We start from the raw sequence: 69,512 nt of genomic DNA, 5'->3' as shown, positions 1-69,512 counted from the left end.
TGAGCTCCCAGAACTGGGAGACATACTGAGTAGCTGTTGTTTTAGGTGACTAAGTTTTGGGGTGGTTTTGACACAGCCATAGACAACTGAAACATATGCCAAGCATTGCTGAGAGCCTTACGTGTGTTATTTATGTAATCCTCACAACATCCCTGGGAGAACGTTACTTTTAGCTCCATTTTACAGATGAGAAAACCCAGACTCAGGGGGTGACATCACCGTGCCCACAGTCTCACAGCTAGAAAGTGGTGGAGCCTGGATTTAGACCTAGGCCTGCCTGACTCCAAGATGGGCAGGACAAGGGGATGGCTAGGGGACCAGGCATGGGCACATGTTGCAGTGACAAGAAGGAGGGGAGTGTGGTTTTGCCCACCTCATGTCCCAGAGGACCATCCTGGTGCCACAGCAAGAGCCTGGCAGGCCAAGGAGGGCAAGTGCAAGATGAAATAAGAGCGCTGGCTGGTATGGTTCAGTTGATTAAGCATCGTCCTATGCACCGAAAGGTCTCTGGTTCAATTCCTTGTCAGGGCACATGCCCGGGTTGTGGGCTTGATCTCCAGTAGGGGGCATGCAAAAGGCGGCCCAATTGATGTCTCTCAAGTTAATGTTTCTCTCCCTCTCTCCCTCTCCCTTCCTCTCTCTCTCAAATCAATAAAAAAATATATGTATTTTAAAATATGGAATGGGAGACCAGGTTCTGCACCGAAGGGGAGCTCCAGGACCAGAGATCTTCTTGGCCAGGAGCTCTTTGACCCAGGCAGACCGTAGGCCCCCACCCTGCCTGAGACACCACCAGACTTCACCTGGTCCCAACTGGATATTACGTCTGTAAAGGCCTCCTGGCTCGTCCAGTTCACCACCCTGGGGACCCCTGTGGCAGCCTCCTCCTGCTCAGTGTCCACAAGGTTATGGTCTCAGGGCTGCCCACACTGGGCATTTTCCTAGCACAGAGCTGGAGTCCATGGGCTGAGGGATCCCATCGGGCTTCCTTGGGGTATGAGGTTTTCCTTCTCCTGAACTCATGGCCCCCTCCTGCCTCTCCACATCAGGCTCCGGCACCCTGCCAAACTGCTCAAGTCACAAGCTAAACTCGAAATCCCCGTCCCTCCAGATGCTGGATGCTTTCCCTGGCGGATGGGAGGGGAAGGACAAGGTGGCCCATTAACGACGCTCATATTACTCAGGCATGTGAAGCAGGGTGTCCTTGCTGAGCCCACACCAGGATTCGGGGCTGGGGAGGTGCAGAGCTGGGTGGGGCCCCTCCAGCCATCTGTTTGCATGAGTTTACTAATTCCCAGGTGGGCATTCCCTTGGAGGTCTGGGAGGAGAAGGGACGATTCTGCACAGTTGCCTGGGACAGGGAGAGAGAGATGAGAGTGATGACATGGAAATAGCAGGGGAGTCTGGAGTGTCAACTCTGGTTCACCTTTCTTCTCTGGAGATGTCTGAGACCTGAAAGCCATATTTCTCAAAACTCGCTGGAAGTAGGGACCCGGCTGCAAATTAGTTTCCACTGGCTCGGTGCGCTGGCTGCTATTTGGGAGGCAGCAATGAGCGCCCCTTCTGGCTGCTCTGCTCACAGGAAGGGTGGAAACGAGAGGTTTCCCTGTCGCGGCCTTCCAGGGGCCCTTCCCGGCTGTGGAGAGACAGCCGGGGTGGTGGCAGGAGCTCCCCGATCCCTGGATGGCAGTTGTGGGGTGTGTTCTTGAACTCTGAGCTCCAGTGGGGCCTCAGAGGGCATAGCCCCCTGGCGGGTCCCATGTGGCCACCTCCTCTTCTGGGAGGCCCTATTCTCTGCTTGGAGAGTGTCACACAATTCTGGTAGGAGCCACACCTACTTCTCTAACACCTTCTGAATGGCTTGTCTCACCTCTTCTTGCTCCCTTTCCTCCATTTTTTGGTATTTTTTAGAGAGAGGGGAAGAGGGGGGAGAGAGAAACATGGATGTGAGATTGAACATTAATTGGCTGCCTCCTGCACTCCTCCTGCCAGGGCTTGAGCCCACAACCAAGGCATGTGCCCTGACTGGGAATTGAACCAGCAACCCTTCTGTGCCCAGAACGATGCCCAACCAACCGAGCCACACTGGTCAGGGCCTTCTCCTCTATTTTTAAATCCTCTCCCCAAGAAAGCTGCTCAGCTCCCATAACTGTCACTTCTACGCAGATAAGAAGGCAGCCCCCGGTGTTGCAGGAGCAATAGACAGAGGATCCAGAGGTCGACCGCACAGCCCTGGAGCTGCCACTCACCACCTGAGCACAGGGAACATGTCCTTTCTTCTCTGTGGCCTGTTTGCTAACCCCTAAAATGATAGTGTTGGATGGAAGCTCCCTCCCAGCTTGAACCTACAATGATTCATTCCACAAACTTGTAATTGAGGGCTGCTGTCTGACAGCTACGGGGCTAGGTGCTGGGGCAATAAGGTGAGTGGGCCTGGTCCCTGTCCTAGGAAGACAGGCAGATGGATGCACAGAAATGGAACACAGAGGGCCACCTGCGTGTAGGGAAAGAATGAACACGTTCTGCCAGCCAGGGTAAGGAAAGCAGCAGTCTCTCCTCGCCTCCCTGCTAGGCTTCCCATTCCCCGGGCACAGCCACTCACAATTCTTGTAGACGAATCCTTTGAATTTTAGCACCACGCCTGCAGAAAAGAGACTTGCATCACTACGTTTTTGGTTTTTCAGTTTTATGTGCCACCACTTAAGCTCTCACCTTGTAATATGTAGGTTAAATTCATCTTTCACCTGCCCCCCATCATAACTTTCCCCCCCCTCAACCCCTTTCCATCCCCCATTCTTCCAATATGGTTACATCGCCCTTGTGGTTAGATGGGAACTCAATGTCTTCATTATTATGACTAAATGTTACTTATAGCTAAACCATGTAGTATGCTATTATTACTTCTCTTTCAACATTTTGTTCTTTCTGGAGTTAATTGTTATTTCCTTTTTTTATTTGCTTAGTTTTCCATTTACCCATGAGTGATTCAACACCCAAGTTTTAGGTGTTCTACTCATTTCATCTTCTTGAAAAAATCTCTCCCAGAGGCCTTGACTTCTCCGGGCAGACCTGGTTGCTCTCTCCACTCCTGGTGCAGGACCCTAATCTCTCTCTTACGTTGATCTTCTGCTTCCTTTTATGTTTTTTGTTTTCTGGGGAACACATCTCTACTGTGAGAAACGGTGAACCGCAGTTGCAGGTTTTGAAGAATTTTCACGTCTTAATATGTTTTCATCCTACATGTAATTCATAGTCTGGCAGGGTATGGAACTTTAGGTTGAAAATAATTGTCTTAGAACTTCAAAGGCAATGCTCCATTATCTTCTACGACAGTGCTGTTGAACGACCAATGCTATTTTGAGTTCTGATCCTTTAATGTGACTTATTTTTAATTTTTAGAAGTTTGTAGGATCTTCTCCTTGTCTGCAGTGCTCTGAAATTCCAGGATGGCTTGGTGAGGATACATTTTTATACACTATTTGGCCCATTCAGTTTGGAAATTCATGTCCATCAGTCCTGGAAATGCTCTTGAATTACTTTTTTAGGGGCTTTCTCTTCTCTGTTTTCTCTCTTTCTAAGTCTCCTATTATTTAGATGTTGGTCCTCCTGCACTGGCCCTCTAGTTTCATTGTCTTCTCTGTTTTCCTGTGTTGTTCTTTTGTTAGCTGTCATTTGGGAAAGATATCTTTACCTTCTCGCCTTCCTGTTTAACTTTCATTTCTGTTACATTTTTCATTTCTGAGGCCTTATTTTGTTCTCTGAATGTTCACTTTATAGCATCTTATTCTTATTTCATGGCTACAGTAACATATTCCTCTGTGAATAAATGATTTTTTACGAAGTTTTCTTCTACCTCCATAATAGTGTCTTCCAACTTGTTCTCACCTGTTTGTCTTTTATCTGTTTATCATATTAGGTGCTTTCGGCATATGTCTGTTGATCCTTGGGTTTCGGCACCTGTGCTGGACCTTTGCTGCCCTGGCCTTTAGAAACCCTGATGTAAGAGCCTCTCGCTTAATCCCCCCCGAGTGTCCCTGCCTCAACTCCATCAGTGTCCCCCAGCCCTAAGGCCCCTGTCTTACCCACTCCAGGGGAAGGGACCTGCCTGCACAGGGGAGGGGAGGGGATCTGGAGGACTAACTGCTCCTTAAACTGACTTTTAACCAGTTCACTTGAAAAAAAAATCATTTAATTAAAAAAAAAATTATTGATTTCAGAGAGAGGAAGGGAGAGGGAGAGAAATAAAAACATCAATGATGAGAGTCATTGATCGGCTGCCTCCTGCACGCCCCGACTGGGGATCGAGCCCACAACCCGGGCATGTGCCCTGACCGGGAATCAAACCTCCATCTCCTGGATCCTAGGTTGATGCTCAACCGCTGAGCCACGCTGGCCGGGCCACCACTAAATTTTTTAAAAGCAGTTTTAAGTTCACAGCAAAACTGAGCAGAAAGTACAGAGAGTTCTCTTACACCCCCTGCCCTTCACGCAAAACCTCTCCCACTATCAACATCGCCGACCGGAAAGGTACGTTCGTTACAATCAGTGAACCTGGACTGACGCACCATTGTCCCTGAAAGTCCAGGGTTTACGTTGGGTTCACCCTCGGTGTTGTACGTTCTGTGAGCCTGGACGAAAGAATAAAGGCAGGCACCCACCATTATGATTTCATACAGGGGTTTCACTGCCCTAAAAACCCTCCGCGCTCAGCCTATTCGTCCCTCCCTCCCCCAACCCCTGGCAAACACTTACTTTTCACTTTTTAAAACTGACCCTGACCCCCGCTTCTGGAGGTAGCCTGGGTCGGCCAGCCGCTGCCCCCGAGCTTGGTGGGGACCCCAGAACATAGCGTGGGCCCCTCTCAGCGCCCCGCGCGGCTGGCTCGGGACCCGGACTTCCCTGCCCACCTTCTCTCGAGCTTCCCAAATCTGTTGCTGATGTCTTCTGCCTTGCTCTGTCTGTTTCTCGGCCTATACCTTAAAAAAGAAAAAAAAAGTCCCTCTCCTGCAGTTGAGCAGGGCTTGGGGAGGGCATTAAGGAATGTGTGAGCTCAGCCCACCACCTTCAATTAGAAGTTGCTCCAGTTGGGTTTCTGTTACTGAAATTCAACTCGATTAGACCAGCCCCCTCCTCTTCTACCTCAACATAAGCTCCTCTGTACGTCCTGGCTGCTGCCCGGGGCTCCCGGGGCTCCCTTACCTAAGGTTTGAAACCAAGGGGTCCCCTGAGCACCTTCGTTTCCCTTGCCTCCTGTTTGTGGAACCAGCCTCTCCCTTCCCTTCCCTTCCCTTCCCTTCCCTTCCCTTCCCTTCCCTTCCCTTCCCTTCCCTTCCCTTCCCTTCCCTTCCCTTCCCTTCCCTTCCCTTCCCTTCCCTTCCCTTCCCTTCCCTTCCCTTCCCTTCCCTTCCCTTCCCTTCCCTTCCCTTCCCTTCCCTTCCCTTCCCCTTTCTTTCCTCTCTCTCTCTCTTTCTTTCTTTCTTCTTTCTGTGTCCCCCTCCCATTTCTCTTTTTCTCTGTTCACAGCCCCCACCCAGATCCCTTCCCATACCCGGGCCTGAAGGGATGCCTGTCAATGATCTTCAAGTGTCCCCGCTTCACGTCTAACCTACAAAACATCTTTTTTTTTTTAAATCCTCACCCGAGAATATTTTTTCCATCGCTTTTCAGAGAGAGTGGAAGGGGGAGAGAGAGAGAGAAACATTGTTGATCGGTTGCCTCCCGCAGGCGCCCTGACCACACATGCCCTGACCCGGGCAGGATATATGCCCTTAGGTGGGAATCGAACCCGGGACCCTTCAGTCTGCAGGCCGACATTCTAACCACTGAGCCAAACCGGCCAGGGCTACAAAACATCTTATAAAAAACAAAACCAGCCATGGACATGTCATTCACTGCTCAAAAATATTTTGTCTAGAGTGAAATGTTCAAACTCCTGAGTTTGCAGGCAAGTTTCCAGAGTCTGCCTCCAATCCTGCCACGACTCCTGGGCACAGTCACTCTGAACACACTGGCCCTTTCCCACGGTTCCCTCTGCCCTTCTACCGGGGGGGGGGGGGGGGGGGGGAGCCCTGCCCACACCCTCATCTAGGTTCCCAACCGCGAATCGAGTGTGTCACTTCTCTGCATACATACCTGTCTCTCTTTGGGGTTCTCTGAGGACAGGGACTGTGTCTTATCCATCCGTACACTCAGGGCTTAGCTTGGGGACGTCTATGCGGTAGGTGCTCCGTAAAGGTTGGGTGTATGAATGACCGACTTTATAGTTATACAGCTGACCCTTGACCAACACGGGCTGGAACTGTGCGGGTCTGGATTTTTCAATAAATGGACAGTCGGACCTTCATATCCTCAGGTTTTATAGCCACAGACTCAACCAACCGCAGACGCAAAGGGCCGACTGAATGCATTGTTTTGTGTCGTTTTACATGAGGACGGGACTTGCGAATCCTTGGGTTTTGTATTTGCAAGGGGTCCTGGGGCCGATGCCCTGGCAGATACAGAGGGGTGATTGGAGTTAGGTTTTTGGGGGAGTCAAAAGTTGTACGCAGGTTTTCAACGGCTCAGGGGTCGGCGTCCCAGCCCCAGCACTGTTCGAGGGCTGACTGTACTTCGTTATTTGGGGGGGGTGTAGTCCTTTGCACGCTGCGGCCTTCATTATCACTATGCGGACAGGTTTTCTAGGAAGACCTTTTTAATAATTGAAAGCCCTTGGAAGTGTCATAAGAGGGACCTTCTCTGTGTCAAGGATTGTGTGCGGCTGAAGGAAGGGGATGTTCTTTTGCATATGGCCTTATGTTGATTGATAGATTGATAGATAGATTGATTGATTATTTTAATTCTTTACACACCAGAGTTCTCTCTCCAACTGTCCTGTAGGCCAGGTTGCGGGCTCCATCCCCAGTCGGGGGCGTGCAGGAGGCAGCCGACCAAGGACTCTCCCATCATTGATGTTTCTCTCTCTCTCCCTTCCTCTCTCTGAAATCAATAAAAGTATGTTTTTAAAAATACACAAAATCATCATAGCTGAGGAAATTAATAACAAAACCTTTCCTTGACATTCCATGGCTGTGTCCCCCCTCCCCTACACTTCTGGGGTCCTTTCTCTCCCTTTGCTACTAAACTCATGGGGAGAGAAGTTCACCTCTGCTTCCTCTCCACACACTGACTCCTCAGCTCTTCACTCTTTCGCTCTTGCTCTCCTTAGAAACTATCCTGTCCTATGGTGCCAGAGGCTTCCCATTGTCAGATCCCTGCTGCTGCTGCTGGTGGAGTCTCCCAGGCCTTGAATTCTTTGAACAGTGCAGCCCCTGTCGCTGCAGACCCCGGCCTTGGCCTCGGGACCACCGTCTTCTGGTTCTCCTTCCTCCTTGCCCGCTGACCATCTCCACCTTCCTTCATAGCCATGCCTCTTGACCCATGACCAGATGTAGGCCCAGAGCAGCTTGATGTCTTGCCCCCTGCACGTCCAGTCTAACAGTTGACCTCTTCCTTGGTCCTATCTTGAACCCCAAAGGGCTAAAAAGGTGGGAATTCTTCCAGTGGCTCAGCACCCAAAACTTAGGATCATTTTTTTGTTTTTAAATAAAATATTCCAGCCAAACAAAAGGTACAGGGAACAACAGAATGAACCTCTGTGTTCTTACCACCCAGCTCAAGTGTTCCCACCACCCAGTTCAAGTGTTCCCATCACTCAGCTAAACTGTTCCCACCACCCACTTCAAGTGTTCCCACCACCCAGTTCAAGTGTTCCCATCACTCAGCTAAACTGTTCCCACCACCCACTTCAAGTGTTCCCACCACACAGTTCAAGTGTTCTCATCACCCAGCGCGTGTTCCCACCATTCAGCTCAAGTATTGCCACCAACCAGCTCAAGTGTTCCCACCACTCAGCTAAAGCATCCCCACCACTCAGCTCAAGTGTTCCCATCCCCCACTTCAAGTGCTCCCACCACCCAGCTCAAGAATGAGCCCTTATTGATATACTCGAAGCCCACTGAGTACCCTTCCCTATTGTATCCCCTCTTTCCCCAGAGGCAGCCACCATCCTGAATTTGTTGTTGACCATTCCTACAAATTCTTTAAACCTCTGCCACATGTGTAGGTGCCCTTACATGATATTTGGGTTATTGCGCACGTTTTCAAGCACTGTGTAAATGGCAATGCTTTCTATGTATCTTCCTTCCACTTAGCTTTTCCCCCTCACATTCACTCTGCTGATACAAGGAGCTCCTGTTCGTGTGTTTTCTCAGCAGTATAATACTCCATTGTAAAACTGTGACTTTGGGGGGTACAACTGTTTTTGTAAATTTTTTCTTTGGTAACTATGTGCTGTCCCAGGAATAGGCACCTAGGATATCTCCGGTTGCTGTCATTCTTGACCCCCTTTTCTCATGAAGCCACCTAGCCCCATCTTCTATGCGGTTGTTCAAAAAACAGCTCCTGACATCGTTCTTCAAAGCAACCTCCCTATCTAGGACTTCACCACCTGTCACCTGGATGACCCCAGTAGTCCCCCAACTGGCCCCGCAGGCCCGGTGTGCCGCTTGGCCTATCCTCCCCGCAGCGACTTTCTCCCCAAACCCAATGCTGATCCATTACTCCTCTGCGCAAACCCTCTCCTGGGCACACTGCCCCTGGTCCCCAGCCCAGCCTTCAGGCCCTCCAGTGTCATCTCCCAGAACCCCGACCTTCCTGGCTGTCCCCCAAATGTCCTAGCCAGCCCCACTCTGCCTTCTCTCAGTTGTTGCTCCACTGGCCAAGCCCTCCTGCTAAGTCTTATCTTCCTTCCAGGGTTTTCCATAAGCCTCATCTTCTCTAAGAAGCCTGCTCTGGACACCTCCGAAGGCCACAGCACGTAGTGTTGAACCACTGACTTGGGCCCTGCCAAGCCTGCTGCGTATTTAGGTACACGGCTGTCCCCCTCTGATGTACACTCAAGGAAACAGGCCACATCTTTTCTTCCTCAGCATCACCACTTACTGAGTACCAGCAGAAGTGGGCCTGGTGCGCGGGGCTTCATAACCACTAGTCCATCGCACCCTCCCTCCATCTTCCAAGCAGGGATTCCTATCGCTATTATAGATTAGGAAACTGCACCACACTTCACTCGCCCAGGGCCTAGCCCAGTGCCAGAGCATGTAACTGAGGGTTGGCAATGACGGCTAGGCCAGGCTTCTGCAGCCCACTGGCCACCCTGTCCTGCCTCTGCCTCTCCTGCCTCTATTCAGTCCTTGTCTTCTGCCACCCTGACCTCCTCCAAGCTCCACCTCAGCCCCTCTGCAGGCCTAGAGCATCCCTCCTCTCCCATCTTCCTACCCAGATCTCCCCACCCCAGCTCCAGGATCACTCTGGTCCCCCTGACCACTATGGTATTTGGAATCCAAGACTATACTTCATTAACAGCTATTATGTGCTGAGGGCTTAAAATGTGCCAGACACCTTTTTATATGTTATATCATTAATCTTCTCAACAAGCCAGTAACGATCACCCCACTCCAGTCTACAGACAGGAAACCAAAGCCCGGAGAGGTCAAGAGGCTTTCCCGGGAACACAGAGCTAGCAAGCAGCAGAGGCAGGGTTTGGACCCTCAACGGGCTGACTCCTGTGGGGCCTGGGTTGACTCCCTGCGATACTTGGCACTCAGCGGATCTCCGTCAGGTTCCCAGCCAGAGAAAGTCTCTGAGAACACAGCCCCGTCCTGTGCTTCTCTGGGGCCCGCCTGCCCTGCACGCAGCCCACCGCAAGCCCTGAGACAAACTGTCCGAGTTCCAGATCATGGAGCAGGAGGGCCACTGAGCCACAGAGGGGTGGAAGCCTTCCAGTCTGGCCAGGAGCTCCAGAAGGCTCATGCTCAGCCCACCTCTGTGCCATCCTGTGAATCTGGCCCATCTTCCAAAGGTTGCCAGCCAGCCCACCACCCCCACCCACCCAGCCCCTCCTGCCTAGGACAGAGGGCCTTTCAGCCTTGGCTGCCACCATGATCACCTTCTCAGGAGAGGCTGTTTTTCTAAACTTTTGATCCTGAGGTGGAGACAGGCTGCAGGTGTGGAGGGGGCCTGGGCCTGTGCGATGGCGTGTTACTGCGGCTACCATGTGGTATGTGTCCCTGCCCTTGGTGGACCCCTTGGTGTAAACATATCTGAGCAGTGGCCTGTGTGCGCCCTGGTGTGTCTGGCCATGCTCAGGTGTATGCTTTTGGGAGCGTGTGGTCGCTGTGAGCTCCCCTCACACAAGGGCCTCTTTGTCTTCGCTGCTCTGACTCCCTTTTCCATCAGAAGGCCCCTGTTTGGTTATTTTTATAGGGTGTCTCAGCTTTTTTCTCCAGTTCCCTCTGTCCCTCCGTGACTATTCCAAGCCCCAACGTACCTCATCCTGCCTAGGCAAGAACAGCAGCTGGGGAACTCTGAAGCCAGTGCCTAATGCCGGGCTCTGGGGCACTCTGTACCTCGGTTTCCCCATTGGGAGTCTCCAAAAGATGGGGAGAAAAGCCAAAGGAAACTGTGCCAGTAGAAAGCTGGGAGTAAGCCACTGAGCCTCCCTCGTCTCTTTCCGCACTGGAAACCCGTGGTTCCTCATTCCTATGCTTCACCTGTGAACTTCTTTGATGTCCTGCGTCTCAGTTTCATCATCTGTAAAATGGGGATAATAACTGTATCTAACTCAGAGTTGTGAGGATTATATGAACTATAAAGCTTCTAGACTAGTGTCTGGTACATCATAAAAGCTCATTAAATGTAATTATTGCCAGTACAAATCTTTATGGAGCCCTTCGGTGTGCCCAGTGTACTAGGCTCCAGATCCGTCCTCCCTCCAGGTCCCCTCTCGCCTCTCCCCCCAGCTCCCTTTTCTGTTTAGGATGCTTCACAGGCCACAAGTTGGAGGGGTTTGGGAAGCCCGCCAACAGGCGCCGTTTCTGCCCCGGGATAGAGGCTGCTCTCTGGGCCTGGGGTGGCAGGATGGCCCTTCTCCAGGGCGGTGGAGCCCCTCCTCCCACACCCCACACCCACACATCTTCCCCTTGGGCAGTTTATCCCAAGGAGGAGCATAATGTCCGCTTTGTCTACAGCGCCCTCTGCTGGCTGCTGGCAAAAGACTTTGGGCAAAGGTGGCCACCAGTTAATGGCAGGAGGGAAGAGCTTTCTGAAGGTGAGGGAATCGGGGATTCTGCCCAATACAGAGCCCAGAGAGCTCCAGAGCGCTACCTTCTCACTCTCAAAATGTCAGCTTGGAGTACCCCTCTTTTTTTTTTTTTTTTTTTGCCAACCTAAGAACAGTTTCCAAAGATAACTTCCCTCCCCCCCTCAGGGCAGAAACACTAAGAGCAGGACAAGCTGCCAGCCACAGCTAAGGACCTGCCCCCCAATAGCTTCAGAAAGGAGAGAGGCTAGACAGCATGCAGAACTTCCTGACAGCAAAGCAAGATTATGGGGCTCTTAAGAAGGTAATGGGGTGGGGGGTTCGCTTCATAGAATCTGTCAGATCAGTAAGAAAATTGTAAGCCCAATACACTCAGAAGGTGGTGGTCCACAGCAGCCTCCTGTTTCTTATATTGCAGGACCCTCTCCTCTGCCAAAGCCCAAGATAGACCTTCACCCATGTCCAAATGCATTTCCCATATCTCTGTGGGAGGAATAAAAAAAAAATCAAAACAAAAACTCTAGTTGAAGCAGGAGAAACTGCAGTTAGACTGCTGGGAGAACTGTCCCCAGAGAGGCTGAGGGTAGCTTCATACCTTTAGAGTCTCTTGGGCCAGCCTGTAGAGCAGACCTATTTCTTCCAGGGTGGAGAAAGGGAGCTGGGAGCCTAATAGTCAACACTTTTGGACGCTCTGGGGCTTTCCAGGGAGCTGGTGGGTCCTGGAGGAAATAAGTGGCTGCAGTGCAATTGGGGGTAATTGTTTTATTGCATTGTAGAGAATGCCTTGTTGAGATTACACACAGCTAGTTGTATGCACAGGGCTGGCAGCCTCCACAGAGGACAGGGAGGGGCAGAGACCACACCAGAAGCCCTGCAGTGCTACTTCTTTATAGTGTTTGGTGGGCTGGACTGCGGGAGGGGGTGAGGGACTCTGATCCCTGGCTGAGCTCCTTTTGGCCGCATGTCAGAGATGTCCTCTCTAAGGAGGGGCAGGGAATTCACCCAGGCTCTAGCCAGTGTCCAAAGGATCAGGGCTGGGGAGGAGGCAGAGTGGATGGGGTGAGACAGAGAAAAAGAGAGTGTGAGAGGGACCGAAGGAAACAGTGGTAGAAAGGATGAGACAGGCCTGGGACAGAGACGTCACAGACTCAAGCTCCTGATCCTACCTCTCCTTTCCTGCCCTACTTCTCCCCAAGTTTGACTTTTGGGAAGTTCCAGCAGTTTGGTGATTGGTGGGAAGGGTGACTGATTCCAGTTTTGCTTTCTCAACTCCGTTCCCTCCCTCCCCACTTCCCCAAGTACAGCTGACCTCTGAGGGACACCAGCTTGAACTTGCTTATGTGTTTTATTTTCCACATTCTGCTGGCCCTCTGGTCCTCGGCATGCACCTGCGGGCTCAACCAGCCTCGGGTGCAGAGGGCTGGCTGTGTGCACTGTTACTGCTCTGCGTCCCTTTATATAAGGGACTTGAGCACCTGTGGACTTTAGTGTTGGGGATCCTGGAACCGATACCTGTGGACACCTAAAGATGACTGAAGGTTTGGGGGAGTCAAAAGTCATACATGGACTTTCAACTGTGTGGGGAGTAAGCGCCACTAACCCCCATTTTCCAAGGGTCAACTGTACACACTCCTTCCAGGGCGCTGCCCGATAGAGGTGTGAGGGACCCGACCCTGGGAGGTGTCAGGACTCACCTTTGGTTTCAACAGCTTGGACTGATTCCTCCTTTCCTTCTCTCCCCCACCTGTCCAGGGTCCCCTTTACACAGGTCAGAGTACCCACCTTCCCGACCGAGTCCACCAGCACTGACACTGTACACGTGGGCACGTGGGCATTCAACAGCCCTACCTGGCAGCTCGATGCCACCCACACCCCCCCCCCATGCAGACAGCCCCCACAAAGACACGGGCGGTGGGCCCTGGGTAAAGGCGTCCACAGCAGGACTCACTGCTGAAAACAGCCTGGCAGGCACTTGTATTTCAAACCTGAGCAGGAACTGGGGTGAGCTGTGACTTTGGCAGAAAAGAATGAAAGAGCATCTGGCTTGAAAGGAAACACCAGAGTGCCCAGGTGATGAGCGCAGGAGGGCGCAGGAGCAGGGGGACGGCCCTGCTGTATGCCTGGTGGCTGACCGGTGCCCTCGCACACACAGCGCCCCCCCCCAGTGCCTGGCTGGTGCCTTCTGCGCCCCAGCTCCCCAGAGCAGGCCTCTTCCACTTCAATGCCCCCCCACCTGGCAACACACGCAGGGCCCGGTGTATAGAGGACGTTTAATATTTCTGTGCTGGTCAAACGAAACACAGGTGGGGAGTACACAGGGGAGGGGGCGGCTGGCCCCCTGCCTCTCGGGAGGGGTGGCTTGTGAAGGGGTGTATGTGAGGGTTTCTTGGGAAATAGTCCAAGGAGTCTTCTCAGCAAAGGGGCCTGGCCTGGGGTGTCACGAGCATCCAGCACACCCAGTCCGTGGCCTCAAGTCGGGATCCCCCATAGGGGGTCTGTGGAGAGTTTCACTTTTTTTCCAGCTCCTTGGCTGGAATCCACACTCCCAGCATGATGGGGGACTTGGTCCTAAAGAGGGGTCTGGAGAGCCCCCGGGAAGCAGCCCAGGGGTGGGACTAGGGCTTTGTGCCCACGGCCCCAGGGACGCGGGGCTGCGGGCAGCCCACCTCCTCCCTTGCGCTCTTTCCCTCTCCCAGGCTGGGCAAGAGCAGAGGGGAGGGGGGCAGGGCCCCCAGGTCCTACTGAGTCCCAGGGTCCTCAGGGTGGGGTGGAGAAGGGGTGGAGAGAGGGTCTTGGCCACCAACAGACACTGTAAACTTTGGTTTAAAACAATAACTTAAGTGGAGGGCGGGCTTCCAGCCTGGGGCCGGGGGACGGAGCAGGAGGAGAGGGGGTGTCGGAGGCGACAAAGGAAAAAGCCAACAAAAAGTTTTGGTTTTTGCTTCTGGCATAAGAAAGGTCTTTGGTCATCCGTTTAACTGGGGGCACAGGGAAGGGGTGCTGAGGGAGGGGGAGGGAGGACTGCAATAGGGGACCTATAGGCTGGGGGTGGGGTGACCTGGTGGGTCACAGCAGCTGCCAAATTAATCCCACCAGTCCCGTGACAAAGGCAGGATGTTTGCGGCAGGCCAGGCACCACCTCTGCCCTGACTCCAGCCTCAAGGGTGGCTGGGCTCCCTTCACGGGCCCCACCTGCAGAAGTCGCCTGGCGTGGACTCTCTGGACCTAGTGGCGGCACAGGGCCTCTTCCTGTGCTCCTGGACCCCGGGGGCAGCCGCAGGGGCGGCCAGCAAAGAGGTGGAGGCCCAGCTCAGCCTGGGTCCCATCTCAGGAAGGGAGGAGGGGCTGGAGCCAGGTGGCCCTGCTCCCGGGGACCCCACAGGGCACACAACTTGTGCTACCCCCGCTGTGGCTTTTGGTGGGCACAGCCGAGGGGGCTGGTTTCAAAACTCAGTTCCTCCACCCAGGCCAGGGTGGGGTGGGAGTTAAGGGTGGAGAATTTTTTTCTTCACAGTATGGAAAAGGTGGAAGGGAGCACAGATTGAGGAAGTGGGGGGCCTCTGGCTAGAAAAACACCGCCAGAGCCAGGTGCGAGGGGCCCTGGGTCTGAGAGGGGTGGCTTAGCCCCGCCCGCGGGTCTCCATGGCACTGCGGGGCCCTGTCGGGAGAGCTGGTGGGGAGGAGGGCCCTGCTGCTGCTGCTGCTGGTGGCGGGGAGGGTTTGAGGAGGGGTCTGGGCCCTCCGTGTCCTCTGCTGGTCCCAGACCAGGGGTTCTGTTTCCCCTTGGGGGCGGGACCGTCCCTGCCCTTAGCGTCTGTCAGTCAGGTCACGTTGGGAGTTGCTGGCCCAGCCCCCATCTGAGTCCCAGAAGTGCCTTGAGGTTTGGGCGGGGCTGTGGAGTGGGGTAAGTGGGGCCTGGGTTCCAGGAGGGGTCTCACCCCTGTCCTGCCTGCCCCTAGAGGCCCTTAGGAGAGTTCCTCTCCAGGCAGCTCCTCCTCCAGGTCCCTGTCTTCTGCAGGCCCTGTGGTGCTGGGGTTGGGTGGCCCCAGGGGGGGTCCGGGCCTTCTGTCTTCCTCTGCCTCCGCAGGCTCCTCTTTCACCTGCACCTGGTGGCTGTGACAGAAGGGATCATGTGGGCACCTTGGTGACCTTCCCCTGCTCCCCAGAATTTTGGGGCACAGAGGGCTGTCCACAGCTCACCTCCCCGGGACCCCATCACCTCTGAGCCACTGGGGATGGATGTCCCCCAGGGCTCTCGTCAAAGGAAAGGGGGGAGAAGATAATAAAGGAGAGGAGTGAGAAGGGAGGGGGGAAAGGGGAGGTAGGGAGAGGGGGGTAAAGGCAGGAGGGGAGAGGGAAAGGAGACCAACAAGAAGGGAGAGGTCACCTGTCTTGGAGGAGAGGTCTGGGGTGGGGGTGATCCCACCTGCAGCGGGAGGAGGCTCCCTCCCTGACCCCTATGGGCACGGGGGTGCGGGTGTCCATGCCGTGTGCTCACCTGTACTGGGGTGGGGACAGGCGAGGCGGGGTGCTGCTGCCGTTGCTGGGGAGTGGCTCCCCCGGGGCACCCACGTCGTCGTGGCTGAGGGGCAGGAGGCTGCTGGCAGAGCCGGGGTTCAGCATGCCAGGGCTGTTGAGGAGGGGGAAGCTGCTCTCGGCCAGGGCAGCCTGGAGGACACAGGGTCGGCCCTGTCAGTGGCTGTACGCAGCTGGGTTTTGTCCCTTCCCCACCCCTGCAGAGCCTCCTGTGCCCGTGTCCACACTGGCAGCGCCCCCAGCACAGACTCAGCCTCTCCAATACCACACACCTCCCAAGGCCAGGGCTCTGACCCTGCCCTCCTCCCTCCCAGCTTTCCTGGGAATCTGGGCCTGACTCGGTCCCTTTCCAGGAGACAGAGGACCTCTGGGGTGATGAGCCAGGGAGGGAGACCTGTGATGACACCACGGGCCCTGCTGTCCCAGACCTAGTCCTGAAAGCAGAAGTCCACCGCACCCCTCCCCACCCTGCTGCAGCTGCGGTGGGTGGGCAGAGGGGGGTTTTGGCCACCCAGAGTAGTCTTCCCCTCTCTCCTGGCCCCTCCCCTCCTCCTCCACAGGGGCCCCTCGGCAGGGAGGGCGGAGGAAGGTCTCTCTCCAGGCCAGTGTGTGTGGAGGGGGCAGGAGGGGGCAGGGGCGCAGCTGGTGGGCTCTGGGACGGACCGTCACCTGGTAGCTGGCATTAAGTGCTCCGTAACTGAGACCAGAGATCATGTTCTTCACCAGGGTGGGGCTCCTGGAGGAGAGAGAAGGAGGGTTTGGTCCATTCATTCACGTCCTCTCCCTCACACCTTGGCCCTGACTAAGGGCGTGCTCTGTGCCAGGGACGGTCCTATTCATTATCCTGGGGCAGGGTGGGCACTGTCTCTGAGCCTGTGTGCCCCACTTTACTCAGTCCTCACGCTGACCTGGCACAGCAGGTGAGGAGCTGGGGCTTCAGAGGCCCTGGAACACGGGAACCCCTCCCAATGCCTGTCTTCACACCATGCCATCCCAGTCCTTTCCCCTCTAGTCTGGATTTTTTAATGTTCGGCAAGGTCCAAACTATAGCCTCGACAGTCCCGTATTTGTAAATTCGGGACATCTAAGTCATGTACTCGGTCAGGCACCACATGCTCCAAACCAAAGGCTTTTCTGCACAGGACAGAGTTCAGAGTTGGTGAGGGAAAGCAATGACTCAACGCTGTGCCTCTTTCACAATGATTACCTCCAGTTTACAAGAGTGTCTCAGAGAGGTTAAGGAGGTGGCCCGAGGTCACACAGCTGGGAGAAGTAATTTGAACCCAGGTCTCCTGATTCCACGTTGGTAATGAGACATAAAGATACCAAGCGTGGCTGGCATGTGGGCACTCAGAAGGGTATGGCTTTCCTTCCCTTCTCCAGGTCCTGACCCTGATCCAAGCCCCACAACTGCCCAAGGGTAGAGAGGCTCTTGTCCAGGGAGAAGGAATCTTGAGAAGGCCTTTGGTGCTGGAAGGGAAGCCCAAAGAGGATGTTCTGACTCTTCCCCCCAGGTTCCTCAGTTTCCACTGAAAATGCTATGCGGTGGAGCAGATCACAGAAGATGGGAGGTCAGAGACTCAGCTCTGCCACGAATCTGCTGTGTGACCTCCCTCCAGCCCCTTGTCCTCTACTGTCAAATGAAGAGGTGAGGCTCAGGGATTTTGGTGGGCTCCTCCTGTGATAAGATGGGGGAAAGTGGCTCTGGGGATGGCAGCCCCCTTACCAAGGCCACACTGGTTGGCATTTGCCCATGTCCCACCTCCGGCCATGCCTCCTTGGGGCCTCTGTCACCTTCCAGTGCCAGGTGCCCCTCGACTCCTTCTCTCAGTCAGAAGTAAGGGTAGATAGAATAAGACATAAACATCCTCTCTCTAATCATCAGTCATTTCTAGATTCCAGTCTCCCCTGAGGCCCTGCAACCCTTTTCTCACCTCATTCCCAAAGTGGGAAGGATTGGGTGCACTGGGGAGGCCAGGGGGTGACCTGGCACACGCCCTGGTGGGTGCACCCTGCCCAGGTCCAGGCCCACATACCCAGTCATCTTTGGCGGTCTCCGCTTCTGATATTCCCGCTCGTCCACAGTCCACACGGCGCCCTTGACGTTCTCCACACGCACGAAGCACTTGTGCAGGCTGAGGTTGTGCCGCACGGCATTCTGGGGGTGCAGTGACAGGGGCAGGTGCTCAGAGGCAGCCTCCTGGGCCCCACCTCTGCTCAGGTGAGCACATGCAGGAGAGTCCTTGTCCCACCTCCCCTCCCCCAGGGACCAGCAGGGGAGGGGAGGGGCGAGAGGAGACCTGGGTCAAGGGACGGAAGGCCCCTCTCCAGCCCTTAGGGCCAGGGGCCCCCAGTGTCTTCACTACTATTGTCTGCCCCTCTTCTTCCCACCAAATTCTGTAAAACTGTCTACCAACTAAATGATACCTAGTTAGCAAAACTGTTTTGTCATCATTAATCAGACATGTAGCTGTTACTCGGGGCCTCTGATTGCCAAGAGGTCACGCTCAGGCCTTGGCACCTCAGTGAGCCTGGAACACCTTAGCTCAGGTGCCCCCAGAATTTCCATTAAACTTTTACAAGTTTTGGGAGTAACTCGGGAAGTCTGCCGCAGCAACTGGGAAGGTGGGAGCCACGGCTTGGAGCTGTGCCTCGGAACAGACAGCGTGTTGACAGCCGGAGGTACACAGCAGAGGCCTAATGCACACTTGCTGAAATAAACTGGGAGAAGGAGCGTGGGTTTAGCAGCTGGAAGGCAGGAGGAAGAGAGAAAAGAGGAAAAGTCACCTTGGCGCTCCCACCTCCGCCTGGCAGGATAACTTCTGGAATTGAGGTCATCTGGTTTGTAGGACACTTGGGTGAAGGTGGGGGTGCCTGGCCCCATTTTCTGCCCCCCTCCCTGGGAGCCTGGGCTAGGGCCCTAATCCACCCACTCCCCCACCCATGTCTCTCAGTTCTGTCCCTGCACTCTTCTCTCTCAGCTTCACTCCCCAGCCGTCCCTGTCCCTGTTACCTGTCCTCCTTCACCCCCCCCCCTTGTCCCCATCTTGTCTCCTCTTTACATTTCTAAATGGGGAAGAAAGCAGGCAGGGCGGGCAGCCTGCGCCCCTGGAGATCCCCTCTCCCTCTCTCCCTTCCAACTCTTGCCACTTGCAACTGGCCCGATTTCATTACCAATTTTAATTTGCCTCTAATTAAATCCTGTGTATTTTTCCGACTCGCTTGCTAATCCACGAGGGAGGCGGGCGGCTGGAGTGGAATCTCTTGGAGCGATAATTACAAAGGGCCTAATCACGCCGGGGCTCCTGCCTCGGAATAAATTTGCCCGCATTACGGGGCTCCGATCCTCCGCTTTGCAAATGAGAATGACCCCAATTTCCGAGGATGGCCTCACCGGGGCTTTTTTCCCTCATTTCGAAGCCTGATTCGTGATGAGAGACTAATTCGTTACGCTGAAACATTAACGGCAATTTAAGGGGTCTGGCGGGGGCTGCGTAAACAAAAGGATGGGCCCACAACATGGGCCCTGGAAGGGGACGGACACAGGGAGAGGGCTATTGAGGACCATCAGCTTGGCAGATGGCAGCTCTGTCCCCGGATGAACGGCAGCTGGCCTGGCCAACACCGGCTCCCAATCCTTCTGCCCTGGTCTGAAGCAGATAGCACCTCAGGGTGGGAGCCAGAGGGGTGAAGGACGAGGGAGGAAGGGAAGCTGAAACAGTTGAGGAGGGACCTCAAGGGGAGATAAATGGGTGGAAAGGGGAGGTGGCAGGGAGAGCTGGGTGTAGACAGGATGCATTTACCAAGTACCATGAATGAAGCTGCAAAACTCCCAAAGGTCAAAGTAGACCTCAAGCTGAGATGGAGTCCGCTGTACCATGAGGAGGGCACAAGCAGTGCCCCAAGTGGCAGAAGCAGCAGCAGAGCACTGCTGACTGGGAGGGCCACCCGTCCAGTCATTGAGCCAGCTTCCTATTGGGGCTTAGGCCAGGTGAGGGAGATGGAGGTGAAGACTCTGGCAAGAGCCACTGAGGTGACCAAGGCCGGGCAACCAGTTGAAGGTGGCATGAAGAGGCTGAGGGAGTTGGGCTATGGGGGAGGGTGGCCTCATGACAATCATCAAGTGGTTTAAGAAAGCCACCTAAACCAGTTCCCCCTGATCTCAAGAAAGGAGAGTAAAAACTGCAGTGAGGTGGTACAGTTAAGAGAGAACAGGAGAAGGAGGGTAGGGGGGTGAATGGTACTCTGCCCCCAAGGAAGAGATTATCTTACGGAACCGAGGCTCTACATTGTCACCCCTAAAGGCAAAGGATTAATGTGCAACATTAAAGTAAACATTAGATAATAATCATAATGATTCATACAGGACTCTACCGTTTACAAAAGCTAATATCCAACTGGCCTGGAGGCTGGAGACAGCACCAGGAGGGCCCCAGGAAGGCCCTGCCGGCTGAGAAGGCAGGGCTGTGGTTGGCAGGAAATGACATCACTCGCAGCCAATCAGAGCCTCATAGCTTCTCACCCAAGCTTTGGAAATAGGACATGGGGATATAGAAGATCATGGAGCAGTCTCTCCTGTTGCACTTAGCACACACCCAGAGCAGAGAAGGCTGGGCCCCGTGCAGACTCCACCCAGGCCTGGCCACTGGTGAGGAGGGGGCCTCAGTGACACTTGTTGAAACCTGGTGGGATGGGGGGGGGGGGGGGTAGCCAGCTTAGCTGCAGTTTCTGCACTGGCCAGCAGGGGGACCCAAGAGCCAGGGATCCAAGTAAGGTTCTGAGATAGGGACTCCTCCTCAGGTATCTAAACTTCCCATAGGGTCCAACACTCCCCTCTCTTTTCCCCCACCCCTCCCACCACTCTACTAAAAAGACACTAATTTTCTCACCCATCAGATAGACAGACACAGGCTCACAGACACACAGACCACCTTTGCCATAGAGAAACCAATGGCTTAGCAGCTCAGCCCAAATCTCAATGTCCTATTTTTCTAGGGTTCCTCCCTTGCCTGTTTCTGGTCCCTCAGGAAAACTCTTATGGGCTGGAGGTGTTGAAATGACTAATTGGATGGAGACAATTATCTTCCTGCAGCCGATGGCAGAGTTGGGGAGTGTGTGACTGCCTGTGTTTGTGCCCCAGTGTATACAGTCCATGGGTCTCGCTCCACCCACGTGTCTGGACCTGCACTCCTCCCACCCCCACTCCATCCTGAGCTTCAGAGCATGCGCCTTTAGCCAAGGAATCCGGACCCTTAGGGTCTCCTGTGAATGTAACCCAGACCTCCCTACCAGGCTCAAGCATTACCGACTCCTGGGGGCCCTACTTCATGGGGCTGGAGTCTCTGGGCCCGTAGGGAAGCGCTCTAGAGAAGAAGAAGGTTTCTTCCCAGAAAGAAGGCAGCACAGGTTAGAAGGGAGGGGTCATTAAGAGGCAGTTAAAGAACATTCCATGGCCTCTGAAGAGGTAGGGGGCACATAGCCCAGCCTGAGCTCTGGTGGGGCCATTCTGTTCAGTCGCTTCTCTGAGGGGACTGTTAGGCAGCCTTGGTCTCAAAGGGATGTGATGTCCAAGGGTGACTGGGGCCCTGGGCCAGGTGAGAGGGGCATGCCTCACCTTCCAGGTGGCAGTGTTTCTCCGGAAATAGGCAAACATCCTGGTGAACCAGTTATAGATCTCGTTCAGGGTCAGCTGCCTGTCGGGAGTTTCCAGAATTGCCTGCAGACAAAGAAGCAAAGGACCCTCAGTCGGGCCTTAAAGGGTCCCAGGCTGTGTTCTCTCCCCCAGGATCTCTCTCGTCTACCTGGCTGCTAACTCACCCAGAGCACAGGAGACTGGGTGTAGAAGCCTGTGGATGGGACTGGTGATACTCATGGGGCCTGAGCAGAGCAGGCTGGTTACAGCCCAGACACAAAGAGAACATAAGCCTCAAGAGCTATACACTTGTGCGAGGAGCACATGAATTTCTCTGGAGGAAAAATGGCTCCAAGGGCCCCTGTCCTGGAGTGGGAACAAAAGCAGTATTCTTGAGAGCGATATGGGGGGGAGGGGGGACGGGACACGACCTGCTTGGAATTTATCCAGATTTTTGCAAAGGGCACCCTCTGAGATGGGGGGGGGGGTGGTGGTGGTGGTGTGTGTGTGTGTGTGTGTGTGTGTGTGAAAGGGGGGGGGAGGGAGGGAGAAAGGGGGAGAGGGAGAGAAGAGACAGGAAGCCAACTAAGAGTGACCACAGTCCATCAGAAAATAGTCTCATGGGAGGGAGTGTGTGTACCTGGAAATGAGAGAATGAACACAGTGGGTATGAGTAGCAAAAAAAAGTGTGTGCTTCCAGAGAGATGGCCACGTGACCAGCTGATGCCTACATGAGACCTACAGCTGAGGAGGGAAATGTGGGTACCCAGGAGGGAACAGCCCTGAGAGGGAAAGTTATGTCCCCTGGCCCAGGATCCCCCTGGAGGCTGGGACCCGAGGCCATTCCCACCCCCTCCAGCTACCTTCTGTGCTCACCTGACGGATGAGGGAGGCATAGGTGAAGGGGGGTCTGACGTCTGCGTTCTTGTAGAACTCGTGATTCTGGGCCAGCTCTGGGGAGACAGGCAGAGGTTAAGGTAGCTGTTTGGGGGGCCCAGCTTGGGGGAAAAAGTGCTCCTCCCTGGGCCCTTACCTGAGGAGATGGGGGAGCAGAACTTGTCACTGCTCCTCCGGCGGGCAGGGCCCCCGCTGTGCAGGGAGGCAGAACCTAGGCCTGGAGGCCTTAGGGGGGTGACGGGGGCAGCAGCTGAGGTGGGGGGGTGCACGAGGCCGTCCGGGAATGAGTCTGCTGCAGAGACCGTCACCTTGGAGAATGAGGAGGAGCCGGACACTGGGTTCAGCTGTGAGCAATGGGGCAGGTGCTGAGACCAGCTTGGAGGGTGGGGGTCCAGAGGGGCCGGGGGCTGGAGGGTTACGGGGTGGCCAAAAGAAGGGGAGAGTCACTCACTGGCTGGCTGAAGGGCTTGGGCTCAGAGGGCCGCATGTGCAGATGGGCCATCATGGCTTGCAGCCGCTCGCTCTCCTTGGCAAGCTGTGGAGGGTGGGGAGGCTGGAGGGTGAGCAGGGTCTGCGCCTGGAGGCAGCCAGGTCCTCTTCCCCGCCATGTTCCACCAGACTTCCCAGGAAGCCCCCATTCCCACCACCACTCACCTCCCAGCCTCAGCATCCCAGCTCCCTCCTTCCCCTGCCCCTCTGGCCCCTCACACCCTCAACCCTCAAGGCCAGGACAGGGCCTGCCTGTTCCATGAAGCCCTCCTCGCTTCTCCTCCAGACTGCATGTCCTGGGCTCCGGCTCATAAACAGTGTGGGGGGGGCTCGCCCTAACAGCACACGCCTTTTCTCCCCAATAAGGGCAGAGGCTGTGGCTGAACAACACCCAAGTTCAGTGGCACTTGTGTGTGAGAGGGTCCTCATGCACTGAATGGAGACACAGGAATGGATGAATGATTCATTCACCCCCATTCATAAATTCAATAGATCTTTCACAACCAGCATCTCCCGGCAGGGCCCTCTGCTATGTGCCAGAGGGAAACGGGTAAATATTGATTGGCTGCCTGACGGTCTGTCCTGAGGGGCCTCCCGAGTACTCCTGGGCTATAGAACCCAGACCCAGGAGCCAGGCTGCCTAGGTGCTAATCCCAGCGGTGCTACCTGCTAGCTGGGTGACCAGAGGCAAGTTACTTCACCTCTCTGTGCCTGCTTTCTGTAAAGTGGAGATAATAACAGTACCCACCACACAAGGTTGTTTAGAGGATTCCTTGAGTTACAGAGGTAAACTCTTTAGGACAGCATAAAGTAAGCTCTCAACGTGTTAGCTAGGAATACTATTTTTGTTTTTACCAGCATGAGTCTCTTTTCTGGACCTCCCAGCGGAGACAACCCTGACCCTGGTTTACCCTTTAAAATCCAGCTGCCCTCACCTCAAAACCATGGTAATTAGGACCTAGAAAATAAAAGATGCTGACTGTGACCATATGACCCTTCTGTAAGACTCCCCAAACCCTTCCTGGAAAGTCAGTGCTGTGGGAGGGGCCGGGGCTGGAGCCCCCATGCCCGTGTCCCTCCGCAACTTCGGCCACACCTGGATCTCCAGCTGCTGCACCACCTGCATCTGCACCCGGCACTGGGCCGTGCTCCGGTCATCCAGGGCATGCTCTGTGTTGAGGTGTCTTCAGGCGGAGGAGGGGGCAGAGAAGAGAAAGTTGGCCCTGGGTTTCCTGCTATCACCACCCTCCCATCCCATCCTCTGAGCCCGCCCACAGCCTGGAAAGCAGACAGACTAGGCGATACAAAGGGAAAGGGGTGGGGAAAAATGGGGCAAAGGAGGAAGCAGCCTTCTCCTCACCCTCCTTTGATGTCTTTGCTAAAATCCCAGCTACAGAGAGATCTAATTGCAAATGAACTAATTAAGTAAACCTCTGACGAAGCGTGAAAACAATTTGTTTGACCCTGATGCTGCAAGGGTCTGGGAGACGGCAGAGTTAATCAGTCAGTGACAGAGCCTGGCACGGCTGTGGCAGCTGGCCGCCTGCTGCCAGCCGCCTGTCTGCCTCCTGCCCTGCCTGTCCACCGGCCAGGCCTGTCACCAGGCCATCACTCTTGGGGGCTGAGGCTGGGGGAGGCAGTGGAGGGACTCCTCTTCTTCTCGCACCCCTACCCTGCTTGGCTGTGCAGCCTGGGGACAGGGTGGGGAGGCTGGGGAATGCAGGCTGGGCAGGCAGGTAGGAGGGCTGGGAGATATCTGATGGGGCAGAGAGGGAGCTAGGTCCCCCTGGAGGAGCACAGCAGGACAGCTGGTGGCTGAAGGCCCAAGAAGGACAAGCTAGGTGGCAGGCTGCGGGGTGAGGGACCCTACAGAGAGGCTTCTTGGGGCGGGGAAGGGTGGGAGGGAAGGAGAGTAGGGGTGATACCTACTTGATAAACTGGCCCAGATCTTCACACAGGGTCTCACAGCCAGGCCACTTGCATTCTCCGTGTCCATAGAGAGGGTGGGAACCAGGGGTCTCCTCATGGGAGGAGCTAGGAGAGGGAACGGAGGTGGTGGTCAGAGACCCTGAAGACCCCAACAGCCCAGCTCAGCTTCCCTACTGGTGACGTCTCTGTCCCTAACACAGGTTTCCCAGAAACCTAGCACAATTTTGTGTGCTCTGGGAGAGGGGTACACTTGCAGGTCCCTGAGCTCCACCCCTCCCTCCCAGCCCCCACTCTGTATGCCACCCCTAGGGGCCCAGGTGTGTCCTTGGGCAGGTCTGCAGCACCCCTTCCCTGACTGGGCCCCGTACCTGTCTCTCCGAGGTGTGAGCACAGTGGGCTGTCCATTGGGCAAGGTGTGGTGGGAGAGCGGGGGTGAGACTTTGGGGGGGGCGGCAAACGAGGTAGCGGTGGTGGCCGTGCCAGTGAGGTCCAGCCCCTCCTGCTTGACACTGTCCTCAGCGGGCTGCCCGGGGGCACCCTCGCCTTTCCATAGCTGGGGCAGGTCCGTGGGGCACACAGCTGCTTCGGGAGAGAGAGGGGAGAGTCTGGCAGGGCCCCAGGAACACAGGGAGCCTTCCCATCTCACCCCTGGGAGCAGAGGATGACAGCCCTTGGGTACAGTGAGGGATGTGGGGCTGGGCTGAGGGGGGGGTGAGCTACTCACCTTGTGGAAGGGTCTGGAGGGGCCCCGAGGCTTGGTTGGGCTGCAGGCTGACCAGCCCCTGTCTCTGCAGGTTGAGCAGGTGCTGCTGCTGCAGCTGTTGCATTTGCAGGAGCTGCTGCTGGAAGGCCAGCTGCTTGTTCCCCAGTGCCTGGTGGGGAGCCCGAGGGGGTGGGCAAAGAGGGGTACCATCAGCCTCAGGTGCCCCATCTGGCCCCCACCCTGCGGTCACCCCCTCCCAGGGCCTCTCAGCCCCCGGAGCTGTGGGGGCCGTGTCCGAAGCTGCAGCTTCTCTGCTCCCGGCCCAGCTTCCATAGGGCTGCATGCCTCCTCGCAGTAAACACACGCATGCACGCACGCGCGCTCACAAACACACAGCCAGACCCAGACGCGCAGCACGACGCCTCCCTGCTCCCGCCTCCCTCCTTCTGCTGCTTAGAGCCTGCTCTAGCTCCCGAACCGCAGCTGTGCACGCCTGGGGGGGGGGGGGGGCGCTCTCATCACAATGATCGATGAGCCTGTCAGACTCTGGGGGCCACTTCTGCCTGGCAGGCACCCTTCCCACATGCCCGGGGTGCCCCCCTTCTGATCATGAGGAGGGGGCCTTCTCCCCTCCAGCTCCTCTCTTGCTTCTTAGATACAGAGAATCACGGAATCTGACGGGACTTTGAAAGATCAGCATCAGCTGTTCATTAGGACCCAGGCTCAGGGAGAAGTCACATCCCTGCTGCTGGGGGGCACACGCAAGTGCTTTCTCATTCTCTAGGTCTGCCTCCCCCCACCCAAGATTCAGTTTTTCACAGGCACTGACAAGCCAGGCTGTCAGCAAGTCTTTCCCAGCCTGTCCTGGGTGCTGGGGAGGCAGGGACCTCGGCCTGCCGGCCTGCCTGCCTGCCCTAGGGGTGGGGGCTGGCTAATCTATAAACCCAGCCTGGAGATAAAGCAGAGAATGCAGCAATTACAAGCCCCCTGAGGGGGAGGCTGGCACTGGGGAATGACTGGGCGTCAGCAAGGTAGCCTTCCGGGAAGAAGCAACTCAGAACTTGGTTGTGGTTTGGCCAGCAGGAGGGAGGCGCATGTCTGGGACAAGGAGGGCTGGGCAGCAGGGCCTGGCATGGAAGCTCAAAAGGCAGTGGGGCCCGGACGGGGCAGGGGGTATAGGCTGGAGACTTCTCTGGAGGGGGCAGAGCCAGATATTATAAGAAGGGACAGAAGCTGGGGTAGGGCTGGGGGGTGGGGGCAAGTGGTTTGCTGATTCTTAGGACCAGAGTGGAGGACTGAGGTGCTGGGTCACTAAGAGACAAGTGGCAGGAAGAGGGCATGAGAGCGAGGAAGCTGGTCATGAGTGTGGACCGTGTGACGCTCATACACACGTCTACATGCTTCTGCAGAGACACACAGGGCTGTCTTCCTGCTCTCGTTAACCAACACCACAAGGCAAGGAGAAGACTGAGTGGGGATGAGGGGAGATGGAGAAATGTGAGCCTCCATCCAGTCTCCCCCACCATCCCTGATCCCCTCCCCCAGGCTTTTCCTGACTTTTCCACGATGCCCACCAGGTAATTCTCTCTGACCACCTTGGGACTCCCCGCCTCAGGCCAGGAGAGGGCTGGGGCTGCAGGTGGTGGGACGGGGCCCTGCCTGAGCCCCTTACCTCTTTGGGTTGCTGCTTCCCAGCCTGCTGTTGGGTGAGGAGCTGCAAGTGGAGCTGCTCTTGCTGTTTCTTGTAATATTCCTGCAGCTGGGCGGCAGGAGGCAGGGCGGAGAGTGGGTTACTATGGGCAGCGGGCCGCTGACCCCAGAGCCACACCAGCCCTGTGGTGACCCGGCTCCTGGAGGCAGGAGTGGGGAGCCTCACTGGCGCAGTGGGACACATGGCCTGGCAGAGAGACTTCTGCTCTGAGAGAGGCTCCGTGAATAGAGAAGGGAGAAGCGAGGTTCATCCCCCACCGCCCAGCCCTCCCTGCCTCTTGGTGGATCCCCTGTAGAGGTCAGGGTGCTAGGAGCCAGGATGTTCCAGTACTTTGCCTTTCCCAGGGGTTCTGGAGACATGTGGGTGAGGGGCGCTGCTATGGGAGAGGCCTGATCTCTGACATCCCCCTACTGCCCTGGAGGAATGCAGATCAGTCCGGCCAGAGCAGTCTCTCTGGTTTCTGCCACTCAGTGATGTTGGTAGTAAACAGGCTAGGAGGTGGGACGCCAGTGCCTCCCCCCACCCCCACTTCTCAGTTGCCCTGGGGCGAGACTCACCTGCTGGAGCATGAGCGCTTGCTGCTGCTGGAGCAAGGCCTGCAGCTGTGGGGGCGACAGGATCTGTTGCATCTGTTGGGGGGTAAGCATCTGCGGCGACATCATGGCCACCGACACGGGCACCTGTGGGGTTTGGCCCTGTTAGTCTGCTCACCTCCACCCTACCCCACAGGGGGCATGTGCCCAAGGCCCCACCCCAGTATGGCAGAGGGGCTCCAGAGTGAGACGGCCTGGGTTCAAATTCTGACTCTGCCATCTACTAGCTGGGTATCTTTGGACAAGTGACTGCCTCCCAGTTTTGTTTGTGAAATGGAAGCAGCAACAGTGCCTACCTCTTAAGGTTGTCATAGGACTAATGAGTTAACGCTCAGAACAATGCCTGGCATACAGCAAGTGCTCATGAAGGCTGCCTATTACTTGGGATGTGCTGACTTAAGTGCAGGAAGATGAGACTCTAGTGACACGCTGGGTAGAACCCATGTGATGGGAGGGCAGAGTGAGCCACTCCCATCTCTTGCTCTCTCTTCTGGGACACTATGTGGTGGGCCTGGCCAGGAGGGCAGGCTGTAGCCATGGGGAGGATTCAGAAAGTGGCCCACATGGCAGGAGCCCTGGACTCTGGCTCTGTCACATGCATGTCACATACTCCAGCACACATGTCTAGAGGACACGCAGAGGCCCAGAGAGCACCAACGGTGCCATCGTGTGTGTGTGTGTGTGTGCGCGCGCGCGCGCGCATGTGTAGGGGTAGTTATGTCTTCAGCCGGGTGAAAAGAACCCCAGGCAGGGAGTTAGAAGGCAGGCTTCTACTCCTAGCTCTGCACTGAACTTGCTGTGTGACTCCCCAGCAAGCCACTTGTCCTCTCTGATCAATTTCCTCAAAAGCCAAACAGGGATTGGATTATAACCGATAATAATCCAGCTGCAACATGGTGGATTTTCAGAATAGAGCAGCTTTCTGTCCCCTGCCCTGGATGAGGCCTCTACAGGAGGCCCAGAGAATCTATCTACAGGCCAAACATGCAGGGAAGAGCAGTCATGTCATTTTTTTCCCCAGCCCTACCTTCCCTGAAACCCCCAGGCTTGTGGAATCCTACCCCGGGAGGCCCAAGCTGCAACACTGTCTTAATGCTGTTTCAGCAGGATGGGTGCCCTGTGGGGCGATCTGCCACCCGCATCACTGGGAAAGTGCACAAGACTCCTCTCTACTTTCCCCCTCACTCCCAGGCCCTAGCAGAGGGCCAGCACACAGCAGGTACTCACTCAGTGTTTGCTCCCCTGAGCTGAAATACCTATCCCAGTAGATTGGAGGCCCCTCTGCCAGCCCTGGTGCAGGGAGGGAGGGGTACAGGGTGGCCCAGTCAGGGAGGAGTGTACTGCAGGGACTTGTCTTGGGCAACACGTGACGGGTTAGGTCCACAGGGGACTCATGGCCCCTGTCACCTCTCCTCAGTCCCATGGGTGCATCAGGGGTGAGACTCAGCCTCAAGCCACCAATCAGGGAATCCCCAAGCAGAGGAGCAGCCAGGGAGGGGAGGTGAATCAGGGGACGTGGGAAGTCCCACTGCCCCCATCTCTTCTTGCCCCGTAACAAGTGGCTGAGCCCAGCCCTGGGCTTTCCCCTTTCCCCCAGGCATCTCTGCATACATCCCGGGAGGGGCACCACCTGGCTCTTTAGCCATGGACATCCCGCAGGAAGGAAGGCTCCAAGGGGCCTCTACAAAGGAGCTTTAAGTGGCAGGGCTGGGATTCAAGCCTGGGTCTGTGAACTCCATGGTTCCTGGTGTTTCCACTTCCCACACTGCCTGCCCCACCCTGGAGCAGGTCTTGATAAGCGTTACCCAGAACGTGTGAAAACTGAACCATCCAGGGAGCTGAAGGATAGACGGCTGGAGATCCCAAAGGTCAACCTCCCGCTTTACACTGTATCAGAGGAGACTCTGCAAAGCCACACTGCAGGGGTGTCCTGGTCCTCACTCTCAGAGGGCCCTGGGAGATGGGGCAGACAGTGGCCCAGACCTGCGCCCCTTGCAGAGCCAGCCCATGTAACCCCCAAAGCAGCTGGGCTGCTCACCTATCCTTCCTTTCCTCCTCCCATAGGGGCACCCAGCATGGTGGTGTTGAGCTCAGAGCCCGAAGTTCTGAGTCAGGTGACCTAGGTTCCGGTTTGACACGGACTGTTCTTTGAAATCACCAATCCTCACTTTCTCTGTCCTCTAACTGGGATTTGGAACACCTGCCTGCCCCGCCTCACAGGACTACACAAGAGGCTGTGGTTGACAGCAGGTTAGGTGCCAGGCACTCGGCTAAGGCCTAAATGAGTAAGATCTCCCTGAATCTTCACAGTGACCCTGGGAGGAGGGTACCATTATTCTTACCACTTTACAGATGAGAAAACTGAGGCCTGGAGAAGTTAAACAACCTGTCCTGCCTCAAAGGGACAAGGGCAGAAAGGGGAGTGAAAGTGATTCGTGTGTCATTAAATTCTATAGGAGTGTAAAAACAACTACTTTTTAAAAAACATTCTGACTTTTCCTTTTCCCCTCTTTTCTGGTCTCCTTTCCCTCTCCTCCTCTGCTACGGCACCGTAGGTACTCAAGGACACTGTGTGGCAAGGGTCCCTTAGGACAAAAGCAATGGGCCTCCCATTCTCATCACAGCAAGAGCTGCACCAGAGATGGACAGGCCCACAGCAGGGGAGCCTGGGAGCAGACACCCAGATCTTTCCAGGCACCAGGAGTGAGTCACTGTGAGCGGCATGCAAGAAAGGATGTGGCATTTCCTTCCTTGGGGCTTTCCTACATGGAGGCAGGGGAATGGAAGCGATGACCTTGGAAGGCCTCTCCAGCCCTGCCATTCCTGCCACGTGTCTGAGCTGCCGGCTGGAAAGGCAGCTGCAGAGACAGATCGGGATGGATTACCTTCTGTGTACTTGTCTCTAAGGTGGCCCAGTGGGTCAAGAAAGGTCAGGAAGGTGGCAGCCGCATGCACATCTCCTGAGCTGGCTAACCCATCCACCTCCCCTCAAGCTCCTTGGGGTTCTGAGCAATGAGTTGGAGCTCCCCTGGGTCCCCACTGACCACTCACCAGGCCAGAATGTGTCAGGATGGGCACCGTGGGCTAGTCAGCTCAGCGAAGCCTGTGAGTCACCATCTGGAGGGTAGCCAGGGCAGCTACACGCTTACTAAAGCCCTGGCAGAGTGAGCTCGGGGCTAAATGCTGACAGCTGCCTCCAGCCCCTCCCCGAGGAGCCCTGCTCAGGCCGGAGCCCTCCGCCCACCATGATTACAGTGTGCTGAGCTGGATGACACAACCCGGAGGAAGAGGGATGGTGCCTGACAGAGAAGGAGCTTGTTCAGGGGCTGAGGGTTGGGATGGATGCAATTTGGTGCCAATCAAAGACCCAAACTCAACCTCTGAAGTATAAGGCCTGGGGTCCCTGGGTGATTTCAGGGACTAGGCCAGAGCTTAGTTTAGGTTAAATTCCCCTGCACATGACAAGAGGGAAGGCCTAATACTAGTTTTGGGCTGAAGATGAACAAAAAAAGATTGTGGTGGGACACAAAGAAGAACTCCTAGAAATGCCAGAAGGGTAAGCCTCAGAGGAGCTGCGGAGATGAGACCAAGGTGGGCAGAGCTGAGGGGCCTGGCCTTAGCCGCCCATCTGCCCAAACTCCCAGCTACCAGTGCTACCTCCTGAGACTCACCTCTCCCTGCCCGGGGTCCAGGCCTGGGTACGAACCGGGCAACTCTGTGCTGGAGCTGGAGACCTAATACGGTTTTAGAAACTCGCCTGCAGCTGGCTCTGGGAGAGGGCTGGGAACACGGCTGGGTGGTGAGTGTGCGCAGGAAACCCACCTTGAGCTGAGGAGCAGGACAGTGTCCTGTGGGGGCTGCTGCAGAAGGGGCTGCCATCGACCTCCCATCATTACCCTTTCTTTCATTCAAGCTCCAAATCAACAAAATGCATGTTTCTGCTTGCTCTCCCCATTCCCCCACCAGCCTTGCACACACAGAAAAGCTATTTCTAGGCCCCGGACCCCACTTGGGAACAGAAGCCCCATCTCCTTAGAGACTGTGAATTTGAAAGGCAAGGGAGGTATCAGGGTGGAAGGGAAGAATCAACAGCCAGGGCTCCAGGCTCCTGGGGAAGTTCAGACGTGGCCCAAGAACTGCCACCGCCCTGAGCAGAAGAGAAACCTCTGGCAAGGGCTGTCCCTATGCACTGGTAGTGTCACTACTGTGCTAAGCAAATGGCAGCGTCACTGTGTGGGCATTAAAGTGTGGGTTCTGGAGCTAGCTGTGTGGGTTCAAACCCTGGCTCTACCCTTCATTAGCTGTGTGACTTGGGACAGGTTAACCTCTCTGGGCCTCAGTTTCCTCAGCTGCAAGGTAAGACTAATAACAGCATCTACCTCATAGGATTGTGAGGATAAATGAGATGATACGTATAAAGCACTTAGCATCTGCCCCAGGGGAAGCCTCTGTAAACGGCAGCTGTTAGCTGAGTAAGTACTTGTTGAATGAATAACCTGATCAATCATTGGGAGTGAGGAGGCAAGGAGAGAGGTCTAAGAATCATTTTATCTGTCCCTCTGACCAAAACTTCTGCTTCTCATTCTCATTCTAGGCCATCCAGGGACCTCTCCTATTTCAGGAGAGGGGGTCTCCCAAGGAAAATTCCATACCCCCCTTCCTTTCTCTTTACTTCAGATCTCCTACCCCTCGCAGCCGGCTGCGAAGTCCTCCCTGTGCCTGACCTCAGGGCCTCCAACTCCCACCAAGCTCCTTCTTTCTTGCCTCGGATCAGTGGCCCTTTCTGGGTTGGGGAATATTCCTGTGCCCCAGCCTACCTCTCCCTCTTCTTAGAAAGGGGGTACTAGGCTGGGCCCAAGGTAGGGAGGGATTAAGAACAGTAGCCTGAAGGCCACCTCAGACCAGGGAGTGGGAGGGGGGGGTGTCTCTAATTCTAAGAGACTTAATCCTGACACCCCCAGGCCTTAGAACTTTCTCTTCTGCCCAATACTGGCTTCCCAGGTGGTGTCCTCCCCTCCCAGGCCAGTACCCCTTTGTCCAACTCCTTCCCCTTGGGCACTGTCTCATCAGGTTCACGAGTTTAAAACAGGGCTCCAGCTCAGGCCCCACAAAGGTCAGGCACCTTGAACTTCTTCAGAGCACTTTCTGAACATAACTTTGTTTAACATAAAACCCAGTTCTGGGTACTTCTCAAGGCACCCTGCACCCCATCCCCCACCCCACCCTCCTCACTTCCCTCCTTCCCTCAGCACCCCGCCCCCCAGCGTCCAGAGCTTCGTGCTCAGGCTCGGGTTCAGCCTTCCTCCCTTAGATAAACTTCCTTTCAAAGCCCGGCTTAATCCTCTCCCCAATTCCAAGCCTCCCCCGCTGCTGTGGGGAGAGTGGGGGGAAGCGAACAAGCCCGGTTGCAGGGCTGAGGGGGAGGAGACCGGGCTGCCGGAGTAGTGACCCACCCAGGACTCAGACGTGATTCTCCCAAGTTCTTTGTGACACAAAAGGTAAACAGAAGGCCTGGCTTACCCCCGCCCACCCCTCCACATCTCCCCTCCCCCATCCAGCCAGATGGGCCAGCAGGTTGGGGGAAGGGAGAGGGGGGAGAAAGGGCAGATTGTGCAAAGGAAAACAAAAGAGACAGAGAGACGTCAAGAGACAGGAAACAGGGGGAGACAGAGAGAAATGGTGGGTAAGAAATTCGGGGGGGGGGGGGGGATGTGATGACCTCAACAACTGACAGAGCCTGGGAAGGGTGTAGCAGGGACGGGCGGGCGAGAACAGGCCAAGTGACCACACCGGGATGGAGAAACAGAAACCTGAGAAGTAACCCCGAGGCTAAGGAAGACGAAGCCTGCAGAGAGGGACAGGGACGGAGATCTGAGCGCAGGCTCAGACTCAGAGAGGCCAAGCAGAGGAAGGCCTGGGGCATCAGGTGGAGATGAGAGAGAAAGTGAAGTTTCTTCACCCTGCCCAGCATCTCCCTCTGGACAGCTGCCAGCTTTGTGGCACTGGGGACTGGCCAGAGCAATCCTCCAACCGGCTCTTCCTCTCCCTTGTATTGCCAAGCCTACCCTCAGACCTGGCCCCGGCCCAGCCCAGCCCAGAGGGATGCCCTCCTCCTCACCTGGACGGCAGAGGCTGACTGCTTGCTGTCATTGTTTCCCGGGGAGCTCAGGCCTGAGGCCTGCTGCAGCAGGAACTGCCGGGCTACCTGGAGAGCCTGCAAAACAGGGCGAGTCAGTGTGTCTGCCCCGTGCTGCGGGCTGCAGGGCAGTGCCCTCAGCGCGGACCCAGGATTCAGGGAGAGCTTGGGGGACAGAAGGGGAGGAAGTCAGGGTAAGGTGGAAGGTCTTGAGGGCGAGTGAGAGGTTCATGGGGTGCACTTGGGCTCGGGGGTTATTATAAAGATAGGAGTCATTGAGGGATCAGAGCCTGCAGGGACTCGCTCTGGAACCTGGTGAGGTTTGCGGGCCCCCATGGGGGTGGCAAATGGAAGGGTTGAAGGTCAAACAAGGGGGTGGGCTTGGCATTAATCATAGGTGCTGTTTCAGAGTTGAGCATCTACTATGTGTCAGGCACTTCACAGGTGTCTGGGAGGCAAAGCTATTCTCCTCCCTTCAAGTTCTTCTGGCTGGACTAATAAATTAACACAAGGCAGATTGGCAGGAGAAAAACATTAAAGTTTAATAATATGTATACTTCCTGTAGAGTAACTCACCGTCACTTTAAATACCTCCTTCAGCTAAAGACTTAAGGTGACGTTGGCGGTAAAGAGTCAGTTATGAGGTTACCAGGAAAAACACAGTGAATAGGGGAAGGTGGCTGTGTAGACTTAAGCCTCTGCCTTCTCCACTGACAGGGATGGCAGGCCAGGCACATGAAGGAAACGCCCTCACAGATGGAGATCTCCCTCGCAGATGTGTATGTCCTTTATAAAGGGTACCTTCTACTGTATCTGGTTTTCAGAGCTTCTCCCAGGTCTGCTGTTTCTTAAAATTAACCAGCCTATAATAATCAATATCTCAAAGTGGCATATCTTGGGGTGGCAAACTCTGCTCCCCTTCATAGGCAAGATCACATTTAATTCTCCCGTGAGGCTGTGAGGTAAGGATTATCAGCCCTATTTTGCAGATGAGGAAAACAGTCTCCAGGAGGTTAAGTAACTTGCCCAAGATCACAAAGCTTGGAGGTGTCAGAGACAGGACTGGAGCCCAGGAAGCCTGGCTCTGAGTCCAACTGCCTTCCCTGTGCTGCATCTAGGGGCTAAGGGAGTACACTCGGAATCAGAACACACAGCTGGGGGCTTTCTGAATCCAGGGGGTCGAGGTGCAGGACCTCGTGGCACTAAGGGTATTCAAGTCCTGAAGTAGGGTGTGAAGTGTGAGTTATACTAATACTTGGAGGCCACGGCAGCTTGGATGGACTCTGAGTCACCAGAGTCACAGCCTTGGGAAGTGTATGGAATTTACAGGAGGAGCAGCTTGGCCAGACAGTGGACCTGGGACATGGGTGGATAGGCTGGGAGAGGTCGGGTAGAGAGTGAGGGGTCAGGGAGGCCCGGGAAGTTCATAAAGTCCATGGGGGCTCAGAGGCAAGGGATGTGGGGACCAGTCCTGAATCCACATTCCTGGAGCACAAAGCCTATTTGCCTCCAGGTTTCTCAGAGACCTCCTTGGGAGCCAGAGCCGCTATGTCCAGGCCTTTAACTCGGGCCTCTGGTGTCAGGCAGACCTGAGTTTGAATCCCACTGTGATTACCAGCTGTGTGATCTGGGACAAGTTGTTCCATTTCTGAGTTTCAGTCTCCTGGTCTGCAAAACTGGGGCACTACCCAACTCCGAAATACTAGGGGAATTAAGGGACTGATGCTTTCCTTTGTTGGCATTCTCGAAGTGTCGGTCCCTTTCCTTCTCATAAATGTCTCCCAGTTCTCTCCCTCACCTCCTTCAGCCTCTCCTGACACAGCCTCGTGCCCTGCACACCTCTTCATGGACACATGCCCACCTGTGGCCACTCACCTCTGTACACACGTACACACACACACACACACACCTGTCCTCACGAGGACTTCTACTCTCCTACCCCACCACAGCACCAGCAGACAAGACCCTGTAGGGGGAATGCGGTGGCTCTCATACGTCACACGCACTGGCCCTCCGCAAACACTTCTGAGCAGCCACCGTGTACCAAGCATATAGCTCCCCCCCCCCCCCCCCGCCCTTTCATCCCACACCGAGCAGCAGCAGAGCCTCCCCTGAGGCTGAAAGCCAGTTTACCTTAGGATGGGATCTAAATACACACTGGTGTATCTATGGGAACGTGTCTCCCAGTAAATCTGGAGTTCAGGCAGGCGTGCTCCTCAGCAGCCCCCCAGATCCGCGCCTCCCCCACCCCACCCCACCCCTTCCCCTGGACCTCACACCAGGATTTGTGGCCTGGGGTTTCTTCAAGATTCACTTCAGAAAGTGTACGTCTGACCTTCCTGAGGCAAAAGGCTCTGAAAGGCTGTGGAAAGGGGCTAAGGGCAGGGTGGGGAGAGGAAGGGAGGTGGCCGGGGGATCATCAGGAAGGAGCCCCTGGCCCTGCCGGCCTTGCTTTTAGTGACCCCTCCAGGTCTAATGACACAGTTAAACAAATGCTCTTTGTCCCCTAAAGGTGGAAGGTAGAAGGGTCAGGGGAAGAGGGTGGCTCAGAGGAGCTGATCAGCTCAGGCAAGCCAGGGGGGACACGGGTCAGGGTGGGGAGATAGCACCCAGCTCTCCTGTGGGGGGACGTGGGCAGCAGAGAGGTTTCCAGGGGAAGCTGGGGGGAGCCCCACACAGTCTCCTGGTGGGGGAGTGGCCTGAGAGTTGGATTCACTTCCCACTGACTCTCTTACTCTGTGGTCCCCTGGAGCATGAAATTACAAGATTTACAGGAAAAAATGACATGGGTTTACAATCTCATTCCTGTGAGACGTCCCTGTGACAGGCCCTTCACTCTCCCTTCTGCCCCCTCCTACTCTGGGCCTTTCCCTTTAGACCAGATCAAAGAGCCAGGTGAGACCTAGGCCTGGCCAAGGCTGTCCCTCCTCTGACTTCTCCCTCTTCCTACTCACTCTTTCTTCACATTTACTGAGCGCTTGCTGTGTGCCAGGGACCATGCCAGCAGGCGCCAGGGACAACACTGAATGCTGGAGACAGAGACACAGCACATGGCCCTGCTCAGGGCTCACAGCTGGATGCCATGATGACAGCTGCCTGTCAGGAACTAAAGTGGAGGTGGGCACCAGGCACCAGAGCCCAGAGAAGGGCCTCCTCTGCCTGGGGAAGTCTAGGAAGGCCTCCAGAGGAGGTGGCAGCACTAGCTAGGGTCCTGAAGGGTGTTCCAAGCACAGTGACCCACACACTGCAGAGGAGTGAAACAGCCCAGTGAGTTGGGGGACTTAACCATCCCCAGGGGCAGGAAATGGAGTTGTTCTGGGGGCAGCAGGAGAGCTGATGGGCCCTCAGGTCATCAGGGTCGGAACTCCTCCAGGCATTTTGCTCACTCATATTCACAGCCACCCTCCAGGTGGCTGCACTTGGAGGTGGTGAGGCGATGGCAACCCACACAAGGTAGTTTTGTGTTATTTGCCATGACCCAATTTAGGGCGATTTGGGCACCACCTACAAATCACCCAGCAGGTCCCAGGGGTGGGGGCAATGGGCAGATCCTGGGCTTGGGGTCCAACTGCCCTCCCTGGGTGGCCTGGACGTGCCACTGATGGATCAGGGCACCACACTGCTGCTCCACCCTCCACTCCTGTCACTGTCCTCACTACACACACAGACCTCTACCCAGGAGGCCCTTCTGCAGGTGGTCACCCAGGAGTAGGACTGGGATTATATAAAGCCCCACGAGAGTCGCATCCACCACTCTCAGGCACAGGTGATGGTGTCCACGCTGGCTGTTGGCACTGGAATCTGATACATCACTAGACTGCCCACCTCCCAGGGATGTGGGAAACGAAGGCCCCCCACTCTGACAGATCCGGCCCCACTTTCTCTGATGATGCCAACCAGGTTGTAGTCTCCTTGAAACACAGCTGTCAGATGCATCTGTGAGCCCCAGCCACCAGCACACGGCAGACACACTGGGGAAAGTCACTTTAGTCTAGGCTGAACGTGGGAGGCAGGCACAGGCTGACGTGGAGCCTACAGCTGGCATCTGGATAGTGCCTGGCGGTTTTCAAAGCATGTCTGCGAACATTTAGCTGAAGCTTCACAACCTTGAGCTAGGCAGGGCAGGTGTCACTGTCCCCACTGTACAGACAAGCAAACTGAAACCTAAGGTCCCACCACCAGGAAGGAGAGTCCAAACACTTCTGACTGCCCAGCCCCCACACCCAGAGGGGCTGCCGTGATCTCACGCACAGTCTGGCGAGGCCTGTGGATCTGCCTCCCCCTCCCCCGGCCAGTCTAGTGTTTCAGCGGTCTGGGGGTGAAGGGGGGTGAAGCTGGTTGAGGTGGGGAGAGAAGACCAGAAAGAAATCTTTAAGAGAAAGGTGGGTTCAGTTTCCCTTCCCTGGGGGCCACAGATACCCAAATACAGCCTTGCGGGGGGGGGGGGGGCATTTAGAATCCCACACTGGGGAGAAGCCGTCACGAAGATCTGGGGAGGAAGAGGAAGACACTCAGGGCAGAAACTGGGAACCATTTGGCTTCTTAAACCTCATTTTCTCCTCCCTCCACCCCGTGGCCTGAGAACCAAATGCCCAGCTCTGTGGTTTGGTGAGTGAGGTCCCGTTTTCCTCTAAGGGAGGTTGGGTCTATCCATTTCATGGACCCTGGTCAGAGATCTGCATCCAAATCCTCGCTCCACAATATACTGAGTGACTTTGGGTAAGTCACTAGACCTCTCTGAGCTCCCATTTCTTCCTCTGCAAAATAGGAATGACCCTGTACTTAGCTCGCAGGGTTGTTATGAAGAGTATATGAGACAACATATATGGAGTACTGAGCACAGTGCCTGGCACCCATTGGGGCCCGAATGGACGTTAACTAGTGTCACTTAATTTATCTTTTGCCTACCAGGCAGTTCCTGGTCATTTGTCCTATGCCACCCAGAAGGACTTGCTAACAAAACCCTCTTCCATCCTATACCCACCCCCATTTCCCCTCAAGCCTAAGAACTCGTCTCATCTCGCTAATGAAGCTGAACTCTCCTCCCCCCATCACCCATTCAGAAGTCATTAGCAGGATCTCCACAATTAGGAACAAATGGCTTATAACGGATGGCATCCAGGGAGGGCGGCTGGGATGGAGGGGAATGAAGCTAGAGCTTTGAGGGCAACAGGGAGCTGCTATGAAAAGAAAAACAAGTCTTGAAGCAGGAGGGTCTGTCATCTCCAGTAGGAGACCACCCCCTCATTTCTGAGAATTCCGTGGGGAGGGCAGGCATCCTCGCTGTGGAAGCCAGGTGCAGGGCTGTTTAGCAGGCTGCAGGGTTCCAGCTCTGTGCTGGGTTCCCAGTCGCTGCGTGCGTTTAGGAGGGCGGAGATGTGACTGGTGCTCAGGGAGACAAGCCTGAAGGGCTGAGCTTTGAGAATGCAGAGACAGAAACACAGACTGTGGCCTGGAGGCTGGAAGTTAAGAGGGAATCCGGTCTAGTGTTTTCCAAACTGCTGGTCATGATCTAATGGTGGGTCATCATGTCAATTTAGTGGGTTGAAAAAATACGAAAAAATACACATATATTTTTTTAAAATTAGAGTTACTAGGTGAGCACAAGCATTGTTTCATGAAATCACGTGTGCTGGGGCTCTGAGTAAAATGTATTTTTCACTGTAGATCTCAAGCAAAAAGGGTTACAAAGCGCTGATCTAGTTCATGTTATAGACGAGGAAATGAATATCCAGGGCAGTGACATGCCCAGAGTCAGAAACATGCCCAGTGGCAGAAACAGACCCAGAATCCCTTGGGTCTGATGTGGGGCTCTGCAGCCAGGAGCTGGCCAGACAGAATGGAGGACTCCCTAGCAAATTCCGGTTTAATTTGGATTGTGGTGAGGCGTAGTCAAAATAAACAAACGCCAAAGTTCTTTTGTCTGTACCTAGCTAACTACGGCAAAATTGGGGTCTAAGTTATCTTGATAATTTCAACTGAAGTCTGGCTAGATTTAGGGGAGAGGGCACTAGAAAGGTGTTTGGAGGTACTGGCCCATCCCAAATCTGAAGAGCAGGCCCAGAAAAGCAAATCGCTTGTCCCCCCAGGGCCACAGTATGACTTTCTATTCACTTATCAGTCATTCGGCAAGTATTTATGAAGCCCCAAAGGGCACTGGCTCAATCCTAGACTCTGTGGGCTCAGTGTATTTGTTTAATGGGCTCACATTCTCTCGGATGAGATAGACACTAAAACAGAAACCAGCAAGCTATGAGATGGTGGTGAGCGTTACAGAGGCTGGCTAGCTACTCGGGCTGTGTGGCTGGGGGATCCTCTCTGAGACGTTTAGAATGAGGAAGCAGTTCTTCCGGGGGAGAGTGTGCTTGGTGGAGGAAAGAGCTGGTGCGGGAGCCCTGCGGTGGAATAAGCCTGGAGATGCCTCACGCATGGTCAGTGGCCTGGACAGAGTCCCAGAGGTGAGCAGGGACCAAACCACACAGGGACAGTGGTGTTTGTTTTTTACTGATCCTCACCCAAGGACATACCTATAGAGAGCAAGAGGGGGAGCGAGGAGAGAAACATCAATGTGAGAGAGAAACATTGATTAGCTGCCCTCCGCATGTGCCTCAGCTGGGTACTGAACCCGAAGCCCAGGTGGGTGCCCTGATCAGGAATCAAACTGGCAACCTTTGGGCGCACAGGACGAAGCTCAACCAACTGAGCCACTCTGGCCGGGCAGGGACAATGTTCTTTAATTTCATTCTACACTTGAGGAAAAAATGCTGGAGGATTTTAAATAAGTAAATATAAGGAATTAAGGAACTGATGTAAATTCCTAACCTGCAGTAGTAAACAGTCGGTGCCTAATAAGTACTTGTTGATTTGAATTAAACAAAAAAACATCTCCCCATCCACTCTTCAAAATGCAACTCCTCCGGGAAACCAGAGTGAAGGGACTGTGTGCAGGGAGAGGTCAGAGGTCAGTGGTCCCAACCATAAGGGGTACTGACCACGGGAGATCTAGGTTCTCCACCAGCCAGGCTTTGTCCTACAGCACAGACATAAAAATGAAATTACGCAGAGGAGGGGGGCAAAGAGGGTGGGGGAGTGGAGACCATAAAACCCCTGAAGTGATTCTACACCTTTTTCCCTTGGAAAAAAAAAAGCTTTTTGGAAAAGGCTGTAAATTTTTTTTACACCAACCTCGTAAAAATGACATTGGCGCATTCTCAAATTAGAACCATTAAAATGAAAACCAGCAACGCATAGATACCGACAGGCCCACGTGGGTGGGAGAGGCAAGGCCTGGGTGCACAGCCTGCTTTCGGGGCCCCTTACCCGCCAAGCGTCTTGGAAATGCCTCGCCTCAAAGGACCAGGCCTCTGCTGCCTGGAGATGGGAACAGACCAATGGACTCAACAGCACCAAAAAGGGACAGGCGCTCCTCAGAGGCTCCTCCGTGCTCTCCCTCCCCTGCGCCCCGAGGGGCAGCCTTAGCACCCAGGGTGAGCCAGCGTGGCCCATGCAGCCCCTCTGGCCCAGACCAGCTGAGTAGGGGTGCTGGGGGAGGCAGGGCCTGAGAGTCTGGGTGTCTGGGAAGAGGCTGGAATGGTGCGGGGAGTGGTGGTGGCAGGGTGGCAGCCCTGCACTTCCCCGTGACCTCCCTGGCTGCTCTCCACCTCCCAGATGGGTGCTCCTATCTGTGGAGTCCTCAGGAAGCGGGCTTAAGGATGTCTGGGTTCAGAGCCGCCAGGAGCCCAGCTGCTACCCTCACACTAGGCACCTCTGCAGGGGGTAGGATTTAGCATGGGGCGGCGGGGCATGCCCTGCCCTTCTCAGAATAAAGGTGCTCCCCTAGGAGAAATACCAGCTCAGGCACAGAGGAGCTGCCCTGGGATGAAGCCCTCCCCACTTCAACCCTTCACCCTCCGGAGAGGACACATTCAACCCTCCCTTTCCCCAGTCCCCACACTCCTGAGTGGTAAGGTTAAAAACTTTGGCATAAAAGGGGGATTAGAGAGGAGAGAAAACTCAGAGGTCTCAGAATTTCGTATCGGGAGGAAGGCTGGGTTGACTCCTTTCTGGTCCCAAAAGAGCAGGGGCCTGGGAACCCTTTGCCAGCCTTGGGCCCTCTCTTCTACCTTCCCCTCCCTCTTCCTGGAACTCCCTCCCAGGGAAACTTCCCTTTCCCTTGCACTGGGAGGTAGACACAGGAAACAGTGGTCTTTGCCTGAGTAACCCAGGATGGGTACAAAAAGGGGGTAGTTAAGGCCCTCTCCCCAGCTGGTCCTCTCACACCCAGCCCCCCACTCACCTACCCCCCTTCCCAGGCAGAGCAGGGAGAGAACTTTCTAAGCACCACCCTGCAGCTGCAGGAGAGAGGGGAATTCACTGATATGAAGTTTCTAAGTCTCCCCTCTGGGGAGTCCGGGCCCCAAAGCTCCCTCCAGGCCCCCAGCACGTCCTGGAGAAGGGACTCGTTCTATGGGAAGGAGAGAAAAGGAAAGAAGGTGTAGAACCACATATGAAAGAGCAGAATCTGGGGCATGAGAGTGGGAGTCCCACAGACTGAAGAAGTGGGCCCAGACCTAAAACTAAAGACAACTGCAGACAATGTGTGTGTGGGGGTGCTAATTCACCTTTGAGGCCTCCCCTTTCCACCCCATCCCCCTAAGTAGCTTGGGCAGAGGAGAGCCAGATGGGGAAGGAAAACAAAAATCTCTTCCATTCTTTTCCCACTCACCCAATTCCCTGACCCCCCCATCTCTTTGGAGGGGGGTGAGTTAAAAGCCCATTAAAGTACAGAGCCCCCCCCCAACCCTTTTGAATCTCCTCACAGGATGTGACAGGGTGGGATTTGGCCCGGTTGCCACAGCAACTGCAGTAGGAGTTCCCAGACGCTAAGCAACCCTCCTGTGACCCTCGCTGACCTGTCACCCCCACAACCTGAGGACAATAGGAGTGCAGCTCACGGCTCTGGAGGCCCAGGAGGCCCAGGACGCCTTTCAGCGCAGCGGCCAGCAGCTCCGCCAGCCCCCACTGGGCCTGCTCAGCCCTCCTGCCCTAAGTCCAGCTCTCCTGGGCCAGAGTGCCCAGTCTGGCCCCCAAGACCTGCCCAGGCCCTCTACTTCTCAAAACCTGTCACACTTTTCTGGGCTCTTAATGCCCCCTAACAGAGAGCCCAAAGGGTCTTCATGCAGTTCCTATATGAACATTTTCACACGGGTGAAATCAGATTAGGATAAAATGCAAGAGCAACCTGCAAAGAAAAAGCCATCAGTGGGGAACTATGGGGGGGGGGAGATGAGGAAGGACTCTGCCTTGATGGAGGAAGGGGACTGATGGGCAGCTGGCATGTGTGCTGGGTCCAGGGTATCCTTTAACAGCAGCTAGGGAATCACCAACTCCAGCTGGCCCACAGGGTCCCCCAGCAAACTAAGGTGCAGTGCCTGCCTGCTGAATGAACGCGCGCCAAGGCCTGCCCCCCGCCCCCCGCCTGTTTCTCAGGGTGGATTCTCCATGAGAGTGAGACTGGAGACTCAGTGAAAGCCCAGGGGCAGAGTGGACGTGGCATGGCTCTGTCACTCGCCGATGAGGGTGCTGGGAGCGGGGAGTGGGAAGCTGGGGCCTTGACTGCTGCAATGGGGCAGCCAGCCAGGGACCCTCTCTCCATCAGAGGGGCCTGGCAGCCAAGCTATGTCACCCCCGCCCCCACCCCAGCCTGTCTAAACAAGCTCGGGCCTGCTGTTGCATGGAAACAGGCGCCTGCTCTTACTCCGAAGTGACGTGGCTGCCCTCTTCAGCACTGTTTGTTTCAGCCTAAAGTCCTGTCACCAGTCTGACTTCTGACTCGCCCTGTTTATCTCTCTCTCTCCCCTCTGTCAACTCATTACTCCCAAAGGCCAAGCTTGCATTTCCAGGATTTGTTTACCCAGAGCAGAGGGACAGGGACCAACAGACAGAGGACAGAGGGAGAGGGGCTTGGAGGCACTAGAGGAAGGACCAGTGCACCGCCCACAGACTCCCCGACCTCAACCTCCTTCCTCTGGAGTGGCTACTTAGGGACAGTGGACAGTGCTGCTTCTGTTTGTTTGTTTTAAGAGACTTTTGGCTTGGGAATGGAGTGCTCTCAATCACCCATCAACAGACATTTATTTAGCACCTACTATGTTGCAGGCCTTGCTCCCTCCATTTCCTGCAGGGGACTGCGTGAGTGGCAGGAGCAAAAAGGAGGCTGTGCTGAGCCCTGAACTAGGAACTGGGAGACCTGAGGTCTAGCTGCAGCCTTTACCATGTCACATGGACAAGTCAGTGCCACCTCTTGCTGCCCCCTCAGTTGTGAAATGGGGATAATATCCGCAATTAAATGACACAACCTATGTGAAAGACCCAAAGCACCAAACAGACACGGGCATTTGTTTGTTTGAAGGACTTCCTGGTTGGGATTGAGAGGGAGGAGAGCCCAACGAGCCAGGCTTTCTTTCCTATAGTTGGTTTAGCCCACGAATAGTTAGGAACATTTGTTGTTGGGGGGCCAGAAAGTGTTACCCCTGAAACGTCCCCCCAAACTTCACTCACATATATTGGGGGGTGGAAGGAGGGCCTGCAGGCAGGTTTCATTTTTAATTGAAAATTTTGTATTTTTAATTTTGCAGGGCTCTTTTCATAGTTTGGAGCCAACAAAACCTTTTTAAGTCTCAAATATTTTCCTTGGCCTCAGGCACTACGCCCATAGTGAGCCCAAATGGATAAAACAGCCCTGCGCCTGCCTCCAAATCTCCACCCCAGTTTATTTGTGAAACAGATATAGGATTTTCCAGGACTTTGGGATATTCCCCAAAACAAACAGGAATTACTGGAACATGGAATATAGATGGTAAAGCACAGCGTGTGTGCAGAATGGAGTAACCTGATCAGTACAGACAGTGCCCCCCACGCATCTCCCCTACATCCAGATATGTGTTCAGTCTTCACTTTAAACAATTTTAAAAGACATTCCGTTTCAGTATTTCTCCTGCCCACCTCTCGCACCACCCCCAATTCAAAATTTCTCACTGCTGTCTGCATGGAAGTGTGGGAGAGAAAGCTGGCCGTGCAAAATGGGTGGCCTTAGAGCCCTCTGGTGGGGTGTGCTTTGTCATTATTTTGATAAAGGGTAGGATTCTGCCCTTTGACCTCTGTCCCCAGTAGATGGCACAGGCGCTGTGAGTCTCTCCCCCAGAGATCCTGCTTAGGAAGGCTTGGGAGATGCCAGAAAACTCCCAAGGACCATCTCCTGGGGAATGGAGACAGTCCCTTTCCACCCAAGCCGCCACTGCTTGTAAGAGGAAGTGATTTTTAAAGGCCTTGGTTCCGTTCACACCCACACCCCAAGTGCACAGGGGTTTCACACCCAAACTGCATCTGATCCTAACAACCCTGCACTTCAGGCACCAAGGAGGCCAAGGCTCAGCAAGGCCCCAGACTTGGCCAAGGTCACACGAAGGGGCAGGCTAGGACTAACCGGGGTTTGTTCCATCCCTGTGTTAGTACTGGCTGACCAGCTCAGGGCAGGGTGCCCAGCTTCTGACCAGGATCCTTCCAGTCTGACCTCCGGCTCCAAGGCAAGGCAAGTGGTGGGAAAGGGCCCCCTAGGGGCTATGGAGTGGGGGGAGGAGCCCCAGAGTAAATCTGGGAGACAGCATGACTGCGATGTACACATGTCAGCCCGTGTGCGTAAGGCAGGGGTGGGGATGCGGGCCCGAGGGGCAGGCAGGACCTGAATTTTCCTTATTCCCAGCAGAGCCCCCAAGGGCTAGTGCCGCCAGCAGTGGTTCAAGGAGCAGGGAGTCAAATAAGCAAAGGAGAATCTCAAGGCCAGGGCTGGCTGGGCTGGTTCTCCTGAACTTGTCAAGCACGATTCTTACTGTTTCCAAAGTGGGGCTGGGGCCTGGGGCCCCTGTTCTGTCATCACCCAACCAGGCTCCCCACCCTAGGGCCCCTTGATCAGCAGAAAGGCTCATCTTGAACTCCTGAACTCTGCAGTGAAGGGTGGGAAGGATGGAGGGGAAGACTGAAAAATGGATGCAGACAGGGGTTCCCAGTCTGAGCCCTAAAAATGGAGGCCTGCCTTTGCCTCTAGCTCTTGGTCTTTTCCCAGCAGCTTTGGCCTCTGGTGGCTGGAAGTTTAATCTCTCTGCAGCTTGGGCCAGAGGGCCCAGGTAGAGATTGGGGACGGGGGTATTTTACAATACAAGTAAAGTGGACATACCCTATGTGCATGGCCCCATTGCCCTAATGAACACACTTCTAAAGGGAGGGTCTCCTTCCCCCAACCCTGTGTGCAGGAGAGCCAGGCGCCAGTCCATCCAAGGCATACACCCCTCAGGCCTGCCTCCCTGGTCTGTCTGTCCTGGCGGGCATTTCTGAAACTGTTCAAAGCTCCTTGATCTCAGGAGGACCCCAGTCTCATTTCTTTCTCTTGAAAGCACAGCTCTCCCCCTGTGTTAAGGTGGCCCCTAGAATGGGAAGGCGCAGAGGGAGTCCCTAGAGGCTGGACCTTCCCAAGAATGTTAAAGTAAAGCTGGTGACCAGGATGGAGTGGTGTGCCCCTCTCCCTGTCCCCAGCGGAGGAGGGGCGCCAGCTCCTACCTGTTGCTGCTGGAAGTGCAGCAGATCCGCAGGGCTCATCTCGCCGTTGCTGTCTGCGCCCGCCACTGTGTCCCTGCCCGCGCTGCCTCCAGCAGTGCCTGCAGCCCCAGCACCGCCGCCATCAGCCTGCCCTGAGAGGCTGCCCACGCCGTTCTGACCAGAGGGGGCTGACCTGATTGTCTCCGAGGCAGATTCCACCATCATGTCGCTCTACTGGGACCTGGAGGGGAGGAGAGACATGGGGAAGGGGCTGAGGCTCCAGAATGGGCAGGGCAGGTGCCAGCAACCAATGCCCCTCAACACCCCTACCCACACCAATACCCCCACCCCAGTCCTGGGGTGTCTTCCCTTCAGCTTCCTGGGGACTGCTCCTGGGACCCCTCTTGGGGTACAGCCTCCCCCAAGGCCCAGGTAAGGGGCACCTCCAGACTGCAGCTGCTCCCTCCCCCAACTTTTCCTCAACTTGATTTCAAGACAACCTCTGCAGGGCAAAGGGGGCGAAGTGCTGCCTCCCCCCCCCCCCCCCAAATCTGTTCTGGCCTCTCCCTCCAGGCCAGGGCATGGGGGGGGCGCGGGGATGTGAGAGGGGAGGGGCGAGGGTTCTGCAAGGACTTAAAAGCAGATGAGCTCTTCACTGGGACTCACTATATCGCCTCTTCCCCTTTGGCACAAATACCTGTAATGGCCGCTGCGCCTATAGATGGGGAGTTCCCCAGAGCAGGGGCCTCCTTAGTCTTTCCCCAGGGCCCAGAGGCTTTAATCAATGTTTGTTCCACAGCAAAAATGGTTGCCATTTGCCCAGCACCCACTGGGAGCCAGACACAGCTCGGTGGAGCTGTGCAGTGAAGGCGGAGTGGTCCGCCTCTGACCTGCCGCTCAAAGCTGCAGTCTACGGGGTGGCCAAAAGTAGACACTCGATTATCTTTTGTCTCTACATGATTCCTAATCACAGGAATTGTGAGGTTTTTTTTATCACCCTGATTTAACAGATGGGACAGCTGAGGGTCCAGAGTTGGGGGATTTACAGGGGCAGAGTCAAGACCTGAATCCCATGCCGTCTCCCTCCCACCTGCCTCCCAAGGAGCGGTGGAAACATCCCCGCAGAAAGAGAGGGGGGTGTTGGGCCGTGTGAAGGGTCGTGAGGCCTGAGCAGGCCTGAGCTTCCTTCTTTTACACCTTATGGAGGTCCCACTGTCTCTGGGGCTTCTATACACACTGTGATGGGGCAACCTTAGCATGAGCTCTTCTCAAAGTCGGAGACGTCTCCAACTATCCTCCTAAGTCCCTTGAGAGACACATGGATGTCAGGAAAACAGGACGTGGCTGGTATCCACCACTGATCTTCAACATGTCTTTTTAAAATATATATGTTTTTATTGACTTGAGAGAGAAAGAAAGGAAGAGGGAGAAGAGAGAGAGACACACACACATCAATGAGAGAGAGAAGGGTCCATCGGCTGCCTCCCACACACACCCCGATCTGGGGACTGAACCCGCAACCTGGGCATGTGCCCCGACCGGGAACTGAACCGGTGATCTTTCGGTGCACAATACGGTGTGGAACCAACTGAACCACACCGGCCAGGCCTTCAACACATGCCTCCTAGAGTCCTGTAAGGAGTACATAAAACAGCACATACAAACCACCTAGGAGAGTAAGCTTCAATCTAGCCCTTTTTCGTCTGTGGAATTTGTAAGGGAGAAGACTGAGGCTCAGAGAGGTCAAAGACGGCCCAGGTCACACAGAGGTCAAGGGGCAGAAGCCACGGGAGCAGCTAGTGGCGTCAGGGGAAGTCAGCCAGTGTTTTTTCCTCCCTTCTTGATTCCCTTTTGGCCTAAGCAGACCCCACAAACACATGGTTTCCCTGACCCAAAACGTGAACAAGGGCCTTGCAGGTAGCAGATTAGAGAATCTGCTGGAAGAGACTGGGTTATTTCTCTGCTTCCTCCTCAAAATGGCAGCTCCCAAGAGTACCGCTCTCCTGCCCCCAAATTCTCTCCTTGCACCACAGGGAGAACTCTTTCCCCTCACTCACTGGGCCACATGCTGTTTTCTCCCTGCTGGAAGCAGAACCAGTGGAAGTGAAGGTATTGGGGGGTGGGACAAAGAGCTGCTAGGAGTCCATGAGGAGCCCACCAATTCACATGTGTGCCACATTCCTTCTCTTAAGGCCCCTCTCCATCGGTGACTTTGGGTGTCTCTTAGTGGACCTGTGTGGCTGCCCACGTGAACCTGTGCTGCTGGAGTGTCCCATGTTTGCGCATTTCTCTCTGTTCCCCCACCCCAGCTGCAGCTCCCACTCCTGGGTCCTGAGGAGCTGGGCCAGGGGCGAGGGCGAGGGCGAGGTTGGAGGCGATGGTTCGGAAGAGATTGAGCACTCGGTCTCAGGCCTTAATGGCTGTGTCAGCCAGAGGGCCAGTGGCTGCCACATGATGGATGGGGTGGGCGCCATCCTCCACCCGCCCGAGCACAGGGCTCCAAACCCCCTTCCCCCAACCACCCACCCCGATCCCTCCCAGCAGCCGACAGAGCACCTTCCCCCACTCCAGCCTGGGCCCCAGCTACAAGAGGGGGGTGGGGAGACAGCAGGGGCCCTCTCTAGTCTCCCTCTCCCCCAACACTGGCCCTGCTGGGGGTGGAGAGCAGCTGCCTGCCCTGATTCCAAGTCTAGCTTCTCAGAGATCTGAGAACTCTGGGCCCCAGGGGACAAAGACCAGAGCCTCAGGGGTGTGTGTGCACAGGAGAAAGGAAAGAGAATCCAGCAGTTACTTTCCTGGGGTAAGAATGAGTGCCCCGCTTCCAACACTCACACACATACACACACCATAAAGTTGTAGCTCAGACAGCAAGTTTGGAGAAAGGGGGAAAAAAGTAGCATGGAAACAGAGATGTCCCTTTCTTTACTTTTTTTAATGGGGGGGTACATAGCGACACCCAGTGAACAACATAATTGCTGCAATGTGGCGTGTAATAATAGCTATTCAAGGGCCGATCATTCATATTAAACAGGGTGAAGCAAGCCTCTCATTTGCATGCTTGAGATTATATGCATTTGAAAAGTCATTTCCGCAGGGTGTATGAATGGCATTAATTCCCCTGTGGCACGCTCTGCCCCCTCCTAGGAATTTTACCTCCTTCCAAGCTCCAGCCAGCCCACCAACACCCACTGAAACCTGCATGGCTGATGCTCCCAGGCAATCTCCGAACCCTCACCTATGTCCTGGGACACAGGCCCTCTGAGGATGAGCACATCGGCGGCCTCAGACCTCCTGCCCACCTCTCCACAGGGTGTTGCAATAGCACTGGGGTGTTCCCTGCACTGTGGGTGAGCATGCTCTGGGTGCCTGGGCCCTGCCTGCCAGGGTTGGGATGGGATAGGGTGCTGGAGGTAGGCCTTGATATCAGTGCCCTGTAAGTCCAAGGGTGTGGGGCGTAGCAGAGGAAGCTGGTGTCCATGAGAATGTTGACCGTCTAGAGGAGAAGGAAGTGGCCTGGGTGTCAGGCAGCCATAGCTCAGCCACAGCCAGCTGTGAATACTTGGCCTTCCTCCTTTTCTGAGTCTCAGCTTCCCCACTCTCCATGGAGAGATGGTCTTGAAGGCCTCTTCTGACTTGGAAGCTCCAGGAGTGAAATTCCCTGGTCCAGCACGTGGACATGAAGCCACACTGTTCTAGTGGCTGGAAGGAGCCAGCGAGGGTCCACTTGAGTCACAGCTGTGGTTCCTTTCTCAAAGGGCTCTACTCAATGTAGGCTTGAGCTTCCTTCAGGCACTTGGGGGGGGGTCCCTTCATTCTGCCCTTCCACCTCTCTCCTTATGCTCCGCACCCAGCCACCCATTTCCTCAGCAAGGAGCAGCTGAACATTCACAGAAGACAAGGAGAGAAGCTCTGGGAATTAGACTACCTGCTTTCAAGTCACTATCCTTTACCCAAGTTAATGGGTTGTTCTTTGCTGCCTTTATACAAAAAGTATAGGGGGGATTAGGTTTTTCTAGGATTCAATAAATTGAGGCCCTCGCCCCCCCACTCCAGTCTTCCCAGGTCCCTCTGCTACCACCTGTTGGGGAGTTATTTCAGGTGGTCTAGGATTTCTGTCTGGGTCTCTGACCCCGCCCTTAGACAGGTCCTAGTCTCCCTTCCGTGCAGGGTTCCCCTTAGGGAGCCAGGGCACCTCAGAGCCTTGGGCCTGGCCCCGAAGCTCCTGCAGACGCCCTGGCCTTCAGAGGGAAGGAAGCTGGGTCAAAGCCGCAGCCGCCTCTTCCGCCCTGGGGGAGTCTGCGGGCGCTGGGGCTCCCACTTCCCCAGAGGCTCCTGGCCCTTCTAAGAACCCCGCAGGGCGCGCAGTAGGGGGCCCCTCGGAACTCCTCTGGTCCTCCTAGTCCCCTCCCTGGCCCTAAGTGATGAGTTCCACTTACCTTGGGACCAAAGGGACGACCCAAGGGCTAGGGTGCTTTCGGGGGAGGGGAAAAAAGATGGGGAGTCCTACACATGGAGAAACCTTTGTGCCTTTTCCGCGGCCCATATGGTGTTAAGAGATATTAATTACCGTAGCTTTTTAATTAACAATCGCTTAATCTGAGCCATAACATTTGCCACGACACCCTGCGCCTCACCGCGAACCCGCGCCGCCCGCCCTGCTAACTCATCAATTAATTTTTATTGACGTTTTCTTCCCCAAACAGGCACAATACCAGGGTTTTCCAATTAACACCTCCGCGATCTCTAATTAGTGCAATTAACAGACTGATGGATGCCTGGAGTTCACCCGTGGAGGGAGGGGCGGGAGGGGCGGGGCAGCCCACAGCGCGCTCTCCGGGCGAGTGGAGCCAGGCGCGCACGTGCACGCGCGCAGCTGCAAGGGGCGCACCCCCAGTTCTTTGGGAAGCATGGAGGATGAGGGTGTGACTACAGGTAACCTGTACCCAGAGCAATGGTGGTGGTTTGAGTTGAAATTAGGAGCCCTCCAGAAAAGAAACCTATGATCTAGCTGTGGAGCTGGTTGAAAGCCCAGGCGAGACTAGAAGTTGGAAAACCTGGCATCTAGCAGCCCCAGCTTTATCACCAACTTGCTGTGCGACTTGGGCCAAGTTAACTCCCTGCTTCTCTCCTCTGGATATTGGGGAAAACTGGACTAGATGTAGCTATTTATAATGTATACCCCTATCAACTGCCAAAAAAAGACTGGGCAGCAGACTGCCATAAAAGACAGATAAAGATTCTTAAAATATATTACCATGGGGTGGTAGGAAGGGAGAGTAAATGGACTAAAACCTTAAGCCAGAGAATGTCAAACTTAAGCGCATCAGAATCACCTTGGAGAGCTTGTTAAAACACAGACTGCTGGGCCCCAGGCCTGGAGTTTGATTCAACAGGTCTGGAGTGGGCCTGAGAACTGTCATTTTAAAAAGTTCCCAGGTGATGCTGATACTGCTTGCCCAAGGCAACGGGGCTCCAAGGACCAGTACTGACTAGTTACGGGCCTCCTGATGGCCAAAACCAGGTGATCCATCTCCAAGGCTACTCATTTATTCAACATGGATTGGGTGCCTAATTAAGCCAAGCCTTGAGGATCTATTTACAGGAAATTGAAAAGGGACCCCTGCCTTATACAGGCTTACAAAACTCAAAGAAGCCAGTACAGCCCTGGCCGGTTAGTTCAGTTTGTTAGAGTATCGACCCAATACACCAAGGTTGTGGGTTCGATCCCTGGTCAGGGCACATACAAGAACCAACAAATGATGCATAAATAAGTGGAACAAATTGATGTTTCTCTTTCCCTAAAATCAAGTACCGCCCCCCCCCAAAAAAAAACCCAGTGCAGTAGTATCCTAAATGCTTTGAGGGCAACTGGTAATAATGGGGGTCTATTCCCCCTCCTTTTTTTTTCTCTGAGTAAACCTAGCATTTTAAAGTTTAGCCACTAGTAGTTTGGGCTGTGAACAAAGTCATTTTACTCTCTTCCAATGGCTGGCCAGGAGCATATTTCACCAGCAGTGACCCTTCATCCATTCATTGGTTCACAAATCTTTAAGCACCTACAGTGTGCCAGGCTCTGTGTATGCAGACCTGAACAGACCAGGACATAGGCCCTGCTCTCCTGAAGCTTATGCTTCCGGGGGTTGGTGACAAATAAGGACACCAGTAAGTAGATACGCTCAAATAAAATAAATTCTATTAAATGTGAGTACAGAGAATAAACAGAGGGTTCTAATTTAAACGGAGAGGGCAGGGCAGGCCTTCTTTTTGAGGAAATGGCATTTATGCTTAGAAATGAAGGGTAAGAAGGTACTGGCCAGGCAGTGTCCACTCAACACAGGAGAAACTGCATATGCAAAAGCCCTTACTTTACACAAGCTTGCCAGTTTTAAGACTTTTTCAGGGCACACATGTGGGTACCACATAGAACAGAGCATGAATTTGTCACATATTTTCTTTCTCTTTTCCTTTTCCTTTCTTTCTAGCTATCCTGCGATCAGATCTTACTTGTGTCAAGGGACATAAAGCAGAGGGCTTTTCAGAACAGTAAGTACTGGCCTTACAAGTAACTGAACGATGCCTCCCAATCTGTCATCCAAAGTCCCAGGCACCCCCATTCAGCTCAGGCCCCAAAGGCCCACTGCCTGCAGGCTGCCAGGTGAGGGGAGGGCTCAGGAAGCAGCCTCTCTTGGCCTTCCTTAGCCAGCCACTCATTTGCCATCCTACCTGCTGCCCCTTCTCTGGTCTCTCATTACCTTTGTAATGAGAGCACTGAGCAGTGAGGTCACCAGTCTGAGCCTTGGGTTCCTTATTTGTCATATGGGGCTAATACCAATAAACCTTCCTTTCAGGGGAGCTCTGGTGTCAAAACACATTGTGTGACGGTGTTCAGGAAAGCATGGTTACTATAATTATGGGGGCCCAGGAGATCCTGCTACAACCCAAGTCTCAGTGGGCTATAGTTTAAAACTGACCCCAGCCCTTGGTTCAGCACTTGAGGAAAATGAAGCAGGACCCGAGGGTTAGAATGTCTCTACGGCTCCAAAAGAGGACCCCAAACCAGAGCAGGGTCATGAGTGACAGGACTATTTAGCTTTCTGAGCAGGCCAGTGGCTCTCCCCAAGCAGATGGGGCCCCCTGAGTCCCAGAAGCAGCTTATCCCTCTCCAACCCCTGCCTGCCTTGTACTTGGGGACTCTCCCTTGTGTGGGTTGGAGGCTAGCACCCTAAGCTTCCTCTCTACTCCCACTTCTCCTGACATTCTCCCTAAATGACACCCTAGGAGCTACCTGTCTCAACTCTAGGGCCCATCTAAGGAGTCTTCTTAGCACAAAATGTCAGGGCGTGAGGAGCTCAGTGCAGGTGGCAGGTGAGGACAGTCTCTCTCAAAGGCTGCAACAGGCGGCTTTGGAAGGTGGGCCACATCCTGTGCTGTCGGTTCCAGGTTCTCTCCCAAGTTTCAAATAACTATTTTCTAATCATAAAAGTAAAAACATCTTGGTAGAAATTTTCGAAGAAAAAATAAAAGAAACAGTGCCCATAATTCTACCACCCAGGGAGCTAGCCCTGTGGCTCCGCCCCTTCCAGTCAGTCCACTTTCACTCTCTTTCAGCTTATAAACATTTAAAAAGTGAAACTGGGGTCATAATCTGTACGTGGTTTGAATTTTCCTATTTTTCCACTCACCACTTACTATCATAACCATTTCCACATGACATCAAATATTTTAAGCAACAGTTTTTAGTGGTCACATAGTTGCTCGAATGGGCTGCGTGTTCCAGAATTGATTTAGCCAATCCCCGAGAGCTGGACATCCAGACCGTTCCCTAGGTCTTTACTATGACTCTGCAATAAACACCCTATGCGAACAGAACACACTACATTTCCGATTATTTACTTAGCGTATGCGTTTGAAAGGCAGAATTGCATATTGTTAAGGCTCTTGATACATTTATTCCCTAACTGATGTCATAAAAGTTGTACCAGTTTTGCTCTCCCTTCGGCAATGTGCCACGTCCCAGAAGACTCAAAAGTCACCCGGCTTTTTAGAGATTCACCTCCATTCTCATCCTCAGAAGATTCTCAGATCCTGCATAAGGCATTCAAAATCCAACACTACAGACCCTTTCAGATCTGGACAGGTTTACAAGGCACACAGCTGGGCAGTGGGCCTTTGCCTGCAACGGATACTGATTACTGAGGTCTGGGGCATACTAAGGTGAGTAAAACACAGTCCTTGCTCTTGGGTGCTTACACTTTGGTGGGGGAGAGAGACACATGGGCAAAAACAAGCGTTAGCAAAAATATCCAGACCTTCGCTCCAACCTGGGTCAATTAAATTGGACTGTTTGAGGAGTGGGACCCAGGAGTGGATAATTTAAAAAGCTTTCAAAGTATTCCAAATCTCAAGTGCAGCCAGGGTTGAGAACTCTTTCCTACACAACATACAGACTTTATAAGTGTTCTGTTCAATAGACTTTGGGGAGCTATGGGTGTGTAGAGGGAATGGGGATGCTCTGGGAAGGCTTCCTGTAGGAGGTAACTTCTGAGCTGAGTCATTAGGAAGTGAAGCCCAAGCACACAATTTGTGAATATATTTTATTCCTAATAATAACCATTCCACTCAGAGAGTCCTTGATAGTCCTTTCCCATACCCTATCCCCTCCTCTCTTCACACAGCCTAGCACTCACTTTGACAGATGAAGAAGGAACTACCCTTTGAAGATGTCTTGACAAAGCCACCTGGCTGCTAAGAGGCTGAGCCAAACTGAAACTCGGGTTCTTCCAATTCCCAAACCAGTGCTTCGGCCTCCCCCTCCCCCCCAAGAGGTGGCAAAGCCCTGAGGGTGGTGACTCTGGAATGTCCCTGGAATCTGAACCTTTCCTCACCACCTCCATCCCTCAGTTCACTTTCACTGGCTCCAGCCCCAAAATCCTCCCACCGGGCCCTAACAAGGTGGCCTCCTCAACACTCCTTCCTAGTACAATGACCAAAAGGAAAAATTAACAATAAGAAAAAAAAGAAAAAGAACCAAAGACCCCACTCCATCTCGTTAAGAAAGTAAACATAAGAGCCATCTAAGTGTCTAATTAAGCTTCTAATTAGTCCCTGCTTGTTACTAATGCAAATTAGATTACTCCGCTTAACTACAGCATGTCCACAACACCCTTGTTAATTGCGGCCTTTTGAAATTAAATTACTCCCTAATTAGCATATCAAAGCCATTGATTCGGAGCTGGGAAAGATGAGGGCAAGAGGAGCCGAATGCCAAGTTTGGTTAATCAGAGATGGCTAATTAAATAGTGCCGTCTTTTGTGGGGGGGCTGCTGGTTAAGGGATGGGGGCTACTCACCCATGGCTTGAGTAGCCATCTGGAGCCTGGTTCTGATAGTGCCCTTGGAATGGGGGGGGGGGCTCCTGCGGACACAGGAGGGGCTCCAGCCAGCTTGGGCCAGATCACTGGGACTGGCCCTCCCTGGGGCCCTGGCTGCTCTGGCCAGCCTGCCTGACATGCCCTGGCCCTTCCCTTTGTCTCTGCAATAATATCTAGGTACGGTTTTCACAGAGATCTTGGGTACCAACTTAGGGCAATCCAAAACGCATCCACATCTGAATATGCAAGCTTCAGCATCCTCCCACATCTCTTTCTCCCTGTTCCAAGATGAGTTCCGAAAGGGTGACCTCTGCCCAGTTCTTACAGAGTCCCAACCTGTGCTTCTATTCTTAGAAGAAAGTCTCCCCAACCCACAACAAAAAGTACGTAAATTTGGGACAGGCTAGAGGGATTGATTCACTTGGACAGGGATGGGCTGGTTTCAGCATGGAACAGGCCCCTATAATTCTCTCCATGGTAAAAAGAAAGAAAAACAACTATAGACCACCACCCGTTCTTAAAAAGCTGTGTGAGAATCAGGTTGGGTCAGGAAATGTCCTTAACCTTTAAAAGACGGCATTTAAAAGACAGCATCATACAAACTCCATATATTTTCCAGGATCAACTATACAAATAATGGTTTCTTTCCTTTTGCCTGTAAAAAAGAATGTATATGCTTAGGTTTCGGAGTATTTAAAGGTCTCCTCTGAGCTCCTGTACAGGCCCCACATTCGACAGGTGAAATCTCCATGACAGTTGCTAACCAAAATGCCCCCAGGGGCTAGGCTGGTCACCTAGGAGGCCAAGGGAGAAATGGGGGGCACTCGATCCCAGTCTATCCTTAACCACATAGAAATGTAGGCTCAGTGTTGACAGTGTGTGGATTTTTAAAAAGGAGCCAAGTGGGGATGTTTATGTGAAATTTACCATTGTAATAAATTTTGTGTGGGTCAACAAAACTCATAAGGGGTGAACTTAGTCAATTTGTGACCTCAGCCCTTACGGCCAGCATTCCAGAGGGTTCCAGTTACCTGTGTGACCCTGGACAAGTTATATCACCTCTTTGGGCCTGGGTCCTTCACCTATCAAATGAGAGTAATAAATAACACTATTGGAACAAGGAGGTATGTGAACTGGGAAAGCACAGTTCCTCATTCAGGGACTGGTGACCACCTAGTTCTACTCTATACCTGCCACAATCTCCTCCCAGACTGGAATGTCTTCTAGAACCTTCCTCCTCCGTCTTCCATGCAGGAGGCAGAATCTGGGCTCCCAAGTGTCCTTGGAAATGCTGAGGGCTTGATTCTGCAGATGCCTGACCTGGCTGCTAGGCAGCTAGGAGGTACCACACACCTGTGCCCTCCCCCCAACATTTAACCGATTAGCCCTGGCAAGGGCAACAGCTCCTAAATGTCTCATCTAGAAAACATAGGACTCTCACAAAAATCCTGCCGGCGGACAGGTCCCTAGCCTGGTCCTTCAGTGTCCCCTTTCCCCAGCTAGGGTGTGTGCGTGTGTGAAGGGGAGGCTCTTTGGAGTCTGTCCCCAGACCTGCTTCCCCCAGTCTTGCTCTCCAAGTTTCTGAGCAGCAGCCCCTGCAGCACACAGGGTCAGGGTCAGGGTCAGGGTCAGGGTCAGGGTCAGGGTCAGGGTCAGGGTCAGGGCTAAATTCCCAGGGGTGAGGTTCTGTTGACTTAAGGATCAAACAGGGCCCAGGGGAGAGGAAGGGTGAATCGCAGGCAGTGCCCAGCCCATGGGTCTTCATCCAAATCGATTGGGAAAAGGGGCCCAATAGCAGTGGTTTTTATATTAGAAAATATGTGAAATTAAAAGCAAGGCAGAAAGAGAGAAATGGGGAGGGGGAGAGGCTGTCCTGGTGTGAGGGGGGAGGGCGGAAAGCGGCACACAAGGGCCGAGCGAAGCCGCCTGGCTGAGCTCTCTCTCCCAACGAGATTCAATTAATTGATAACAAGAGGCATCAAATTAATTTCTGGAGGATGTGAGATTCTGATGAAGGGAAATCTCTTCGATGGGGATCCGGCGGGAGGGGTCGGCTAGCGCCCCTTTAATCAGGCTGCGCTGCCTAATTGGGGAGGAGGAGACTTGCGTGGGCCACGGGGTCACGCGCCCCGAGCCCCTTTCCAGATACATCGCGGAGGCCGAGGGCTCCGGCCGCGGCGGGACAAAGGGGACGCGCGCCCAGACCTTCGCGACGGCGACGCCCGGGGCTGGGCCGCAGGAAGGGGCCGGGGAGGGGGCGAGTGGCTGCTCCGTCGCCAACTGTGCAGAAAGGAAAACCCAGGCCCCGAGAGGGAACGGACGTGCCTAAGGTCGCGGAGCGAATGGGGAAGTGGGTGCGGCGCCGACCGTGCCCCTCCCGGGTCACCCGAAGCCCAGACTCGCGCAGGGACCCCCAGCGCAGCGGGCAGCCGACGGCGCGGGAGACCCTGCGCGCGGCCAAAGGCAGAGGCCACGCAGTCCCGCCGCCCCTCTTCCAGTGGCCCCGGCCCCCCCCCCCCCCGGCAGGGTCGTCCGTGGCATTTTCTCACGGCCTCTGTGGGTTCAGGTGTCAGGATCCAGGAGCCTCGCGCCCGTCGCCGCTGCGCTCGCGGAGGCGCAGGGAACCGGGGCGGGCCAGCAGCCCGCAGCGAGCGCTCAGCTCGGGGAGAACCGCCGCCCCGGCTCCCGGGGGAACCCGGAGGCTTCCGAAAGGAGGGGTTCTCCGGTGCCGCCGACTCCGCACCCTCAACACCTCCCGCCGACCTTCCGACGCTCCTCTAGAGACGCGCAAGCCTCCGGGAGCTACGGGGGTCTCTCCGCTCAGGGCTTTGCTCCCCGACCGGTCACGGCCGCCGCCACTCCCTCCGTCCCCTGCAAACCCCCACATTCCCATCTCCCAAAATTTCTGCCCAGCCGCAAGTGCCCTTTCCTTCCAGGGTGCAGACGTACATCTGCCTGAGGAACCCTTGAAGAAATATACCGGTCCCTTCTTCTGGACCAACTTCTTTTAGGGATGGGTCTCCTGGAAGTGTGGGCTTCGCTGGGGAACCTCCCGGTCCAGGAAACAAGAACAGAGACCTCCGCCCCTCACCCGCCCACGCGCCCGTGTTCCCCACACAGCCCAGCCCTCCAGAGGGCCCCCCGGGGCAGCGCGGGCGTCCTGTCCCGGCTGGGGAGGGTCAGCGCCGGAGCCCCACTCCAGTGGCGCACTGGGGCACCTGCTCCATCTCTAATTTCTCCAAGTTTTAGCCAGCCACCCCGTAGTAAAGCTCTTCGCCCAAAGCTCACAGGGCCACTGCGCACACTAAGCTCCACGATGTTTGTGGAATGAAGAGGAGACCCCGTCCCATTCCCTGCGCCACCCTGACGTCCAGAGGCCATCACTTGTCTCTCCTTCGCTGTCGTGGGAATTCTGGGTAAGTTCTTCCTGCCCACCCTGCATACCTTGGACAAACGCCAGAGTCACTATTCTACACACCCCGCTTTGTTAAATGTCTGAGGAAAACCCACCATCTCGGGCCCCCACCCACCTGCCTTTGCACGGTAGCCCAGGTGCCATAAGAAACGACAAGAGGGAGAGACAGTATTTACCCCTGTCCTGCAGGACCAATGGTCCCACTCACCCTCAGGTCCCCGCTGGGAGGCTCCAGTTGGGCAGAGGGTGGGGCCCCCAGGGAGGTTGGCAGAGCTGCTGAGATTGGGAGCACAGGTCGAATGAATATGGCCAGGGCTAGGGAGAGGAAAGATGCAAGGCTGCACTGGAGGGAGGGACAGCCCAGCAAAGGCAAAGACCCCCCCCCCCCCGAAAGTTAGGAGGGAGTCCTGGGACAGGAATCAAGGGAAGGGAGGGCGTCCTGGGGCTCAGGCCAGGATGGCTTCCTAGAGGCACTGGAAGCTTTGACTCCGTGGCCCAGCTCCTGCGGCCCTTTCCAAATGTGCACCTATTGTGCTAAGGGCTCTTGACGTCTAGCTCAAGTGTGCCCTGAGTCCAGGCTCCACGTGGGGCCCCCTCAGGGCCACCCACTGCATCACCATTGCACGGCAAGCCACAAGGTTTGGAGTAGTTTCCAGCTCTGATCCCAGCATGGCGGGACTGGCAGTGGAAAGAGGTATGCATTTTCCTTTCCGAAGAGAATCCAGGAAGGCAATCCTGAAAGAGCCAGCAAGTTCAGGCTTAAGGGAAGTTTCTTTTTGCTCTTTTGAGATGATCCATCCAAAGGCAGGTACCAAACTGATCTGAGACTGGCTGCCAGACTTGTATTCCATGAGGTTGTGACGCTAGGGTTTCAAACCAGAGTAGTCTCTCTTTTTGGAGAGGTGGTGCTGCCAGCCAGCCATTTTCTCTCCTCTGTGTTCTGGGGAACTATCCCTCCCACTTTTATTTTTCTCCACAAACACCTTAGGCCTGGGAGAGAGGGGACAACTGCACATTCCAGGGTCATGGCCAGAGGGGTGGCCTATATCTGAGCTTGCGAAGGGAGGGGGAAGGGGTCCTCCCCTTCCCTTTCTCCCTCCCCCGCCAGCAAAGTCTCAAGCCCCACTGTTGCACTGGGAGTTAGGAGTGCCACATTTTAGTCCCTGCTCTAACACTGACTAGCTGTGCACCCTCAGTCAAGTTGCTTCTCTCGGGGCTACATCTTCACACACCATAAAATGGAGTATTCAGTCCATCATGTGGCCTTGGCAGTGCTGGGACTCTAATAATAAAAGCTACCTCTTGGTCAGCACTACCATGTGCCAGGCACTGTGCTAGGTACTTTACATCTGCTCTCCCATTCAACTCCCAAATGGGCTCTAAATGGGTATTATTGACCTACTTTACATGTAAGAAGACTGAGGTTCCAAGAGCTTAATTAAGTTCCCCAGAGTCCTATCACTACCAGCAAGTTCCAAAGCCTTTTCCATTCTGACCCATGTTCTGCCTTGGGGAGGCCCGAGTTCCTGGCCCTGGGTTCCAGAGTTCTGGAACCTAGCGAGAGTAAGGCATTTCAGCCAAAGGAGCCTCGGAATCCTATTACAAATGTTACCTGCCCTGCCTTGGTCTGGGAAGCTCCAAGAGTTAGTTGTAAGATCATGAAGGGGAACTATGCCAAGCTCCTTGGGTAAAGAAATGCTTATTTTGCAGTTTGGACTATTAGAAAAGTAAAGACATTGTGCCTGCGTGGGATAAAGAGTGGAGGGGCCTGCATTTAGGCTGGAGAGAGAAAAACCACCAAGGCAGTGGGGCTTTGATGAGTTAGGATGTAGGTAAGGAGAGTGCAGCTCCAGGTATGGCAGAGCAGGGAAGCCTTCTTGGGGAGATGACCCCTTCCTCCCCTTGCACCTCACACCTCTCTTCTAAAACAGACACCCTGCCTTGGCTTGGTTGGCTCGGTGGTTCAGTGGTTAGAGTGTCGGTCCATACACCAAAGGGTCGCAGGTTTGAATTCTGGTCAAGGACACATGCCTGGGTTGCAGGTGCGATCCCCAGCCCCGGGTGGGAGGGGTGCAGGAAGCAACCAATCAATGTGTCTCTCTAACATCATGTTTCTTTCTCTCTCTCTCTCTCCCCCCCCCTCCACTCTCTCTAAAAATCAATGGGGAAAAAAAATATCCTCAGGTGAGGATTAATCATAATAAATACACAAGACAGGCACCCTGCTCCCACCTTCCTCTCCCTATGTGATATCTTATGTGTCTCTCCTACCCTGACAATGCGAGGTCCAGAGAGCAGACCCTAGCCTTCACTGCTTGGGCGCTCTAGTGCCCAGCCTGGTACCTGCCCAAACAGAGTAGGGGCTCAGCAAACATTTGGGGAATCACTGGATCAAAGGAAGCCCCCCCAAGTCCCCCTGCTTTTCTCCCCTACTAAGGAAGAGGTATGTTTGGAGTAGGAGCCCAGCAGGATATGCACATTCCTGGCAAGAAGGGACCTACCTGCCAGCAGCCAGAAAGGAAGTTTCTGGCCAGAGGCGGAGGAAAGGGGGTGGGGGTGTCCAGGTGTAAGAAAGGCACCTACACAGAAAAAAAAATACAGCGGCAGGTCCTTCTGTAAGCTGGGCCCAACCTGCCCTGCCCGGGCATTCCCCAGCATTGCTGTCAGGCCTTTCTCTCCCTAGGGCTCAGGGGTTCCCCAACTCCATAACTCCTGGGAAGCCTGCCCAGGACTGGGAGGACAGAAAACCCCACCCAGGGGCCCAGCCCTCAGTGCCAGGAGAGAAGGCTCCCATGGTCTCCCACAACTTAGGACCAAGGCTGGGGCCAGGGCAAAGTAGTGATCTAGTGATTGAAGGGTCCAGAAGGAATGATTCAGATCTTGGTGGGGCCCTTGGTATGTATGGGGGACAGGGCACCCACAGTGCCACTTCCTCCCCATGCCACTTTGTCCCACTGACCAGAGTGGGAGTGATACCAGATGGGGAGCCCCCCACCAGGCACAGCCCTGCTTTTGGGAGACTTAAATCTACTGTGCGGTGCAGAGCAAGCTGTCCAGGTTGCTCACAGCAGTTCTCAGCCCTTCCTCCTGTCTGCCAGGTGACAAAGAGCCCCAGAGCCCCGGCAAGACAAAGTTTCTCAAGTTTAAAACAAACAAACAAACAAAAAAACACAAGCCTCCAAACTTCCCCTTCCCAGCAGTGGCCTGGGTTGGGCAGGGGTTGTCTGAGGCAAGTGACTCTCCTTCCCCAACCTGGGCAGGGACGGCCCTGCCTTCTGCCCTTTGGGGCCCCTACACCCGCACAACGGCTCAATAGGACCGTGAGGGGCTTGAAATGCCCACCATCCACAGGGTTCAGTCCCCACTCTCCAAGGAAAGTGAGTTCCTGGGTTCCAGTTCTCAGTGTGCTGGTTTCCATGACCAAGTTCCATGGGACTGGTTAGACCCTCGGGAGGCTGCAGGCCGCACAGAGCACCCCACTGCTGCTGCTTTCGGGGTGGGAGCAGCGGGCACCCGGCCCAGCCTCAGGCCCCAACCTCGGTTGCCCCTCAAGCTTCACTCCCACGGCCCTCAATCCCAGACCCAACACAGCTCACTGTGGGACAGTCCAGGCAGGGGCTTTCAAACGTGTGAAGATGCTGAAGTCCAAGTAAAAACCCGCATTGGCCAAAGTGCTCCTGGGCTTTTTTAGGAATCATGGGGAGGCCAGTTTCAGACTCCGGCTTGCTCAGCCGTCCCCCACCCCCAAGTCCAGCTCCAGGCTCCGAGGTCAACCAGCGGGGAGACCCGGAGCTGGGGTGCCAGACGCGCGGTGATCTCCAGACGCCCTAAAGCCCAGGCGCCGAGCGAGGGAGGAAATCGGCCAAGCCGGGGTTGGAGAGACGAAGGTGCGGGGGCCGGGCCAGGTGCTCTCCGAGCTGGGGCGCTCCTCCGCGATCCCCTCCCCTCTTCTCCCAACCTAGAGCGTCCGAGTGGGGTGCCTGCGTGTTCACGAGGTCGCCCCAGTTGGAGAGAAGGAATCTGCAACCCTCAGGGCCGCAGCCTCAGAATCCGCGTCCCACGAAATCACACGGTCCTTCGCCGGGGAGGCCGGGACCCCATGTCGCTCAGGGCGCCCCACCTTCTAACATAACAGGCTCTGCCGGGGCTCAGTCCAAGTTAGTTTGTTTGGTGTGAAAGGGGAGCCCCAGGCTGGAGCGGGGCTGCCTGCGGGTCAGAGAGAGGTGCCTGTGGGGGGCTGTCCGAAGGAGACACCACAGTCCTCAGCCCGGATGGAGGTCCCGCTGGTCACTCCGGGGCACTTTCCCGGTGGCCTCCGAACCCGGCCGCCCCCCGCACGCGGTGAGGCAGGGGCTCTCCTCGGATGGGGTGAATAAAGGTATCGGCCTGATCGGTCCCCGGCTCCACAAAGAGCGCACAAAATCACAGGGGTGGGTTCCAAGGGCTCTCAAGTCCCCCAGAAGTTTTCCCCTCTGTCTCCGAGCTGACGGAGGAACGGGGGGGAGGAAAGAGACTGGCCCCGCAACCTCCCAGGCGCGACCCCAGCAAAACGAGTCCCGCTCCGCACCCGAGGCGACGCGGCCGTTAGGACCGCAGCCCCCCATCTGCCTCGGCCAGTCGTGGGGAGTCCTGGGCAGGCTGGGGCTGGGGAAACTCACTTCCCCACTTCCCTCCCCAGCTCAGGAAAGTCGGGGCCGGGAAGTATTCTTTGTCTGACTCGGGGCGGGCGGGGGTGTCGCGCCCCCTTACACCCCATTCCCAGCGGTCAGGCCGGGAGGGGGCGGAGCCCGGATTCTTGGGGAAGGGCGGGCCTCGGTAGCCCTTTCCAGCACCCCCTCCGGCCGACCTCCGGCTGCCCCCCCCCCCCCCGCCGCCGCCGCCGCCGCCGCCGCGCCGGAGCCCCCACCTGTTCCCAACGCGGCTTGGGGCCGCGAGGGCCCGGCCCCGGGCGGGGTGTCGCGGCTGCGCGGGGTCAGGGCGCAGCAGCCGGCCCTGGCTGGAACAAAGTGTGCCGGCCTGGGCCCGGCTCCTCCCGGCGCGGCTCCGGCGGGCAGTTTGCAAACACAAAGTGAGCCAGGGAGCGGGCGAGAGAGTGCGCGAGCTCGGGAGTTGGTCTGGTCGCCGGCCCAGCCCCCACCCCTCGTCCCCAGGCTCAGCCCGCCACCTACCTGTCCGGCCCGGCCGCTCCGTGCGGGCTCCGGCCCGTCAGCCCGCGCGGGGCATGGGGCTCGCTCGGGTCGCAGCCCGGGCCCGCCGCCGCCCGCTGGGGCTGCCCCTCCGCGCCGCCCAGCGCCGCGCAGCTCCGGAGCGTCCTCCCTCCGCGCCGCGCCGCGCCTGCCGCCGCGCGCCCTAGCCCCGCCGGGGCATCGCACTTTGTGGGCAGCTCGGCTGGCTCCGGCCGTGCTCCTCCTTCCCGGTCTTCCCGCGACGCTGGTTCGCTCGCTCCGGCTCCGGGGCTCCGGGACCCCGGCGTCCCCGCCCCCGGCCCAGCCCTGGTTCCGGCCCGGGCTCCTCCCCGCCGCGCCGCCGCCGCCTGCGCCGCGCCCTCCTCGCAGGATGGGGGCTCCGTCCGGGCCGCCGGTCGCACTGTCCGGTCCGCAGGGGCGACCGGCTCCGGACTCCGAGGGGCTGCGACTGAGCCCGGGCTGCGAGTGGCTGCGAGCGGGCGGTGCGCAGGCGGGGCGGGCGGAGGCGGGGAGGCGGGTGGAGGGGGAAGGAGGGAGCGCGCGGAGAGCCTGGGCGGAGGGAGGGAGCGAGCGAGCTAGCGGCGGAGGGAGGGAGGGGAGACCAACTTCTAGCGCTACCATAATTCGCCTAAAGCAGGTGCAGCAACTTTCACCAGGCTAGGCTGCCGGCCGGGAGCGGGAGAAGACCACGTGGACCAAACTTTAGGGGAAGAAAAGTGGGCACACCGGGAAAAGACGTGGGACTGCGGATCTGAAAAAGGGGGGAGGTGGAGAGACCCCAGGAATTCACCCTGGCCTCTTGAATGCTATGACGTGCTTGGCAAACCCCAGCCCTTCTCTGGAGCCTGGAGGCACGGCCAAGCCCTGCTCCCACATGGTTCGCTGGCTCCCGGCGGGCTGCGCTCGACGCGGGGAGTGGCCGGGGCCCCGGAGCCGGCGCCGGGTCCGTGCCCTTCCTCGCCTCGCTCCTGTTCTCCATTGCGCGGGGTTGGGGGTGGGGTTTCGAGCCGGGGTGTGGGGGGTTATGAGGAGGCTTCTTCAGGGCTTTGTGCACGGTCACCCCCGGCGATCGCTGCCTCCGTCTCCGGAAGGGGAATTTCCCTTGAAGTGCTCTGCGAACCGGCGAAGAAGGGGCCCAAAGCCGGATCCACGCGGCCTAGAGAAGTGCAAAGTAGAGTCAGTTAGACTGTAAACAGAACTCAACGTCATTTGCCCCGAGAACGGAGGGGATTGTGGTGGCGGCAGTGGTGTGTGTTTGGGTTGGGAGGGGGAAGTCCGGGTGAGGAAAGGCCCAGGATCCCAGGGGGCGGGCTGTGCTGGTAACAGATGCCCCACTTAGTGACCCGTGCCACCCTCCGCCACCCAAACACCTCCCATCCGGCGCTGTGTGTTGGGGCGGTCAGAGCTGGGGGAGGCCTCAGGGATCCTGGAGGAGTGCCCGGGACCAAGGGGGGACCCCACTGTGGGGTGGGGGCAAGAAGGCAGTGGCTCTTGAAGGCTGTCCTGGCCCAGATCACCGGAGCCCGGCGGGGGACGGGCAGGCACTTGTTGCTCCTGTGGAATGTGAGCTGGGGGGGCTTCAGGGATTGGTGCTCAGGGTGTGTCAGTGCTATGGCCTGGGGAGAGGATTTCTTGTTCCAGAAGGCCTTTCCAATGGGGCTTGGAAGGAAAGGGTCTTGGGAGAGGAGGCTCCCTCTTGGGTTGTTCTCCATCACTTATTCCATTTCTTTTCTGTGGGTGCAAATAGCCAGAAGTAGTTGTAACGGTGATACCTGTCCGGGTCCAGATTCTATGTATTTGCCCTCTTGGGTGGGTGTCACAGGCATACTTAGGTCCTGCTGGAACCTTTCAGATATCTATATGTGAAATTGTTGGGGGAAGGACCCTAAGTACCATTTATTTGGATACTATTATTGGAAAATGTCCTTTCCATCACTTATTCCATCTCTTTTCTGTGGGTGCAAATAGCCAGAAGTAGTTGTAATGTTGGTGATACCTGCCCAGGTCCAGATTCTATGTATTTGCGATAGCAGTAGCAGTAAGAACAAAATAGCAGCTAACTTTGGAGTCGTAGCACCTGCCAGGCCGAGGACTCGTTTCATCCGCACAATAACCCTAGGATGTAGATAGTACTATTATCTGCATTTACAAAGGTGGAAACTGAAAGATGAAATCACTTTCCCAGGCTTACACAGCTGGTAAGTGATGAAGCAGGATTCTAACCAGAGCCGCATCAGTGGGGACAGGGAAGAGCTCACAGAGATCTCTAACGCCCTACAGGGGGAGGGCTGTGCTGGGCTCTCCGAGGAGTACAGTTTGGGGGTAGGAAGCCCTCAGTCATGTAATCAGATTTATCTTCTATGGAGAACCAGCTCCGGTGGGAGTCAGGTTGTGGGGCCAGGCCTGGGCCAGGCCTGGAGTTGGCAGGCCCTTGTGTAAACCCAGCTGGACTATCACCTCTCCCCGCCCTTCCTGCAGAGGCTTGAGGTGGGTGGGTTTCTGCAGGGGAGATAGAGTGAGGTGACCTCCAGTGGGCTTCTCCAGCTCTTTTCTGGCTCTTTTCTTTTCCATCACCTTCCTGCAGCAGCCCTCCTTACCTCACATGTGGGCCTACTTGCCCAAAGGGATTTCCTGGGAATGCTTTGGCTCTCATTTCCTTTACCCCTCACCTCCAGGCCAGCTCACTTCCCAGCACCCTGTGAGTCACGGTGGGGGTGGGGGGAGCCCAAGGGCTGCAAAAGACCCTATCTTGTCTTCACCTAAAGGGCATTTTCGTAAGAAAACAAGGCCTCACCAAAGAAAGGCACAGAGCAAACACCCCCAAATCAAAGCAGCCAGTCCAAAGGTCTTTCTTCTGGAGCAGGAGCTCTGTCTGAAGCTTCAAAAGAATAGCCCTCGGTTCCCCAGGCAGAGGGACGGGAACTGTCAGGAGGTTCCCTTTCTGTTCTTGTTCCTTCAAAGGGCCCAGGGTCAGGGGCTTTGGCTGTGGCAGCAACCAGGACCCTACTAGGAGGCCATGGTTAAGAGCACAGGGGCTAGGGTGAGGTATCCTGGGTTTGAGCTTCAGCCTCCGTGACTTTCCAGCTGTGTGACTTGGACAAGTTACATGATATCTGAGCCTCAGTTTCTTCATCTACAAAAATTAGGAGGGTGTGTCCCAGGGTGGTTGGAAGATAGCCTGAAAAAGTATGCGCAAAGTCTGGCTCCTTGACTTGTTCATCGAGTGCTTTCCATAAACTCACTTTCCCTTTCGTGAGCCCCAGTCTCCTCACCCAAAATGAGGAACAAAGACTCACAAAACTGCAAATTATGCATACAACTACAGTTTATACTTATTAAACGCCTGCTGTGTGCCGGGCACTTCATTCATGTGCTGTTCAGCGTGGTGGCTCTTCTCATCTTGTAGGTGAGGAACTTGAGGCTCAGAGAGGTCAAGCAACTAACCCCGGGTCACACAGCTAAGAGGTGGTGCAGCAAGGACTTGTTCCTGGTCCTCTTGCTCTGAAGCAGATGCCCTTTCCCAGGGTCAGCTGCCTCCCTGCGATGGGGATGAAGTGGGCTAATGGGCGAGCTTGTTCTGAGCACCAGGCCCGGCACTGGGCACTCGGGGCTATGTGTTCTGAAACATTAATCTCCTCATTCCCACAGTCCCTACACAGATATTTTGTTTCCATTCATCTGGCTGTTTGAATTTTACCTTTCCCCCAACCCTCAAAGCCTTTTTTTTTTTTTAATGTATCTTTATTGATTTCAGAGAGAGGAAAGGAGAGGGAGAGACAGAGACAGAAACATCAATGATGAGAGAGCCATTGATCGAGCCCACAACCCCAGGCATGTGCTCTGACCGGGAGTCGAACCCCGATCACCTGGATCCTAGGTCAACGCTCAACCACTGAGCCACGTCTGGCCAGGCCCAAAGCCTTTTTTTAATTATTAAGGAATAAAACTTTATCAGTATAACACAGTAGCTCCGCTCCTACGTATGTACCGACAGAAATGCATACATATATGTGTTCACCCAAAGACATACATTAGACTGTTCTTAGCAGCACGATGACCAATAGCCATCAACAGTGGAATTTTCTGAATAAATCATGGTATTCGCATACATGAGCTAGTACTTGGCAATGAGAATGAACGAACGATTACCACACACATCAACATGGAGAAATCTCAGAATGTTGAGCATAAAAGCCAGACACCTGAGAAAACACACAGTATGATTTCATTTATCTGAAATTCAAAAATCAGTCAAACTAATTGATGGCCTTACAACTCAGGAGAGTGGCTACTCTGGGTGGGGGAGTGACTGGGAGGGGCATGGGGGGTTTCCTGGGTGGCTGGGAATGTGAGTTTTTTAAAATTTGGTTACATGGGTGTGCGTACTTTGTGGAAATTAATTGAGCTGTATGTACACTTATGATTTGTGCATCTTTATGCATAAATACAAAAATAAAAGGCTTGAAAATGGTTGCTGATCTTGTTGAGGACCTTTCCTATCCCCCCCTCTCTTTCTCCACCCTTCCCTTCCAGAGGTAGCCAGTTTCCTGAAGTTGGTAGGTAGCCTTCCCAAGTAAGTTTTATGCTCTTATTTAGTATGGCTTGGCCATCTTGAAATTTTAAATGAAAGATATCATTCTGCTCCTTGCTTTTACTTTTTGTTGTTTTTTTTACTCAACTTCATGTTGCTGAGGTTAATTCAGGTTTGCTACATGTATCTCTAGGGCGTGAATTGAAGAGGCTTCTGGAGAGCCATGCATCACACAGTGTGCCCCGGTTTCTTTACCCGCCTCCTGGTGATGTTTGGCCATTGTGGTCACACTGCCATAGTGGGTTTCCTTGAGGGGGGAGGGCTTCAAGGGCTTTTCGTTTCACTCTCTATTGCCTAGTGTTCAGCCAAGTTGTCCCCCCTTTCCCCTGCGGTCCCCCCATTCTGGAATCTTCTGCCCTCCCCGTATCTCCCAGCTGTTCCTCCCCACCCTGCTTCCCAATCTTTCTGACTCAGAAAGACCCAGGGTCTGTGCAGGGGAAGGTGGGGGAGGGGTAGAAAGGGGCAGCTTTTTCCTTTGCCACAAAGGCCCCTGTTCCCCAAGATAAATGACGATTTAGACAAAGAAATATTTCATTAAGGGTTGATATCTTAATGAACTGTGCCAGGAACCTTCAAGGCACTCTCCAGACTCCCCC

The 69,512-nt window shown here is 55.1% G+C and overlaps 1 protein-coding gene across 4 annotated transcripts; it reads right to left on the bottom strand.

Annotated features, from left to right (window-relative positions):
* Nucleotides 1–13,395: 13,395 nt before the first annotated feature.
* FOXP4 (forkhead box P4) lies at nt 13,396–64,392 on the bottom strand. Of its 4 annotated transcripts, none has more exons than XM_087817386.1 (17): nt 64,308–64,392; nt 46,376–46,595; nt 33,746–33,841; nt 27,592–27,714; nt 26,996–27,082; nt 25,345–25,492; nt 24,989–25,202; nt 24,621–24,725; nt 23,788–23,875; nt 22,654–22,737; nt 22,339–22,546; nt 22,182–22,258; nt 21,288–21,389; nt 17,710–17,831; nt 16,343–16,409; nt 15,636–15,805; nt 13,396–15,250 (listed from the first exon to the last, which is right to left on the bottom strand). In XM_087817386.1, exons 2-17 carry the CDS (start codon nt 46,577–46,579, stop codon nt 15,103–15,105), a joined length of 2,043 nt encoding a protein of 680 aa, XP_087673512.1. In that variant the 5' UTR covers nt 46,580–46,595; nt 64,308–64,392; the 3' UTR covers nt 13,396–15,102. The 4 variants fall into 4 exon arrangements, with proteins under 4 accessions (XP_087673512.1, XP_087673514.1, XP_087673513.1 ...); XM_087817388.1 differs by having other exon boundaries at nt 22,339–22,510; XM_087817387.1 differs by having other exon boundaries at nt 24,989–25,199.
* Between the last annotated feature and the right edge of the window lie 5,120 nt (nt 64,393–69,512).

Source organism: Miniopterus natalensis, chromosome 5, assembly GCF_054644295.1.
Source record: "Miniopterus natalensis isolate mMinNat1 chromosome 5, mMinNat1.hap1, whole genome shotgun sequence".
In the NCBI taxonomy this organism is placed as follows: domain Eukaryota; kingdom Metazoa; phylum Chordata; class Mammalia; order Chiroptera; family Miniopteridae; genus Miniopterus; species Miniopterus natalensis.
This window is presented reverse-complemented; position numbering and strand designations above follow the sequence as displayed.

Coding starts and splice junctions, on each gene's coding strand:
- FOXP4 (XM_087817386.1), bottom strand. CDS start 46,579: ATGATGGTGGAATCTGCCTCGGAGACAATCAGGTCAGCCCCCTCTGGT. Junction 25,203..25,344: donor CCTCCAGACCCTTCCACAAG/GTGAGTAGCTCA, acceptor TCTCTCCCGAAG/CAGCTGTGTGCCCCACGGAC. Junction 22,547..22,653: donor CCAAGCCCTTCAGCCAGCCA/GTGAGTGACTCT, acceptor CATTGCTCACAG/CTGAACCCAGTGTCCGGCTC.